The 72,089-nt window shown below is 38.1% G+C and overlaps 4 protein-coding genes across 4 annotated transcripts; 3 read left to right on the forward strand and 1 right to left on the reverse strand.

Annotated features, from left to right (window-relative positions):
* Positions 1 to 13,846: 13,846 nt before the first annotated feature.
* gar1 (GAR1 homolog, ribonucleoprotein) lies at positions 13,847 to 18,551 on the forward strand. Its single transcript, XM_026947441.3, has 7 exons — positions 13,847 to 13,983; positions 14,349 to 14,556; positions 14,831 to 14,985; positions 15,121 to 15,180; positions 16,120 to 16,234; positions 16,396 to 16,509; positions 18,173 to 18,551. Exons 2-7 carry the CDS (start codon positions 14,364 to 14,366, stop codon positions 18,181 to 18,183), a joined length of 648 nt encoding a protein of 215 aa, XP_026803242.3. The 5' UTR covers positions 13,847 to 13,983; positions 14,349 to 14,363; the 3' UTR covers positions 18,184 to 18,551.
* Positions 18,552 to 22,856: 4,305 nt separating this feature from the next.
* Positions 22,857 to 28,747, forward strand: adh5 (alcohol dehydrogenase 5). Its single transcript, XM_026947432.3, has 9 exons — positions 22,857 to 22,997; positions 23,383 to 23,484; positions 24,942 to 25,083; positions 25,830 to 25,917; positions 26,762 to 26,981; positions 27,174 to 27,434; positions 27,766 to 27,901; positions 28,332 to 28,470; positions 28,553 to 28,747. The coding sequence occupies exons 1-9, from the start codon at positions 22,980 to 22,982 to the stop codon at positions 28,575 to 28,577; spliced, it is 1,131 nt and encodes a 376-aa protein (XP_026803233.1). The 5' UTR covers positions 22,857 to 22,979; the 3' UTR covers positions 28,578 to 28,747.
* A 2,949-nt stretch (positions 28,748 to 31,696) lies between these two features.
* eif4ea (eukaryotic translation initiation factor 4ea) lies at positions 31,697 to 38,147 on the forward strand. Its single transcript, XM_053235667.1, has 8 exons — positions 31,697 to 31,779; positions 32,638 to 32,741; positions 34,434 to 34,529; positions 35,705 to 35,768; positions 36,037 to 36,150; positions 36,253 to 36,392; positions 36,564 to 36,678; positions 37,417 to 38,147. Exons 1-7 carry the CDS (start codon positions 31,762 to 31,764, stop codon positions 36,676 to 36,678), a joined length of 651 nt encoding a protein of 216 aa, XP_053091642.1. The 5' UTR covers positions 31,697 to 31,761; the 3' UTR covers positions 37,417 to 38,147.
* Positions 38,148 to 39,551: 1,404 nt separating this feature from the next.
* On the reverse strand, positions 39,552 to 52,947 carry adra1bb (adrenoceptor alpha 1Bb). Its single transcript, XM_026947403.3, has 2 exons — positions 51,819 to 52,947; positions 39,552 to 41,239 (listed from the first exon to the last, which is right to left on the reverse strand). The coding sequence occupies exons 1-2, from the start codon at positions 52,750 to 52,752 to the stop codon at positions 40,701 to 40,703; spliced, it is 1,473 nt and encodes a 490-aa protein (XP_026803204.3). The 5' UTR covers positions 52,753 to 52,947; the 3' UTR covers positions 39,552 to 40,700.
* Between the last annotated feature and the right edge of the window lie 19,142 nt (positions 52,948 to 72,089).

The following is a 72,089-nucleotide window of genomic DNA, read 5'->3' on the forward strand; positions in this document are numbered from 1 at the left end:
ACGTCAGACAGGCAGTTAAAGAAAATTACAACATTTTGCTCATGTCATCAAACAGCGTGATCCGGAAATCAGCTCGTGCAGAAAACAGGCTAGAGTAAACAGAAGCACTCTGCAAAGTGAGTCTGAGGTAAAAAGGAGATTTTTTCTGACCATTACCAAGTTTCTTTTTACGCTTCACCATCATCACTAGCGTATTTGTAGCTGTCCTATGAGTTTCATGTAATCCTATGCCGTCCTCCGATTGGTGTATTTAAGGCGAGCGTTGTAGTAGCGCTTACACTCTGAGATTTTAAGCTAAATTTTCTCACATTACCAGAACTACTTAGTATTACTCAATCAGGGATATCATGGAGCATTTTATTTAGCTGTGTTTATGTTGGTTGCTTTCATGTGATCCTTGCAATGAACTCATGCTGAGTTTCATGTTTAAGATGTTTTATACTGATGACAGCCGACCTGAGCGTGCACAGCAGTATCAGCGTTCATGTGCCGTGAATTGTGTCTTGACTCATCAGCAGAGATTAGCAGCTAGCAAGAGAGGGGAAAGGATGCCTTTGTGTCTTAGTGCTCAGTGCTCGCAGAAGTGAAGTGCTCTCACGCAACAGTTTCTCTGCACCCTCGTTTCACCGCTCCACTGCTTTGTTTGGACAATTCATGACACTTTGTTCTCACTTTTAATGACTAGACTAGCTGATATTGCTCCGCACACTCAGGTCAGCCATTTTAAACATACCGTTTAAAAGCCGTAGGATGTTTAATCAGGTTACTTGTATTGTAAGAAGATGCTGTAGTTCCTTCTCTTGATATTTTCACAAAGCACAGTCTGATCATTATCCATGACATACATCCAGATCCAGTCATATCATGTCATCTGTTGAATAGCTTCACACAGTGATGTGAGCATCACATGGTATCAGTATGGTATTATGGTATATCAGTATCAGTGTTAATGCATTCCTACTCAACTATTTTTGAAATAACTGTACTTGAGAGCAATTTTTTCACTCCTTTACCCAGCTCCCGTTTTCAGGGCACACTGGGACGCATTAGCATTCACACTACAAACCTTATGTGACCGTATGTGTCCCTGACTGATCGAATCACGGCGTGTCTCGATGACGAATCTGACCCTGTTCACACCTCTAGTTAATGCTGTCCACTAGTGATTGTATCATCCGATACAGATGTTAATACCCGGTCCTAACGAGGCTTCAGCGCATTATTATGGGTGCTAATCACAACACTAGTGTCTCATTTATTCCTCAAAGACTCAACACACTCACCAGTTGTCTCCTAAATGCAATTTTAAAGCTTCTCTGTCTCTCACACATACAGTTTTACACCACTCTGTGTTTGTCTCAAACCCCTGTGGCCTCTCTCACCTGCTCTGCGGTCCTGTCCAAACACATTTTACAGCCATTGTGGTAAAAAACAAGGCTCTCTAACCCCAGATTTCTGCTGCTGCTTGCAGGCAGTATAAATTCTCAGCTCTTGCTCATTAAAGCTGATTTGGGATTATTTACACGGCATCGGGAAGCCGAGTAAACACGATTAGGTTGGGCTATATAGTGGGGTCAATATTTTCATAGGCAACTCTAATTAATAAAACATAACACACGATATAACGGCTGTGTTTTCAGCATCAAAGACCCAGAATGTTAAATACTGGTTTTGGCTGTGGAACATGAAGAAACAGTGACCCCTGGTGGTGCATTGTGGGTAATAAGTGAATCTCGGGTGCCACTGCAACAGAAATAAGTTTGCAGATGTGATTTATTTGTATATCTTTCAAGATCATGCAATAGAGTTCACTTTTTTAAATTATTATTTCATTTCAGGCTTCTGGTTACATTTTTATGTCATGAAACTAGCTCCACCCACAGCCAGGACACAGTGGCTAAGCCCCGCCCCTTTTTCTTAAAATACTTTTTATATGTTTTCATTGAAATTGCAATTCACATCGCAGGCAGCAGAGGGCTCTAGACTTCTCTGTGGAGGTATTTTCCTGTCAAAGGTAATTGTATTAAATAAAATAAAAGTAAAAAAGGAAACTTAATTTTTTATTTTATTCAAATCCATAATCAGATACACATTTATGTTATAGTTACGAATCTCTGGTTGAACGTTTTGATGAAAAGAGCTTTTAATATTGTAACGTTCTGACGTTCGACAGATTGTTTTTAAAATTTTGACATTCCATATTAAAATGCAAATACTAAAAATTGTTATTCCACAGCACATGACAGGTTTTTATTAATGCGCTCGTTCTAATACATTATCGTTTCTATAGTAACAGCTCATTCACAGGGACTTGTATGGGAGATGCTCCACATAATCGAAGCCTAAAAACACTGATTAAGACAACGTATTTTTATCTGACAAAGAAAAACATTTGTCATTATAGATTTGGAGAGGTTTTCTGTAAGGAGATGTTTATTTAACATTTACGGAAGGAGTCTCCAGTGTCAGCGCTTTGTAACAGTTTTCTGTCATCTTCAGAACAGAAGAGTTTACGCTCTGCGGTTTCTCAGTAACATGACAGGCTGTGTTTTTGTGAGAAAAAGGAGAGGTTGGTCATGGAACGACTGTTTATAGCTGCTTTAACGTCAGTGAGAACAGGAACTAACTTGTCTCTTGGACATTCCACAACATTAAATGTAACTATAAATGGTTAAAAAGCATGATGTGTCGTTCATTAATGTATTAAAATTGGATCTTTGGCAATCTTTGTGCTATAAAGGACTAAAACACTTTGCGACGAGCTAATGGGGTGGTAACTATCACACGCTTCATCAACACCCTGTCATTGATCTTTTTCCTATAACAGCACATTCCTTACATAATCACCACCCTCATCAGACACCAGCCTGATTTATGGACAATAGAGATGATTTGTGCTTTATATTTTCCTAATTTTAATAAGGGTTTGTAGAGAGTTCCAGTGTAGCTTACAGCTAAAACTAAGCGGAGTTATCAAATTCGAGAACTGCGAGTTCACCTGCTGGGAACATAACAATTTCCTGACACAATGCCAAGATAATTAAGTTGCTACCAAATAGTATGTGCGGCTCTATCTGATGACAGCGGAGTAAAATGAGGTTAGCAGAGATAAGCTAAGGTACACGCTGAGGTAAATTAGGGAACACAAAGGCTGCAGGCACGACCGAAATGAACAAACTCCAAATAAGCACTTTGGTCTGTAATTGGCAGGTTGATCTATAGATTCAGATAGAGTTCACTGCAGTTCATGAAGAAGAAATCAAACCTGAGAATGAAGGTGCTTTACAGCGTTCGCTCATGCTAACGTCTCCCCTGGACTCTCGCTCCTGTGATGAGAGCTCAGAGCATGAAGATGAAACGCAGGGAACCGACGGCACAAAGCAGCGACAGAGCGCTGAAGTGATACAGAAACTAAAGGACCATGAAAGAGGGAGGATAAAAAGAGATGAAGAGGACTCTGGGTCGATTATGACCGTGCATACGGGAATTAAGGGTCATAAACATCTGACTAGCTCTGACTGCGGCAGCGTGGGAGGCTCTTTATACACTCAAGTGACTCCCAGCTTTGTGTTTCACACACACACACACACACACACACACCACAACCTTCAACTCACCCTGATTCTCAGTGTTAGCGTACACCACAGACACACACACACACACACACACACACACACACACCATTGAACTTCATAGAAACAGGTATTATCTGAAGTGGAGCTACTTGAAGCACTGCTGCAGAAAATACTCATTTCTGATTGGCTGGATCTTAAAGGTTCTTCACGCCTCTACTCTTCTTCTTGATAAAAGAGTAACCACGAAATTTTACCTCAGAACTGAGATCACGATTCTCACTCGTGACTCTTCAGCCAGTTTTTTTAAGAAGCATTATGTAGATTTATTCAATTCTTTTCTGAACAGATGTTTGTGATTGACAGCTCGCCTCCATTTTGTTCAGCTGGACTGCAAAAACAACTGCTGTTGAATATATGCAGAATAAAACACTTGGGGATATGTTATTATGGGAAAATAATCAGTGAGGAAGCAGAGTTATTGTATATACGAGGTGATTATATTCCTAGAACAGCAGATCCTGTCGTGTTTTATTCCTCTTATCCCGTGCAAACTTGCCAGTTTTTCATCTAGTCATATATTTTGGAGGATATTAATTGCAACTCCTTAAATTATAGGCTTTTATATAAATGTTTTGGAGGCTATTACCTCCAGAAATTAAAGACCTAAAGATTATATAAATCAACTCCAGAAATATTGGCACCCTTTATGGAAAAACTAAGGCTATTTTAGAGGATATTAGCTCTCTAAATTAACTCTGTAATTTAAATGCTTTTACATCACTCATCTCCAGAGAATAACTGCTTACATATATTTGAGAATATTAAACTTTGAAAATTAAAGGAAATAAAGGAAAATATTAACTCCAAAATTAACTCCATAAATTAAATGCATTTATATCTGTAAACTCCAATACTATTGGCACCCTGGATGAAGGAAATCTGGATCTTTTAATGTATATTAAATTCAAAATCAGGTCAGTAAAATGAAATGATTCACATTAAAATTAAACTCCAGAAATATTGGCACCCTTTATGGAGGGGAAAGAATGCGGATTTTTCAGAACATTAACTCCATAAATTTACTCATTTTGGAGAAATCATGTGTCATACCACAAGGCTAGAACAAAAGTTTAAGCTCTCGGTTGTTCACCCAGTGGAGTATGGCACAATTTAAAAGTTAATGACAAACAGCATCAGGAAAGCATTTCCTCATTGTATTACTTTATCTAACAACACACAGCAGACCGTGTCCTCTGTCGGAGACGCTCGTGCTCCAGTAATCAATAGCGACATCACTTCATCATTAAAACTTCATAGCGTACTGCAGTGGTGACCACCGTGTGTGTGATTCAGCGAAACACAGAGCGGCCATTAAAAATGAACGAAGCCCCATTCGGACCAAAACAAGGTGAGTGCTGAAAGTTTGATGCGATGTGTAAAAGGCAGACTGAGGGAGAGAACAGAGAGCAGAAGAGAGGCACTATTATCCAGAGTGACCTGTAGAAAAGCAGTGGGTGTCTGAAGAGTGTGTTTCATCCTCTGCAGTGCAGAAAGCACACACTTCAACCAGAACGAGTGAGAGAAGGCTAGAAGAGGAGGGTTAAAGAAACGGCCATCTGCGCTCACACTCACGCATAAACAACCAAAAACGAGGGCTTCCTGTTTGAACAGCACAATTATTTACATCATGTGAGTGACTCAGTTTATGTTATCTGTGTGAGGGCTGTCCAGTGGTCCAACTCAGTCCAACTGTGGTCATGATGGTACTCAAATAATTTTAGCTCAGCAGGATGTTATCCAAATGTCACTAAATTGCTCTTAAACCATGTTCTTAACTTATAGGACATGATGAAGAAACAATCAGAATTTATAAAATAAAATTCTATCTGTTTAACACAATAACTACAGACGGCTGCAGTTTAGTTCAAGAGTATGTGACTATGTAACAACTGGTTTAAAGAAAAAAAAAATGCAGTTAATAAATACTGCCAAGTCAAAGACAGTCACAGAGGCCACGCCTCCTTCAGTGAGGCTGATAGATACAGAGGCCACGCCTCCTTAACTGAGACTGATAGATACAGAGGCCACGCCTCCTTCAGTGAGGCTGACAGACACTGAGGCCACGCCTCCTTCAGTGAGACTGACAGACACAGAGGCCACACCTCCTTCAGTGAGAATGACAGACACAGAGGCCACGCCTCCTTCAGTGAGACTGATAGACACAGAGGCCACGCCTCCTTCAGTGAGACTGACAGACACAGAGGCCACGCCTCCTTCAGTGAGACTGATAGACACAGAGGCCACGCCTCCTTCAGTGAGACTGACAGACACAGAGGCCACGCCTCCTTCAGTGAGACTGACAGACACAGAGGCCACGCCTCCTTCAGTGAGAATGACAGACACAGAGGCCACGCCTCCTTCAGTGAGACTGACAGACACAGAGGCCACGCCTCCTTCAGTGAGACTGACAGACACAGAGGCCACGCCTCCTTTAGTGAGACTGACAGACACAGAGGCCACGCCTCCTTCAGTGAGACTGATAGACACTGAGGCCACGCCTCCTTCAGTGAGACTGATAGACACTGAGGCCACGCCTCCTTCAGTGAGACTGATAGACACAGAGGCCACGCCTCCTTCAGTGAGACTGACAGACACAGAGGCCACGCCTCCTTCATTACTCATGATATAAAAGCATGTAGCTCGTAGCTAGTATATGCATGTAGCTAGTATATATATATATATATATATATACATATATATATATATATATATATATATATATATATATATATATATATATATATATATATATGTATATATAGTATAAAAGCCTTTAGCTCACTACATATGTCTGTACATGTCTATACTCTCTTTAAAGCCCTAAGACTGAGCAGACGTGAAGACACACTCTGACTCTGTTTTCCAGATGCTGCAGTGATTCTGACTAAATTGCATCTGCACCATCAAAGGAAGGCAAACAGGAATCCGTCTCTTCCTCGCCCTTTTATTTCCCTCGTCATTTACTGAAACGTTTCAGACACAGACGACACGCAATGTGACTCTAACTAACCATCAGAAGTCCTGCCGATGTGAATTCCCTCAACCTGTCAGGCAGTGTATTCAACACACACACACACACACATACACACACAATCTGGAGGCCTTGTTGCCTGCTGTGAGTGAATAGAAACACTGTTATGTGGTGTTGCATTTAGTTTATAGATCATTTCAGACTGGTGTGCGACTGGAAAGATCAATGTTCAGAATAATGACGGCAGAGCGGGATGTCTCGACTCAGAATTCAACCCGCTGCTCACGACTGCACCCTTTCCTTTATTCCTACAGGCCAATAAAGAGACAGAAAACATGCAAACACACCAAGACATTCACACAACATCAAACTTTTATGGCTGAAGAGCTGAAGTGTCACGTATATGTCATTACACAAAACAGAAAATTTTACTGATTTTAAGTACTTATGGAAAGTTGAGCATCAGTATTTACATCCAGAAAGTTATGTGTATTCAGAGTCGTGTTACGCACATGCTTAAGTAGATTTTCTGAGCTTCCTGTTCAGATTATGCAAATCAGCTGCTTGTAGCTCAGGCATCCAAGGTTACCAGACTACTGCTTAGTTCACAATATAGAGCACTAGATCTAATATTAAAGCTTTAAGCTCCCTATATAGAGCACTAGATCTAGTATTAAAGCTTTAAGCTCCCTATATAGGGCACTAGATCTAGTATTAAAGCTTTAAGCTCCCTATATAGGGCACTAGATCTAATATTAAAGCTTTAAGCTCCCTATATAGTGCACTAGATCTAATAGTAAAGCTTTAAGCTCCCTATATAGTGCACTAGAGTTTATATTAAAGATTTAAGCTCCCTATATAGTGCACTAGATCTAATATTAAAGCTTTAAGCTCCTATATAGAGCACTAGATCTAGTATTAAAGCTTTAAGCTCCCTATATAGGGCACTAGATCTAATATTAAAGCTTTAAGCTCCCTATATAGTGCACTAGATCTAATATTAAAGCTTTAAGCTCCTATATAGTGCACTAGATCTAATATTAAAGCTTTAAGCTCCCTATATAGAGCACTAGATCTAATATTAAAGCTTTAAGCTCCCTATATAGAGCACTAAATCTAGTATTAAAGCTTTAAGCTCCCTATATAGGGCACTAGATCTAATATTAAAGCTTTAAGCTCCCTATATAGGGCACTAGATCTAATATTAAAGCTTTAAGCTCCCTATATAGAGCACTAAATCTAGTATTAAAGCTTTAAGCTCCCTATATAGGGCACTAGATCTAATATTAAAGCTTTAAGCTCCCTATATAGGGCACTAGATCTAATATTAAAGCTTTAAGCTCCCTATATAGAGCACTAGATCTAATATTAAAGCTTTAAGCTCCCTATATAGTGCACTAGATCTAATAGTAAAGCTTTAAGCTCCCTATATAGAGCACTAGATCTAGTATTAAAGCTTTAAGCTCCCTATATAGGGCACTAGATCTAGTATTAAAGCTTTAAGCTCCCTATATAGGGCACTAGATCTAATATTAAAGCTTTAAGCTCCCTATATAGTGCACTAGATCTAATAGTAAAGCTTTAAGCTCCCTATATAGTGCACTAGAGTTTATATTAAAGATTTAAGCTCCCTATATAGGGCACTAGATCTAATATTAAAGCTTTAAGCTCCCTATATAGTGCACTAGATCTAATATTAAAGCTTTAAGCTCCTATATAGTGCACTAGATCTAATATTAAAGATTTAAGCTCCCTATATAGGGCACTAGATCTAATATTAAAGCTTTAAGCTCCCTATATAGTGCACTAGATCTAATAGTAAAGCTTTAAGCTCCCTATATAGAGCACTAGATCTAATATTAAAGCTTTAAGCTCCCTATATAGAGCACTAAATCTAGTATTAAAGCTTTAAGCTCCCTATATAGTGCACTAGATCTAATATTAAAGCTTTAAGCTCCCTATATAGAGCACTAAATCTAGTATTAAAGCTTTAAGCTCCCTATATAGGGCACTAGATCTAATATTAAAGCTTTAAGCTCCCTATATAGGGCACTAGATCTAATATTAAAGCTTTAAGCTCCCTATATAGAGCACTAAATCTAGTATTACAGCTTTAAGCTCCCTATATAGGGCACTAGATCTAATATTAAAGCTTTAAGCTCCCTATATAGAGCACTAGATCTAATATTAAAGCTTTAAGCTCCCTATATAGTGCACTAGATCTAATAGTAAAGCTTTAAGCTCCCTATATAGAGCACTAGATCTAATATTAAAGCTTTAAGCTCCCTATATAGAGCACTAAATCTAGTATTAAAGCTTTAAGCTCCCTATATAGTGCACTAGATCTAATATTAAAGCTTTAAGCTCCCTATATAGGGCACTAGATCTAATATTAAAGCTTTAATCTCCCTATATAGTGCAACACATATAATATGAAGACCTTTAATTCACTGTTGAGTGCATTAGATACAAATACCTCTTTTCTCATGCAGGCAAAAATCAAGCAAACAGACAGGACTTTTCTGGCTAATGAGCCAGACTAACAGTGTGTGTGTGGGTGTGTGTGTGTGTGTGTGTGTGTGTCTGTGTGTGTGTAATTACGTGACAGAGGAAATGTACTTACACCAGCGGGGGAATTTTTAACGCTATACGGATTTGTAACGCAGTGGAAGTACAGAAGAGTGAGTGTTAGAACCCAATCGATAATTCATTTACTTTCAGCAGTCAGCAGCAATTAACGGGCCTTTCCCCCCCATTAGCATCCTCAGAGGCCACGCCGCCTCTCTTAGCCCTAATCTGACTGACCGTCGTGACAATCACGGATTAGTGAACACGGAAATCGATGCGGTGTGATGTAGGAGCGGCTCCAGAATCACATGGGCCGTGGCTCTGACTGGAACGCTGGTAAATAATCGAGGTTCATTACCTGGAGCAGTAAAACACACAGATGATACACATCGACCCAACGCTTTACACAGTACACACTGATTATCGTTATTTTCAACGCTTCATAAGGAACATTGCTCATGAAACTCCGAAGTGTTTCATTTTAAAAGCTCTGTTTGTAATTTTCTACTTTTAATAGTCTTGTGATTTTAATTTTTCACCTCTTAGTAAAATTGTGAGTCACAATATCACCATGTTTCCATACAATGAAACTCCTTAAGTCAGGCGTTTAGATCCGCCTCCATCTCAGCTCCGCCCCTTTTCCTTAAAAGGCAACCCACAAGCTTATATAAAGATATCTAGATATAATGAAAGCTCTGATGTGCCCCAGTCTCATGTAACCTGAATAACTAAGCTAAAATTAAAGGGAATTAACTAAGCTTAACTGAGCTCAAATTTATTCTGAATAACTAATTTATAATTAAACCTGATTAACTAATGTATAATATAAGCTGAATAATTAACTTTAAATTTAACTCAAATGTATGACAATGTAGTTTAAGCTTTTTAAGTGTCAAATCTGGGTAAACTATAATAAAATACCTAAATAAATAAAGATTTCCTGAGAAACAGGCTGAGCAAAGCACTGCATATGCTATCTATCTATCTATCTATCTATATATATATATATACACTATATTACCAAAAGTATTCGGTCACCTGCCTTGACTCACATATGAACTTAAGTGCCATCCCATTCCTAACCCATAGGGTTCAATATGATGTCGGTCCACCTTTTGCAGCTATTACAGCTTCAACTCTTCTGGGAAGGCTGTCCACAAGGTTGAGGAGTGTGTTTATAGGAATTTTTGACCATTCTTCCAAAAGCGCATTGGTGAGGTCACACACTGATGTTGGTCGAGAAGGCCTGGCTCTCAGTCTCCGCTCTAATTCATCCCAAAGGTGTTCTATCGGGTTGAGGTCAGGACTCTCTGCAGGCCAGTCAAGTTCATCCACACCAGACTCTGTCATGCATGTCTTTATGGACCTTGCTTTGTGCACTGGTGCACAGTCATGTTGGAAGAGGAAGGGGCCCGCTCCAAACTGTTCCCACAAGGTTGGGAGCATGGAATTGTCCAAAATGTTTTGGTATCCTGAAGCATTCAAAGTTCCTTTCACTGGAACTAAGGGGCCAAGCCCAACTCCTGAAAAACAACCCCACACCATAATTCCTCCTCCACCAAATTTCACACTCGGCACAATGCAGTCCGAAATGTACCGTTCTCCTGGCAACCTCCAAACCCAGACTCGTCCATCAGATTGCCAGATGGAAAAGCGTGATTCATCACTCCAGAGAACGCGTCTCCACTGCTCTAGAGTCCAGTGGCGGCGTGCTTTACACCACTGCATCCGACGCTTTGCATTGCACTTGGTGATGTGTGGCTTGGATGCAGCTGCTCGGCCATGGAAACCCATTCCATGAAGCTCTCTGCGTACTGTACTTGGGCTAATCTGAAGGTCACATGAAGTTTGAAGCTCTGTAGCAATTGACTGTGAAGAAAGTCGACGACCTCTTTGCACTATGCGCTTCAGCATCCGCTGACCCCTCTCCGTCAGTTTACGTGGCCTACCACTTCGTGGCTGAGTTGCTGTTGTTCCCAAACTCTTCCATTTTGTTATGATAAAGCTGACAGTTGACTGTGGAATATTTAGGAGCGAGGAAATTTCACGACTGGATTTGTTGCACAGGTGGCATCCTATGACAGTTCCACGCTGGAATTCACTGAGCTCCTGAGAGCGGCCCATTCTTTCACAAATGTTTGTAAAAACAGTCTGCATGCCTAAGTGCTTGATTTTATACACCTGTGGCCAGGCCAAGTGATTAGGACACCTGATTCTGATCATTTGGATGGGTGACCGAATACTTTTGGTAATATAGTGTATATATATATATATGTGTGTGTGTGTGTATGTATATATATATATATATATATATATATATATATATATATATATATATACTGTATATATATATATATACATATGAGCACCATTATAATTCTTTTTTATGCACTTTGACCCTCCATAGAAAAAAGTTGTGCCAGAATAGAGAACTTCAAGTGTGTATTTGGTCTATTTCAATCCAATTTTACTGGCTACTTTTACATTTTTTTTTTTTTGAAGGCTCGAGCTGTCTGAGAGTAATCAGTAAACAGCAGGCCACACACAGCCTGCAACTTTCCCCCAAAGGAAGCGATATTTTGAGTCTGACTTCCACAGCTACGATTTAGTGAACTCCATTTAGCCTTAGTCATGGAGTGTGAATTTATCCTCTAAAAGGCTGAAGGGGAACAATGAAGGCATATGAAGGTATCTGTGGTGCAGGATATATAACATGGGGTAATAATCTGGAGCAGGCACTGCTATTACTCTGTGTGTTCAGGTCTCTCGCCCTCTGATTCTCTCTCTCTCTCTCTCTCTCTCTCTCTCTCTCTCTGTAAATTTGTGTGTATGTGCTCAACACACTCCTGCTCTCGTGTTCCCACGCGCTATGCTGACAGTTGCCAGAGGCGTTAAGGAAAAGCTGGAGAAAAAAATAGAGAAGCAGTAGTAGAAGAAGAGGAAGATCAGAGGAAGAGGAAGGAACTCGGCTGCTATTTACAGATACGGCCTCCCCCACGTGCCGACCCCGCAGAGCCGAGCATCCCCTGATCCGAATCCAAATGCAGCTCGAGCAGCTGCTCCCTCCTGAGAAGAAGCTTTACAGTGGCATGGATATTTCCTGCCCCCTGCTGGTTCTTTAAAAAGCCAGGCCTAAAGCATGATTAGCGTAAGCTAGGCATGTCATCGGGGCTGCCATCTTGAATAGGACAACTTGCAAGCTTCATCTCATTGAGTTAAATTCCTGCCTCACACCCAGTGGCTCTGGATCCACCGCCGCCCTGACCAGGATACGGCTCTAGTCGTGGCAAAAACTCTTCAATTCAGAATAAGAAAAGATACTTCCAAAGACAAGGGGTTCTGGATGCCAAAAGTCAAGAGACTTTACTGAATCAATCAACAAAGCCGAGATGTCTGCAGAGCATCTGATTTACGTCGTCGTGGCTCATGATTTTATACAGTTCTAAAACAATGATCTCATTAGGCGAAGTTTTCTCATTTTTTCTTTTAAATCACACCCCTTTCATTCACCACAGTTATTTCATTGTCCAACTTGCTGCACTGTAATTGTGGCGCGGGCTGAATCAGCCTATTTTTTAAAAAAGATTTATCAGAAAAGATACAGTAGTGTATGAATAAAACTCTGAAAGTTAGGTACTTTCCACAAACCAGGTCACATCAGGTTACCTGAATTCCTCTGCATACATTCACATTGATTTAACATCAGGTGATTTAAGGTCATGATTTAACACAAGATCACATTACAATACTGATTAACAAATACTGATTGGCAACAGATGAAATTGATAAAGATAACAGAAAAATGCTTCCATACTCTTACTGAAGGTGAATGAATGAGGGAACTCATTGTAGTTTTCCCATACATAATACTTAAGTTATTTTTAATGCATTCCTTCTTACTAAAGAATTACATATTAGATTTTCCTATGAAGAATAGGATTCCTGACGTGGACTGTTTCTCCAGACAGCTTCCCAACCCTGGTCCTAGAGAACCCTCTTCCCTGCACATTAGTGTTTTCTTGCTGTAACACACACACTTTAACTCAGGAAGTGCTGGTGATTATCTGACTAGTTGAAGTAGGTGTGTTAGCGCAGGAGAAACACTAATAATGGGCAGGATATACAATATAATAATATACATTATACACTACATGGCCAAAAGTATGCAGACGCCTGAGTTGTGAACAACATAACATTTTCCCCAGTACATATTCAAACCCTTTTTCCTAACGCTCCATCATCAGCAAAAAGAAAAAGATGGTATAATTGTTGTAAACACAAAGTGTACCTTGATTATAAACGACAGTGTCTAATAACACATCCTTTTAATCCTATAATACTGTGATAATGTATTTCCTGTTTTAACTTTCCTATCAAGTCCTCAGATATCCATCATAACTATTTTTCGGTTTGTTAATCTTTCTGTCCAATTATCATGACACAACATTCCCAGATTCTATACATTTTTAGTTGTTGTTGTTGTTGTTGTTTGTTGTTCAAATTAATGTTTATATGTTGGTTTGTGGTTTGTTATCTACTCACTTCGTTGAACAATTTCATCCAATATGCTTATGTTTACTACTCATGTGATTGTATAACCCTAACTTGATCCATTAAAAATATAATAATAAAGAAAGCAAGAAAGAAAGAACGTTTGCTTTAACGACACCTACTGAGCTGACTTACGGCAGCTGGTCCGTTTTACGACAGCTGCTCATTTCCGGCACCTATGGCCGCGTGGGTTCTCCAGCAGCGTGTAAACTGAACGCAGTGCCGCAAGTCCAGAAGAAGAAGAAGTTTATTTATTAGGTTTGCATTATAAGATTTTCTCGAATTAATCTTGTTTATTTCTGCTTTCGATCGATTGTGTTAAGGTTTTAGGAATATGTCAATAGAAGTGAAATAGTTGTAAAATGCTAGCAGGCTAACTGACCAGTATGAGAGCATGAGCTTGCCTGGTGATGTTGTTATGAAGCCTTTTCTTTTTTATATGTATTTATTCAGCTCGTTTGATTATTATCTGATTATGTCTGGCTTCATTTTGTCTGTGTTGTTACTGATTATCTACATGTAGTTGTCTCTGGTGGACCTGCTCAGGTGTATTACACCAAACAGGACAACATCTGGGCACTAAACCCCTTCATTTTCTCTTTCTCCATGTGTCTGTTGGTCAGATCTGTTGCTTGAAGATGTCTTTCCGTGGAGGAGGAGGGAGAGGAGGCCGAGGAGGAGGAGGAGGATTTGGTAGAGGAGGAGGAGGAGGATTTGGTAGAGGAGGAGGAAGGGGAGGATTTGGAGGAAGAGGAGGATTTGGAGGAAGAGGAGGAGGCAGAGGAGGATTTAACAGACAGCAGGATTTCGGTCCTCCAGAACATGTTGTCGGTATGGAGGTTGTTTCATTTTGCGGATTTCCTGTCCAGGTTATTAAATTTTTATTTCTAGCTTGCCATCGGACACGTAGGTTTAACATCATGGGAGAGAAAGAATCCTAATCCTTCCATTAAAAAAAAAGTAAAGCTTTTTTTTTGTGTGTGTATGCTTTAATGATGCAACAATAACGCACACTACTCGCTCTGTAGAACAAATTTTGCTAGTTGGATAACTTGTAAAGGTTGTGTGTTGTGATGTAGGTGTATAAATGTGTGTGTGTGTGTAGCACTGGGAGAGTTCGTGCACCCGTGTGAAGACGACATTGTGTGTAAGTGTGTGACGGAGGAAAACAAGGTGCCCTACTTCAACGCGCCCGTGTACCTGGAGAACAAGGAGCAGATCGGCAAAGTGGACGAGATCTTCGGCCAGCTCCGAGACTTCGTATCCTTTACTTTTCAACTTCTCATTCGCTTTCATCTGCTCCTGAGCTTCTTAAGGTTCCTGAAAAAGGTTCCTGTAGTGTTGTGATGTTTCTCTGAATGTTTCTCATGATGTTGTCCTTAATGATTGCTGCAGTATTTTTCAGTCAAACTGTCAGAAAACATGAAGGCATCATCATTCAAGAAATTACAGAAGGTGCGTGTTCAGGGTTTCTGAAATGTGACGAGTGGATTTATTACACCGTGTCTCGTATTATAGAAGTATTTCTGTAAATGCTGAACCAGAAACAATCTGTTTCTACTATTCTTTTCATTTGGAAATCCAGAGGAAGGACAACAGATTAATTTCTAGCACAATGCAATATACAATAATTTTCATCTCCCTGTTTTTATGTTCATTTTTAATTTTCATACAATAAATCTTAAACACCAGAAATAACTTTAATTTCTAAATACAAGCGTTTACCATGAACCTGAGTTCACAATGATTTGATAATGACTTTCTACCAAACAGTCCATTTTAACATGACCTTTAATTGAACTTGATGATTTTGTACCAAATAAGAATTATTTTTAAAAGCGGCATGAATACATAAATGATTAGAGCTCTTTATACAGAAGTAGAATAAAGTAATATTTCGGATTTCTATTTTGGATTTGAAATCGAGCATACATTTCCCTGAATATTCATTTAATCAATTAAAATGTTCAAAAATGAACACACTTGAATCATATATGTGCTGAAGAAGACATATTTTGGGGAATGAATTAGGATTATGTACATTCAGCTCCAGGATTATTGGCACCCTTCATAAAAATGGGGGGAAAAAAGGGAATGTTTCAGGATTGTTATGAGAGATAATTAACGTGGGAGTTTTTGAATGTAAACCCTTTCCTACCCAATTTTAGCAGGGGTGCCAATAATTTTGAAGCAGATTAGCTATATCAAAAAAAAAAAATAATAATGATTCACTTCCTTTTGTACTTTAGTCCATTATATACTATAATATTGTCGCTTTTCTTCTTCACATTCACATTTGCACGTTCTGTAGCCGATGTTTCGGTGTTTTGCTTTAATTTTACGTGAGGTTTAAATTCCCGCTTCACTTCATCTTCATGTTCTTGCGTTTCTCAGTTCTACATCGACCCGGCGAAGCTGTTGCCCCTCCAGAGGTTCCTCCCGAGACCACCGGGTGAGAAAGGACCTCCTCGAGGAGGCAGAGGAGGGGGCAGAGGGGGAGGACGAGGAGGTATGAACACACACACACACACACACACACAGAGATCCTGGTAATTTAGAAATATGGAGAACTGTGACATGATGCAGGAGTGTGTGAATGGATGATGACCTTTGTGTGTGTGTGTGTGTGTGTGTGTGTGTGTGTGTGTGTGTGTGTGTGTGTGTGTGTAGGTGGGTTCCGAGGGGGCCGAGGTGGTGGTGGTGGTCGCGGTGGTGGATTCGGAGGAGGTAGAGGAGGAGGGTTCAGAGGAGGAAGAGGAGGAGGAGGAGGCCGTGGATTTAGAGGTGAGTGATGCTCAGCTGATAACGCTGGGTCATGTGACCATCTAACATCAATATCCTGATAAATTACGTAATAATTTGCTTTTCTGATATGTTGCAGATATTGTGATTTATTTGTTTTATAAAAATTTAATTATAAACCACCAGGAAGCATCGGATGAGTTTGTACTTAATCTTGAAAATTGTATTTTCAATTTAAAAAAAAAAAAAGAATTATTTTATCCTTTGCAGAGTTAAATATTTATTTCTTAATTTTTTTAGAAATAAAAATGCAAATTATTGATTTATTTATTTATTATGTACTGATTTATTAAAGAAAATACAATCAAACATTTTTTTTCTTTTTAAATGCCACTCTGCTGTATTCCTGTCTTTCCTCCTACCGTGTATCGTTACTGTGTAAATGTCTTCATGTATCGTGATTATGATATTTTGATCGCATCGCCCAGCCGTAACACACCCGAGACAGATCATGTGAATAAATGCTAAAGTAAGGACATTTAACATCATAAGGACGTATGATAAAATTATAAATATAATTATTTTTTTAAAGTATAATTGTTTATTGAAGTTCCACATGATATTATTTCACAGATTATACGCCTTTCACATGTTCTATAAATATTAAGTTATGCGTGATTTTATATAGAGGTTTCACATTGTGTATAAATATTTGTCTAGTAACATCTACACTAACAAAATTTATTTTTTAAATTATTTTTAATTAGTATTAAAATATGTATCTTACATAAATATTAACTCTTCCTTGCTTTTTTTCTGACTGAAATATGATATTATTACCTAGCCTAGCCTAGCCTGGTCTCTAGCTTAGCTTAACCTAGCCTAGCTTGGTCTCTAGCTTAGCTTAGCTTGCCCTAGCCTGGCCTCTAGCTTAGCTTGCCCTAGCCTGGTCTCTAGCTTAGCTTGCCCTAGCCTGGTCTCTAGCTTAGCTTGTCCTAGCCTGGTCTCTAGCTTAGCTTGCCCTAGCCTGGTCTCTAGCTTAGCTTGTTCTAGCCTGGTCTCTAGCTTAGCTTGCCCTAGCCTGGTCTCTAGCTTAGCTTGTTCTAGCCTGGTCTCTAGCTTAGCTTGTCCTAGCCTGGTCTCTAGCTTTGCTTGCCCTAGCCTGGTCTCTAGCTTAGCCTAGCTTGTCCTAGCCTGGTCTCTAGCCTAGCTTGTCCTAGCCTGGTCTCTAGCCTAGCTTGTCCTAGCCTGGTCTCTAGCCTAGCTTGCCCTAGCCTGGTCTCTAGATTAGTTTAGCTTGTCCTAGCCTGGTCTCTAGATTAGCTTGTCCTAGCCTGGTCTCTAGATTAGTTTAGCTTGTCCTAGCCTGGTCTCTAGATTAGCTTGTCCTAGCCTGGTCTCTAGATTAGTTTAGCTTGTCCTAGCCTGGTCTCTAGATTAGTTTAGCTTGTCCTAGCCTGGTCTCTGGATTAGAGGCATTATCATCAGCAGTGCAGATTGAGTTTGTTGTCACTTTGCTGTGATCAAAAACCTTTTTTTTTTTTTTTTTAATGCATGTTTTAAAACCGTCGCTTCACTTAGGGTTACATATTAAAGATGCTGGTGGTTGAGGGGGACCCTAACCCTAACCCAAGGTGAAAGTAGAATCTTTAACATAAATCAACACGTAAACACGTCTCTGGATTTATTTTTTTTCCTTCTCTAGGTGGAAGATGATGGAGAACCGTGCGCTCACTTTACTCCTGCCTCAGAGGAAACCCTCACACCGAGACGCCACAAACGGACGATCGGTTTCCTCGCTCTTCCGCTCACCGCCTCTTCTATCCGGCGCAACCTCGATTTTTTTATTATTTCAGTTTTAATGTGTATATTTTCAGGGGTGCGATTGATGCTAAATGTCCAGAACGGTGCTTGAATATCGCGTTGGACTCAGTATGTTAGGAAGCAGTGACTATAATCATCACACCTTTTATACGTAACGTGAAAACATTCATACTTTTGTTACTGCAGAGATATGAATGGATCTGAATTGTACAATAGCAGCGCTAGCATGCTAGCGCTAAATAAAACCTATCGTGTTTGTACATGTTTTCTTTTTCATTCTCATTTTTTCATAACTTTAATGTTTTTTTTTTGTGGATTCTAGCAGTCAATACGCTATAATGATGACTGTATAATTATAGATTTTCACAGATTTTGTTAGCAAGCTAGAAAACGAGCTAACCTGACAGAATTTCTCACAGAAGTTTTAAGCGATAGTAATCAATGTTCATAATTTTTAGTCAGAATGTTAGGTAGCTAGCTCACATTAACTAAAATGACAGGATTTTTGAGAGGATTGTTAATTTATATTCATGAATGATATCTCCATTTCTGAGTCATATTAATAAATGTTTGTAATCTTCACTGATAACGTTAGCCACCTAGCTGACAAAATAACTTGACAGGATTTCTGAGAGGATTTCTTTTTATCATAATAAATGTTCATAATCTTTACTTTTTTCTGATATTAGCCAGTTAAATATATTCATAAATTATATTCGTCAGTGCTAAAGCTTTCTATTTAGCTAACATGAGCTACGCTAACAGGAACTGTGAGAGGATTTTGACTCATTAATAAATGTTTATAACTTTATTGATAGCTTTAGCCAGCTAGCTCACATGTACTAACTTGGCAGGATGCCTGAAGATTTTTCATTTATTTAATGATATTCAGTGCTATTTTTTGCCAATGCTAAAGCTAGCCAACTAGATAACATCAGCTGACAGGATTTTGTCGTATCAATAAACGTTTAATAAACATTAATAATCTTTTTTGCTAGCTAAAATGAGCTAACCTGACAGAGTTTCTAATTCATGTTCATAAACAATGCTAAAGCTAGCCAACTAGCCTACATGAGCTGACAGGATTTCTGAACGCATTAAAAGCCGTATTCATCAGTCATGTTTAATCTTTGCTGCTAATGCTAGCTTGAATTTTTTTAAGGATGTGAATACAAATCTGTAGTCCAGCAATAGAAACTTCTAGTATGCTCTAAAGCGACATGTTTGTTCATTTCTATGTAAGGTTAATCATAAGGTGTCCACTTGTTAGCGTTTTTACGATAGGTACGATAGATACGGGAAGACATCCAGCTGTTAATTTGGAAATCCAATAGAGATGCTAGTGTAAATTAGCATCATATATTAAATAAGTGATCAGGTAAAATGAAGTGAATTAGAATGTTTAGCTTTGAATATTGCTATGCTAAAGTTGTATCTTTTATAACTTTTGTAGCTCTACAATTTTGTCGACACTTTAACAAAGCTTTAAATATCCTGATACAAATCGTATCGAGTATCGCAATACGATATTTTTGACACATCGCCCCACCCCTGGTCTCATGGTACGCACTCTGTCAGTCTTCCTGTGGTTGCAGAAACATGATAAACAGCCAGGATCAATTTCACAAGCTCTCGGGTCATCGCATGTGTAACCGCCAGTCAGTGTGAGCTCTGCAAAAATCAGTATTTCTAATCAAATGGTCTAGCTTCGAGAGGAATGGCTAATATCCAACAGAGTGTTAGCCAATGAGACCTCTGAACTCAAAACTCCAATAAAAATCCTCCACCAAATGAAAATTCCTTCTCTATGGATTGCTCAGTGTTGAGAAATAATTAACTTTGATCTCAGATCATTCATTTACAGACAAGAAAGAATTTACAGACGAGGGTCGTTCCCGAGATTCTACAGAGTGGAAGATGACAACAACGAGAAGAGTTATGAGTTTGTAACTCTCACGTCACCTTTCACCCAGATCTGTGAGACCGATTGACCTGGTGCGCTTTGGGAAAAGCTGAACACATGCTGCTCTGAGAGGCTCGACATGCTGTGTGTGCATTTTAAAGATACGCTGTGTGTAGTTATTTTCTCTTTCTTCTGTTTCTGTTACTATATGGAGCAACTGTTGCGAAGAAATTTCTCACCGGGATGAATAAATTCTTATCTTACTTTATGAATATTGCCATGTTAGATTAGCCTTTATTGTCTCCCTGAGGAGAAATTTGTCTTGGGAAATCGAGAGAACACAGTCGATGTTACAGTACACATATACAATCAAACTACATTGACGTGCAATTTCACCCAGATCTGTATAAACAGCAAAACATACACACCATACAGTAACTAAACATACACATAACATACGCAAGTGCTACACATCATCATATGCTTCTGCTGCTTCTTCTTCTGCTTCTTCTTCTGCTTCATATATCGTCTCAGCGAGAGTTTTTCCTTATCACCGTCGCCTCTGGCTTGCTCATTAGAGATAAATTCACATATTTACAATTTATTTTGAATGTGTTTATTTCTGTAAAGCTGCTTTGTGGCAATGTCTGTTGTTAAAAGCGCTATACAAATAAAATTTAATTGAATCAGTTATTGCACAAATGGTCTACACTTAAATATTCACACAAATACCCTAAACAAAGACATTTCACTTCCCTCCAACAAACACACACACACTTCATCTCTTACTGTTCAGTAATTTGATTACTGAAAGGAACTAAGGAAAATTTCTACCTATTCAACTTACAGTTCGGAAATCTCTACCTTCTGCCTGAAGGCATCAACTCATATTGTTTGTGAAGGATGTGGTTTGGGTCACAAATGATTTTCAGGCTCTGCTTCCTCACAGACTCCTCAAATATCTCCTGAAGAGAAGATGAGGGCAGCAGATGTCATTATATCTAGGATAGATAGGTTATTAATTTTCTATAACAGCAGCTCGGACAGTAGTTCAGCTGCAAATCACTGGTTAATATGTTATCGTTTCTATAGTAACAGCTTAAACAGGAACTTGTATGGAGGACGTTCCACATAAACAGCTAAAAAAATCACTGATATGGTGAAGTTTTCTGTAAAGTCATGTTTATTTAGCACTTAAGGAAGGAGTCTCCAGTGTCAGTGCTTTGTAACAGTCAGAGGTAACGCTGTAACTTTTACGTTTTCTGACATCTTCAGGACAGTAGAGTTTACGCTTTGTGTTCGAGCTTCTATAATGTAAGTGATAACAGGAACTAACTTGTTTAATGGATTGTTCCACAAACTTATATGTAACTATAAACAGACAAAAAGTACAACGTGTCAATCTTTAATAACTATAAAATCATAATCGTTGGTGAATTGCTGTGGTGTAAGAGGAATAAAACACTTCAGGATGTGCTGTTATAGGAAAAGAATCAGCTTCAGCTCAGTCACAGTGACTCGGCTTCATCACACCATCGCGTCGTTGATTGTTTTCCAATAACAGCACAACACTGAGTGTTTTATTCCTTACATAATATATCTGTGGATGCCTTTGGAAACCAGCACCATTTTTTCCCTTTGTAATAATACTTCACAAAAGCACACACACACACACACACACACACACACTCCCCCACGATATCCTTTTTTTAAAGGTTCCTTGTAGAACCCTACAATAGAGTGTTTCCCAATCAGAAAAGTACCAAGTAGAACCTTTTAGGTGCCCATGAACAGTTAATTATCCAGTGAATCCATAAAGAGTCCACATTTTTCTCCTAACTGTGTGTTTACTAAGAAACACTGTGACTCATCTGATCTTTTCAATGTTTAGACACAGTTACGACTGTTTATTTCAAAGCAGAGTTGGGAAACTTTTCTTTTTCTTTCTCCTCATATCGTGAGAAATGGTCCTGTCTCCTCTAAACCAGTCCTGTTGGCTCACAGCACATCCATTTGACTGAAAGCTTTGAATAAATATTAGGCGTAAGATGTAAATGTGTTAAAACATTTCAAAACCAGATGAACTCCGTAAGCAGGTAAGTCTGAGAACTGTGCAAATGTTCGCGGCCTAATATTCAAATGAGCAGGTTTGATTGACAGCCTGACACGTTACGGATTTTGCACTTTAATATAAACTTCATTTAAGAAAAAAATTGTTTAGCTTTAATTTAAAAAATTGTTTTTGTTGGGTTTTGGTGGTCATTATTTATTTATTTGCTTATTTATTTATTTATTTATTGATGCATTTGTTTCCTATTTTTACTACATGAAAGAATTTTCTATTACAGCAAAATTTATTTTTGGAGAAATAAAATAAGGGGAAAAGGAAAGTTTATTGTTTGGGTGTTGACGTCATGAGATCAACTGACAACCAGTCACATTTGATCAATAATCTTTGAGCAATTTACCAAGTTTAACAGAAAAAAAGAAAGGAAAATTACACAAAATAAATCATTATTATGTGCCTTTATTCATTTACTTTCCGTTTTATTACTTACAAATAAAATTCAACCCTGTTCTTTCTTTCTTTGATTGACTAAAAACCGTTTCCTTTCATTACTTCCGGTTTGGAATCCAATCATAAATCACTGCGCTTCTGCAGCGATGAGAAAAGAAACTCGTCTGTGATTGGTGGAGATCAGACCCAGCCTTGTTTGTGATTGGCTGCAGTGGAAAGAGTTCATGTTTCTTAAGACACGGCCTCTCTTTTGGTCAAAGCTAGAACATGGAGACAGGTGGGAAAGTAAGTGAGTTTTAAGACACGATTTTGCAGTTAAATACGCTGTTTAATGCTGAGCTTTCAGCTCTAACGTGTTGCTAAAGCTCTGTTTTACGACATATATACGCATTAATTCGCTGAAATGTAAAAGTTGAATGTGATTTTTGACGCTTTAAGCTTTCACATGCAGCTGTAAGTTTTAATCAAAGTGCACAAAGACTCATTGTGAAGATCTTGGCATGGGTTTATATGCAAGATTATTCATTCATTCATTAGAGATTGCATGGTGAATTTTAACACTCAGAGCACATGCAGTCAGAATTTAGTGTCATGGCTGTTTTACATGAATGCATGCATTATTATTATTATTGTTGTTGTTGTTGTTGTTGTTGTTATTTCTTTATTTCAGGTGATCAAGTGCAAGGCTGCAGTGGCCTGGGAAGCTGGAAAGCCTTTATCAGTGGAGGAGGTGGAGGTGGCACCACCCAAAGCCCATGAAGTGAGAGTGAAGGTAACTAACCTGCACCACATTCAGACCCAGCTTCAGTCCATAAAAAACATTTTATTGAGTTGCAAACATTTACCAGACATTACACTGAGTTATAATCACACCTAATCATAGAGCATGTGCATGCATTGAAACTGTACAATAATAATAATAATAATAATAATAATCTATATTTATAGAGACCTTTTTGTAAATATGGTGCACAAAGTTCAAAAGAATTACACAAAAATACTAAATAATAAAATAATTTACTACTACTAATAATAATGATAATAATAACAATAATAACACTAATAAATAATTAATAATAATTTACAATCAAAAAGTAAATATTTTATGGTTAAATGGAAAGTGATCAAATAAAAAACTGAAAATACAAAGTAAAACTAAAAAGAATAATTTTTTTAATAGAATGAAACAATTTGTTAGCAGTAATACATTTAATATTATATATATATTATTATATATAATTTAAATTTTATATGTAGCTTTAAAAGTAAAATTAAACTATAAACATCAGAACAGAGGTTCAGATGTTCAATTCAAATCTTTTTAAACAAATTAAAAAGATGCATTTTCTAACGTTTTTTTTAAATAATGTGCCGAGCTTGATTGCTTGAGCTTTATAACTGAGCGTTGTGAAGCGTCGTGAATCAGATCGGATCTAACGGCACGAACTGACACCAGATCATAATTTCAGGCAGTAAAGGACAAGAAAGCAAAATTCTCAACTCTTCTATGACTTTGGGGAGAGTTTGTTCTTGGTATGGTGTTTGTTTTTTTTTTTGTTTTTTTTTTTTTTTGCTCTGTAGGCTGACTGTGCACGCATTTAAACGAGAAGTTTGAATAAATATCATGAGCTTTAAATGTGAGAAAATGTTAAAACAAACGCATAAGACATTATTTCAATGAAGAAAATAAGGAGGAAAGTGAAGATTCTGATTTTTTGATTTTTCACCTATTATTTTAAAGGGTGCCAATACTTTCGAGTTATCCTTTGTATATCTTCTCTGTACAAGTGGCTAAAAGATAAGTAAGGAATAAGTTCACTTGATGTTTTACCTCTGACTGTAACAAAGCGCTGACACTTCCATAAATGTTATCTATAAATAAACGTCTCATTGCAGGGAACATTACTATGTCAATGTTTTTTATTTATTTTTTATTTATTTATTTTTTTGTTAAATCTGTTTATGCGGCGCGTCCGCTATACAAATCCCCGTGAATGAGCTGTTACTATAGAAACGATAACATATTAGAACAAGTGCATTAATATAAATCTGTGCTACTGTTATAGAAAATAAATTATTAATCAACACCTTATGACCAATCAGAATCGAGAATTCAGCAGCACTGTGGTGTAAGAGGACAATAATTTGTGTGTATGACGGACAAAACGTTAATTAGCCGAGGTAACGAAGGCTACATGAGTAAAATGTTATCGTTTCTACGTGTTTCAGATCCATGCGACGGGCGTGTGTCACACTGACGCCTACACTCTGAGTGGCAGCGACCCCGAGGGCCTGTTTCCCGTCATCCTGGGCCACGAGGGCGCGGGAACCGTGGAGAGCGTCGGAGAGGGAGTGACCAAGTTCAAACCAGGTACACTGATAAACTCAGAGCGATGATGGTATTGTTGTCATGGGAACAGAATTATGGGATGGCCACTTTTCAGAAAGGACACATCTGACTCTCCTTCACACTTCTTTTTAATTTTTCAGATACACTGTAACCATAGAAACATTTTCACCAGCCTTAGCTAGTATCAGCTAACTAACCAACTTAGCTAGCTCTCTGTATTAGATTTATTATTATCAGTAATAAAGTTCCAAAAGTGCACATATTGCTATTTTTAGTTACGCTGCAACACTGCAATGAAATAGTTTCGATTGTTGTGACTCACTAACAAGAATTTTTCACGAACACGCCATTCTTTTTTTTGTTTTTTTTTTAACTTGCGACCTGATTGGTCAGGAGGTGGAAGGTCGTAACGATGTTGTCATGGTTACAGCGTGCATGCCACGTGAGCTGCGTTTTTCACATCAGATTAAAAGGTGCATCTGAGGTTGGATAAATGTGTGAAAGCACCGTAAGGAAAGTTAGAAGACTGATGTCATTATGTAAACGGGGCAGACCTGTCTAGGAAACACAGGAGTAGAATTGTCTGATACGTGAATGAATCCTCTTTTCAGCCTTTGAATAAAGAAATGTCATATATGCGATCTCCTGTATGTGCAGTAATTCATGTGGCTGTTAAAATGTTTAATATTACATTATATGTTTAATGTAAATATTTAACAGTTTCGTTATAGTAACAGCGATGTTTTGTATTTGTTGTTGTCATTTAGGGGACACGGTGATTCCCGTGTACATCCCACAGTGTGGAGAATGCAAGTTCTGCAAAAACCCTAAGACCAACCTGTGCCAGAAAATCAGGTTTGTGTGTTTGTGATGGTTTTTATTTATTAAATATGAATATTCTGATTTAAAAAAAAAAAAAAAAAAAAAAAACTGCACAGATGCTCACACCGTATGCCGATACTTCAGTACATACTCGCATTACTTACTTATTTGCAGGCTAGTATTCTTGTGCACTTGCTTACTTACAGATTTCCTAGCATGTGTATTTACTTTCCATGCACACATTCCTAAGTTGCATGTGTGCTTGGGTACGTTCTCGCTTGCATACTTGCTTACTGTGTGCATGCATGTATACATACTTGCATACTTGCTTGCTTCCACACCTCCTTGCATTCCTACATGCATACTTTCTTACAAACATGCATACTGTATGTACTTTTATAAATACTTCTACAGATTATCAGCACACATATACACATGTGCATACTAGTTTACTAGCATACTTAATTTCCAGTGCGTTCTTCACTCACTTGCATTCATACATACTTGCTTGAATACTTGTTTACTTGCATGTATACTTATTTTCCATACATGACCACACTAGCTTTTTCTCATGCATACTTGCAGCCGTGTGCCTACTTGCATGCAGATTTACTAGTATGCATGCTTATACATGACTTCAGTAAGTTTTAACCAACTTCAGTGCGTACTTGGGTACATGCTTGCTTGCATACTCGCTTACTGTGTGCATAAGTGCGTGTTTATGTACTTGCATAGTTGCGTGCATACGTAATTTCCATGCATGCTTGCATGTAAGCATACTTCCTCTTATGTCCTTTGCTTGCTTACTAGCCTTCCTGCACACGCAGTTGGTCGCTTATTGATGCTTACATGCTCTCTTTCACACTTTCTGTCTCAGGGTGACCCAGGGTCAGGGTCAGATGCCCGATAAGACGACCAGGTTCACCTGTAAAGGTAAACCCATCTTCCACTTCATGGGCACCAGCACGTTCAGCGAGTACACGGTGGTGGCCGATATCTCGCTGGCCAAAGTGGATGAACACGCACCGCTGGATAAAGTGTGCCTGCTCGGCTGCGGGATCTCGACAGGATATGGAGCTGCGCTGAACACGGCCAAGGTGTGCTGCTCATTTCATCCCTGTTTACTGCAGACGCACACGCAGACGCACACGCAGACGCACACGCAGACGCACACGCAGACGCACACTACCCTGGAGGAAGTGGAGGAACTATTTTTAAATTGCCCTGGTTTTATTTCACATGCCCTCTTATTGTGTGTGTGTGTGTGTGTGTTTTCTCTCTCTCCGCAGGTGGAGCCCGGATCTGTGTGCGCAGTATTCGGTTTAGGAGCCGTCGGGCTCGCCGCTGCCATGGGCTGTAAAGCCGCCGGAGCCTCCAGGATCATTGGCGTGGACATCAACCCGGAGAAATTCGAAACGTCCAAGAAATTCGGCGTCACAGAGTTTGTGAACCCGAAGGACCACAGCAAACCGATTCAGGAGGTGCTGATGGAGATGACGGACGGAGGAGTGGACTACAGCTTCGAGTGCATCGGCAACGTCGCCACTATGGTAACGCACGCTTATAAATGTATGAGTCTAGTCTTTTTGGCCACGTAGCCCAAAAGAAAAATGTTTTTTTTTTTTTTTTTTAAAAAAAGGGAAAATATTAATTGATGCTTTCAGATTAAGCAAAAAAAAAATTCATGTACACATTAGTCTAGTTTATGTATTTAATAATATGATGCGAATGAGTTAAAATGAAAGTAGAAGTCGTTACAGATATGAGTTGAGTTGCAGTGAGGCTCACTTTCCATAAACCCTGAACTCTTCATAAATGATTCGTGACTAATTGAATATTTCAGTGTGTTTGTGTAACTCTGTGTGTGTGTGTGTTTGACAGCGTGCCGCTCTGGAGGCGTGTCATAAGGGCTGGGGGACGAGCGTGATCATCGGCGTGGCTGCAGCGGGTCAGGAGATCTCCACCCGTCCGTTCCAGCTCATCGTAGGACGCACGTGGAAGGGCACCGCGTTCGGAGGTGAGACGTCATACGAGACACTGACAGTTGGAGTAATCAGGAGTGTTTAAACTGTTTATGTCTGGATGACAGATTTTAAAAAATTCCAATAATAGTGGAGAGCTTGGCTGGTGAGTGGAGCAAGATGAATCTTTAACTCTATCGTGGAGAGATCACGAGTTTTCAGCCATGCCAGCCTTCACGCATTTTGTGTAGGAATTCCACATTTTAACATCAGCGTAACTGCTACGAGTTATCGCTCAAAATACGCCAAAAGACCGGCCTTTTTTTTTTTTTCCTTTTTTTTTCCATAAAAAAAATGGATGATACAATTGACGTGAATCTGGAATGATTGACAGTTGCGTAGGTGTCATTAGTGTCATTGGTGTCGTTCTTCTTGTAGATAGATAATTTAATCCAAAGAAACGTCTCTGTGTTTAAACCTTTACAGGTTGGAAGAGTGTTGACAGCGTCCCTAAACTGGTAGAAGACTACATGAACAAGAAGCTGATGGTGGACGAGTTTGTGACTCACACGTTGCCTTTCGATCAGATTAACGAAGCCTTCGACCTCATGCATGCCGGAAAGAGGTTCGAGCTCTGCTTTTTTTAACTAAAGATTTTGCTCATTTATGTTAAAAGTTTCTCATCGACCTTTTCTCCTCTGTGACAGCATCCGAGCCGTCCTGACCTTCTGAAGACCAGCTCGAGTTCCTCCGTCAAACTTCGATCATTATTCATTAATTCATGTTTGGCACTAATTTCTGAGCACTTAAAGTTCTAGTCCTGATACAGAGTTTGTGATCGTTACACATTAAAATGGACTCAAAAAGATCAATAAATGGATCATAAAATGGTGTAAACTAAATGGTGCTATGCTTGGTTGATGATTGAACAAAATACACATGGTAAAGTACACCTGATACACGCACCTGTTGATTTCTTTGTTTTCCTCACCATTAAAGGAATTAAACCTTATTTATAAGCAGACAGTATCATAAGTACTGTAATCTTCAATATTCATTTATAAACACCAATAAATATTATTAAAATATAATAAAGTTCAGAACAGGGCTTCTGTTCTTTATGAGTTTATAAGCAACACCTTCACACAAAGGTTGCTGTTTTTAATTAATGCCTAGCTTTTTAAAAATATCCGTGTGGGTAAAAGGAAAGAAAAAACTTAACATTAAAAACTGGCCGTATTTTGAAAATAGAAAAGTTGATCTAAGTGTTCTAGTTCAGACACTTCTGCAGTATCTCTCCCCGGAATATCAAAAAACCAAACATAATCATGGATCTCACAAGAAACAAAAAATCTCAAACACATCCCAATGATCAACACTAACAACTTTTAAGTATCCGTGAAAGCTTTCCGTCATACACGTCGATCTATACGTCAAAATCTGGAGATCATGCGATCGACTGTCAGAAAAGCGGAATACAGATTCCCAGCCATGGGTCAGTTTTTACTGGAGACGCCAATGCTATTATTTTGGCACTGGATCATATTAAAACTTCAGCAAAGGAATTTCCTAATAATAACAGACTCAAGATCATGTCTTCAAACTCTCAAAACTCAAAAACGAACACCCAGCTGTTGTGGAAATCTTAAATGGTCCTGCGGTCCTTGGAGGCACAGGATTTTTTAATTATTTTCTGCTGGGAACCAGCGCATTGTCGAGTTCCAGGGAATGAGCAAGCAGATGCTGCTGCTAAGGAGGTCTCATCTTCAGAGCTTAAAAATAAAACCCTCAAACCCATTATAAACTCTTATGTCTTCAAAAAATGGTAAACCCACTGGGATCAGTGTAGTACAAATAAACTTTACGAAATCAGTCCAATCACTGGAGCCATGTCATCCACAGCCGCTGCTGAAGAGGCCGCTCCAGACTCACTCGCGTTTTTATTAACGGCTGAAGATCCTCCTTTATGCCCCTTACGCCAAAGTCCCATATCTCTGAGGCGTATTTTAAGGCACTGTGATGGTTTCAGCTCCTATAGGACTTTTTTTTTTTATTCGTTTGATTCATGCAAAAAGATTTTTGATGAAGTGAGGCCAGATTTTTTTTTATTGAAGATAAACTTTAAAAAAATACTTTTGTAATTTGCTACAGAAGATAGCCATGGTAGCTGGCATGGCATTAAATTATAAACAAATAAACATTAAAAACTGGTACATTTAATTTTTTAAAAAAAATAATGAATATACATATGTGTAGTAATTGTTAAAAATTATATATTAATTAAATTATGTGGCTTTTATTTTAGAACAAAAAGCATGTTCATGTGGAGAAATAATTCAATCCAAGTTAATTAAATAAACAGATAAATATACACATGATTAAATATACTGTGTAATTTAACAAGAAATAATTCATTTTTTTATCATTCATTCACTGAATTTAAATTTCGTATTATTTATTTTAGCTTAGTTTGATTTCAATCCATTTCTTTTTGTTGAATTTGAATTGATTTAATATTATTTGATTTTTTTTCCTTTTAATTTTTTTTTATTTATTTGCATTTTGTTTAGTTTTTTTATTTCAATTTAGTAGTTTATTTCAATCAATTTAAATAATTGTATTACTTTTTATTCTTTATTTTCATTACACCTCAATTCATTTCAATCAATTCATTTTGTTTTATTATTATTATTGTTATTATTAGTAGTAGTAGTAGTAGTAGTGATGGTGGTATTTTTTGTTATTGTTGTTGTTGTTGTTAATAATAATAATAATAATAATAATAATAACAAAGATACTACCACTATTATTATTAGTAGTAGTAGTAGTATTATTGTTGTTGTTGTTGTTGTTGTTAATAATAATAATAATGTAATTATTATTAACAACAACAACAACAACAGTAATTACATTATTACATTAATTAAAATAATAATTATATCATTATTATTATTATTAGTAGTAGTAGTAGTAGTGGTGGTGGGAATATTTTTATTGTTGTTGTGTTAATAACAACAAAAATAATAATAATAATAATAGTGGTAGTATTTTTGTTATTATTATTGTTGTTGTTAATAATAATAATTACAATATTATTATTAGTAGTAGTAATAGTAGTAGTAGTAGTGGTGGTGATGGTGGTATTGTTGTGTTAATAATAATAATAATAATAATAATAATAATAATAATAATAATAATAATAGTGGTAGTATTTTTATTATTGTTGTTGTTGTTGTTGTTGTAGTTGTGTTGTTAATAATAATAATAATAATAATAATAATAATAATAGTGGTAGTAGTGGTGATGGTGGTATTGTTGCGTTAATAATAATAATAATAATAATAATAGTAGTAGTAGTAGTAGTGGTAGTAGTAGTGGTAGTATTTTTATTATTGTTGTTGTTGTTGTAGTTGTGTTAATAATAATAATAATAATAATAATAATAATAATAATAATAATAATAGTAGTAGTAGTAGTGGTAGTAGTAGTGGTAGTATTTTTATTATTGTTGTTGTTGTTGTAGTTGTGTTAATAATAATAATAATAATAATAATAATAATAATAATAGTGGTAGTAGTGGTGATGGTGGTATTGTTGTGTTAATAATAATAATAATAATAATAGTAGTAGTAGTAGTGGTAGTAGTAGTGGTAGTATTTTTATTATTGTTGTTGTTGTAGTTGTGTTAATAATAATAATAATAATAATAATAATAATAATAGTAGTAGTAGTAGTGGTAGTAGTAGTGGTAGTATTTTTATTATTGTTGTTGTTGCTGTTGTTGTTGTAGTTAATCCAAGCTTCCATTGTAAACACCCTACAAAATGGCGGCTGCGGTCTTTAGTGCACTTCTCTCTGCTCGGCTGCTGATTTGGGACACAGCCGGACTCGAGTTACTCCATCACAGTGGCAGAAGATGGCGACTGCTGAACCGGTGAGAGAGAAACGTGTGAATTTAAAGCGTTTGTTTTTGGCGTTAGAAGGAGTAACAGCTAATATAAACGCCGTGTGATGTAGCAGAAGGTTTAATCTTTCGGTGTGTGAGTGTTTTGGGTTAAATAATCAGCTTGGTGTTGATTAACACGGAGTTAAAGCTGTTAGCTGGATTACATTAAATGGCAAGCGTTAGCTTTAGCTTTAGCTAGTGGGCGGATAACTGACTTCAGCTGTGATGGCTAAATTCGGGATTAATTTCTGTAAATATATGTAGTTAATTTAGACTTTACTGAAATAAACTTGACATTTAAGTCTTCGTTTACTTAAACACACGCCATATTGCAGCTGTGTTTTTATATTTACCTGCTACCCTGCTAGCTAACTTGTCAGGCTAATATAGATCATTAGATGTAAATTATTATTTATATCTAATGATATAAAGTTTAATTGATTCTGGATTGTAACCCGTGTGTTAGTTTGCTGACTAAAGTTAGCTTCGTGTTAGCTCTGTAATATCAAAACAACAACATGAGCACAAGGAGCTGAGTTCTCGGCTCTGATTGGTTGATGGAGTGAGGAGTAAAACTCTCCGTGTTGTGCTGTTACAGGAAATTAATCAGCTACAGTGTGGTGTGATGAAGTGGATTCTTCTCCTTTAACAGCAGTTTTATTCATTTAAGAAACTCGTACTGTACTTCTTAGCAGTTTATACATAAACCTGTCATGGATTGTTTTCCTACAGCAGCACGACACGGAGTGATTTATTCTTTAGAAATCGTGCAGGTGGTTTTCAGCGCATGCCTCTTTACATGTTTGTTTGTTTGTTTGTTTGTTTGTTGTTGTTTTTATACTGTAGGAAGTGACCCCGAATACATCGAATTCAGAAGAAGAGCAGAGCGATGCTACTGGCCGAGAAATTGTGAGTCCTGAAGATTACATCAAACATCCGCTACAGAACAGGTACATAACCAGCACCAGCGCTCGGTACTGACCCGAACTCACACAAACACACACACACACACACACACACACTCACACTCTCTCTCTCTCTCTGACACTCACACACACACACACACACACTCTGACCCACTCCTTACAGAATGATGACCTTCATGATGGTGTTGGGTCATGTGTTTGTCCTTCTTCTTCTTCTTCTTCTTCTTCTTCTTCTTGTTCTCCTCCTCCTTTTCCTCTTCTTCCTTCTTTGTCTTCATCTTTTTCTTCTTCAGCGTCTTCTCCCTCTCATTGTTCTCCTTTTCCTTCTTCTCCTCATCTTTTTTTTTTCCCACCTTATTTGTCTTCCCCTTTTTTCTTCTTCTCCAGTAAACGGAAACTGATAGCAGGTAGGAACTAAAGTTGTGAGCGGAGAACTGAAGGAACGTCAGACCACACGCTCTATAGGTTTGGTCCGAGGAATCCTTCGAGCCAGTCGCTTCTCCTTCTTTTCCCTCTCATTGTTTTCCACCTTTTCCTGCTCCTCCTGTTCCTCTACTTCATACTACTTTGTCTTCTCCTTCTTCTTCATGTCCTCATCTGTCTTCTCCTCCTCCACCCTTCTTCATTTTGTACTTGTCCTACTTTTCCTTCTTTTTCTCCTTCTTTTCCTATCCTTCTTCTTCTTCTTCCAAGTCTTATTCTCGTTCATCTTCTTCTCCTCCTTCATCTCGTACTTGTCCTCCTCCTCCTCCTTCTTGTTCTCCTCCTTTTCCTATCCTTCTGCTTCTTCCTCCACTTCTTACCCTCATGCATCTTTTCATCCTTCTTCTCTTCTTCTCCTCCTCCATCTTGTTACTTGACCTACTTCTCCTTCTTCTCTTCCTCCTTTCTTCTTCTTCTTCTTTTTCTTTTCCTCCTCATATGACAGGATTAGAAGGAACCACATTTATAAGTTTCTTTTCCTCCACTTCTGCTTGTCTAATAAAGTTATGAGCGGAGAACTGAAGGAACGTCGGACCACACGCTCTATAGGTTTGGTCCGGTGCGTCGTTCGAGCCAGTCGTTTGTGTTGTCACTTTACCACATCGTGTCTAATTTACAATCTAATTTACATAGAGTTGAGAAAATCTTGGCGTAACTGTTACTTGTTGCGCTGGAGCTGAAATCACAGCTTCGTGTCCCACGTACTGAGGAAGTGATCGTCTCCTGACGCTTTGTCACTGCCTAGTGTGAACGCAGGGTTGGTGTCACTGCTGCACTGAGAACAGGGTCGCGACCTCGACGGGCTCGGTGTTAACTTTCACACATTGTCTCTGGTTTCTCTTTCAGTTTCTTCTGTTGCTCTGGTGTATTCTTTTATCAGAATATTAATGAGGTTTGAGATAGACACCGCTGGTTTAGCCGATCTGTTACTGTCTAATCGGGTTGGTTTATAAAATACACATACTAGCATGTGTGTGAATTTATTTATACACTGAATGACCAGTTTATAACTATAATAATAATAATAGTAGTAATAATAATAATAATAATGGAGCAATGCAGCTGAAAGTGCTTTAATGCGAAGTAAAAACAGAGAAAGAAACTAAAGATAGTCAAAAGCGAAACAGTGAAATAAGCAAATGCTAAAAATAGAACCCGTAATAGCAGTGACAGAAAAACGAAATTGAAAAAGTTGTGATTAGTCACGCTGTGTGTGGTGCTCTTTTTCCCCAGATGGGCTCTGTGGTTCTTTAAGAACGACAAAAGCAAAACCTGGCAAGCCAACCTGCGACTCATCTCAAAGTTCGACACAGTTGAAGACTTCTGGGCGTAAGTTACTGCACCGGTACCGATAGCCTTAAAGATCTGTGTTGAGTCTGTGTCAGTGATAATTAGATGATCATCACTAACCCTGTGATTAGTAAGTTGGCAATATTTATGCTTCTGAGGTGAAGCCCATCATCGCACAATGAGGCTGAGAGTCAGTAATCAAAAAACTACATTACTCAAATCCATTTTCTAAAGAAATGATTAAAAAATACCAACTGAGCGAAGACGTAGTAATGGTGCGTTCAGCGAAACCTCGTAACTGTGAATTTTCCCAAGAAACGCCGTTCAGTCACGATCTCCTCGACCCGGAGTTCAGCGCATAATGTCATCAAAATGGCCGCTCACAATCTCCTCGCATGACGTCATCAAAATGGCCACTCACAATCTCCTCGCATGACGTCATCAAAATGGCCGCTCACAATCTCCTCGCATGACGTCATCAAAATGGCCGCTCACAATCTCCTCGCATGACGTCATCAAAATGGCCGCTCACAATCTCCTCGCATGACGTCATCAAAATGGCCGCTCACAATCTCCTCGCATGACGTCATCAAAATGGCCGCTCACAATCTCCTCGCATGACGTCATCAAAATGGCCGCTCACAATCTCCTCGACTCGGAGTTCAGCACATAACGTCATCAAAATGGCCGCTCACGATCTCCTCGCATGACGTCATCAAAATGGCCGCTCGCCACATCAACAATAACCAAATTAGCATCTTGAAATGATTTATACTGTATGTACTAGTATTTACTTTAGATCAATCAACATACAGACACATTTGCTTGTTAAATCTATAACAGTTATACATACATCGCTCGTCACTAACTTTAACTAGCTAGATCGTTGCTAATAAAAGACGAACGTGGAGGTGGCCATGTTTTTCTTTTCCCCCTCACTCTGTATTTCAGGTTAAAATGACGTGAATCCAGCTCCGAGTTTAGTCGAACGCAGCGTTAGACGTTTCTCTCCGAGATGAAACTTGATCGTGATTAGAGTTAAACCACTAGGGGGCAGTATATTAAACCCACACAAGAAAGAAAAGGAAAAGAAAGAGCTCAAGCATCAATTATATTTCAAAAATCAGCTCATTTTTATACACATACCATTATATTAATTAAAAATTCTGTTGAAAGTGTGTACAACTTTTTTTCCCTCCATCTCATCTCCTCAGACTTTACAATCACATCCAGCTATCGAGTAACTTAATGTCCGGATGCGATTACTCACTTTTTAAGGTAAGTGCTATTACATCATTATGATCACTATATGACTTTGATTTGTTTTCCTCATTATGACACACCTGAGATTTGTCAAAATGGCAGTTTGTTTAAATAATAAGTGTACGAACGTCCACGCGATGTACACAAAGCGTCTGTTGTGTGTTAGCTACGTTAACCTCATAGCTCCAGCGCAAAAGATGTAGCCTTAACTGATGATTGGTCACATCTGGGGTAAAGTGTGTGTGTGTGTGTGTGAACTGAAGAGAGTGTGTTTTGCGAGCAGGATGGTATCGAGCCCATGTGGGAGGATGAGAGGAATAAACGCGGCGGACGCTGGCTCATCACTCTGTCCAAACAGCAGCGCAGAGCTGATTTAGATCGCTTCTGGCTCGAGACGGTCTGTATTCTCTCTCTCACACACTTACGTGAATTTTCTTTGCTCCATCCGATGTCACAAAACCGTAACGGGAAATATTTATGAACACTGTGTACATTTCAGCTCCTGTGTCTGGTGGGCGAAGCGTTTGATGATCACAGCGACGACGTGTGCGGCGCGGTCGTGAACGTCCGAACGAAAGGAGACAAAATCGCAATATGGACGACAGACTACGAGAACAAAGACGCGATCATACACATAGGGTAAGGACAAAATGGCGCCTGGTCCTGAGCGTCCATCATCAGCCAGAGAGTTCCACTTACGGTTCAGGAACCATTTCATACATCTGAACAAGATTTATATGGGTAATGTTGTGTGCTGTTTGTGTGTGTGTGTGTGTGTGTGTGTGTGTGCGTGTGTGTGTGTTGTCCCAGGCGTGTGTATAAGGACAGGTTAGGCGTTCCCCCTAAAGTCATCATCGGCTACCAGTCCCATGCAGACACGGCCACGAAGAGCGGCTCCACCACCAAGAACAAGTTTGTTGTCTGAGTACGTCTCTCTCTCTCTCTCTCTCTCTCTCTCTCTCTCTCTCTCTTTCTCCATTTTACTGCAGTGATGTTAGATTCTGGACTCTGATTGGTCAGAAGGTGTTGATTCGTTTTCTATAACAGCAGCTCTGCCAGTAGCGCAAGTTTATATATTAATACGTAATCGTTTCTATAGCGACAGCTCGTTCACAGGGCGGTGAAGCGAATGTTTATAGCTGCTATAACGTAAGTGAGAGCAGGCACTAACTCGTTTCATGGACGTTCCACAACGTTAAATGTAACTATAAATGGATAAAAAGTAAGAGGTGATGATTTTATATCACAGTAAATGTTTCATAAAAGATTTAAACAGATTACAATCTTTAAATCTGTTTATCAGCTTGTGATGCACCAGGAAGGGTCTAGTTATGTCACACACCCTATGTAGGGAGCATACGTAGTGAATAGGGAGCTAAAATATCAGAGATGAGAATCACAAGCTTTCCTGCTGGGAAAAATCTGAAATCTGATGATTTTATTTTCCTTCTGATTATGTTTTTTGCCACTTGGTGACATGAACTCATTAGTTGCTGCTAATATTCACTTTGTATGTGGATTAAAAAACAATTACATCAAAAGGATATAATTTAAAGGAAGGAATTTTTTTTCTGCTTAATATTTCTTGCATTATGGTTGCTCCTGTAATGTGTTTTTAATTTTCTTAAATGTGTTATATGGTGTCTTTTCTTTTCTTTTCCAGAAACTGCAGCAGTCCTGTTTAAATAAGGAATAAAAATAAATAAATAACTAAAACTTCATCTAACAGCAAAGTTGACGAATCGAAACGTTCTTGTTGAACATCTTTTACAGGATGTTGTGGAAAAATTTTCGGACATTTATTCATAATATTAAAAAAAATGGTGTCTTATACAACTGTACAGTGTATAAATGCAAGACCATGTGATTGTTTTTGTTTTCTTTATATTTTCCCACTTTTTTTTTTTTTTTTTTAAATGTCATTATTACGTATTATTCATTGAGAAATGAGGCTTAATCTCATCGTGTTGTTTTGAGTGTTCATTTCATTTTTTTAAAAAAAACCTTTTGTTAATTTTTTAAAAAATGTTACACTTATGACTCTTGCTATATACTACACTTTCAAGCTAATTTATTTCTGTTTTTTTTTTTTTTTCTTCTCATTTCCATTTTAGTTCATTTTAGAGCGATATTAATTCGGGTGTTATGTGTTGTTATAACGCATTGCATTTTTGTTTACTTTCTTTGCCGTGTTGTACATCTGTGTGTGGTTTTTGTTCTACATTTCACTGTTAAATGATAAATGATTATAAAAAGCGAGTTTGGATGACTCCTGACTCCAATTCAAAGGTTTGAGTGATTTACAGAAACAAAAAAAAATAAAGGATAAAGATGATTGTATGAGCATTGTATAAGAAATGAGTGTAAATAAATTTGTACAGTGCATTGTCTTAACCCTGTCTTTATAGTCGTCTTTATTGTCGTGTAATTTTCCTTCCTGTTATTCCACTGAAATGCAGTGATTAGAGCATACAATGGGTTCAAATAATATTTACACATTATATTTGCTAGACCAGTTTGAATGCTCACACTTTTGCCATAAAATGGGCTTTACGCTCATGAAGATGTTGCATGAACCCGACTAAACCAATGAACCCACGCGTCACGGTGCATCAAATTAAAATAATGATTAAATTAGATGTAACAGCTGAGGTGAGATGTGTGCTGCTGCGTGACGCACAATCCCAGTCCTCTCGATACAGATACGGTGAGTGCTGAGTGCCTGCGGTTACACACTCTTACACACACAGATTCATAAAAGTATAAAGTAAAAATACAGTAAAGTATAAAAGTATAAAGAATCCATGTGTGATTTTTAAATTCAATCTGATGTACGATATACTGTACGTGTTTGTTTCTTTCTGTGCTTTATGTTTTTTTTTTATATATATATTAATTTGTTAGTATCAGTTTTAATCATTGAATAAGAAATAAGTTGCCTAGCAACCTGTGATCTGTGTGCTTATTTACAGTAATGGACTGTGAAAAATAATGAGCCTAGGCCTATAATTTCTACTAATTCCCACTAGGAATTATTGGGCTGTTGGGAAGTTGTGAGAATCTTCATAAAGATTGGTGGAAATGTGAAATGCAAAAAAACAAAAAAACAAACAAACAATGCTGAAATGAAATATAAAAGCTTTTATTGCATTGTTTTCCCATCTCTTGATTTAATCTCTCTACTGAAGGTTTGTTGAATAATTTAGATGTAATACATTACACGTTACAAGTGCATCATTTTTTCCCTCCAGATTACTGTATGTCGTCATTTTCATTTCATTTCAGGCCAAATGTCAGCGTCAGAGCTGGAACAAAATGTCCAAATCTCAAGTTCTAGTGAATTTATTATTTTTTTGCTTGAGAAACGAGTTTATAAGAGAAAGTTACTCAGGTAAAATCTAGTTTTATAGTGCTAAAAAAATCATTTTTTCCTTATAATTGTAGCTTCGATGTGCCTTCATCAAAATTCATTCAAAATTCAGGATGATGATTAAAAAATTCTGTGAATTTACAGAAATTTCTGGAAAATGTGAATCGATGAATATTGTAAAAAGGATCAATAAGACACTTTTTTGTTTTTTTATAATTGTAATTTAACTTTTATCTTTTAGTTTTATTTCTTCTATCCTTATACACTGTTTATTTTATTTCTTGTTTAATTTTTAAACTTTTATGTAAAGCACTTTGAGATTTTGACTCCAAATGAAAAGTATAAATAAAAAAATGAATTATTCTTCTTCTTATTTTTATTATTGTTATTTTTACTGATTAAATGAGTGCCAGACAAACACACGAGCATCACTCTACATCATTTATTCCAAACAATCAGCCAGAATTCTCCACTTTGGACAACTGTAGGACATTTTTGCAAGTTCAGACACATTCAGGGTTTCTTGGCTCAGTCAGGTGAGTTATGTCTGAAAATGCTGGTCCTCGTTGACTGTGTGTAATAAAGCTTGGTGTTTGAGAGAGGTTCTGCGAATCAGTGCAGGAGTAAAGCAAGCAAGTGATATCAAAATGTCACGGGTCTCAATTATCAAAATGAATACGAACAAATTTATTCGCAAATAGTTCTCGGGAGCGTTTACACAAGAAATGTAGCGTTAATGAAAATCCTGTTAGTTCGGAAAAACATTAGTATCCTACATTTCCCTTCTGCGTTTGTGTAAATTTCTATATAAGGAGACTCATAAATGTGAACCGTGATTGATCGGCTTCAAAACGTACAATTGGCAATGAGTTACTGCGATTTTATATGTGGACTATCACGTTTAAAATCGCTTAATTATTTCTATTACACACCAATTAAATGAACATTTTGTGAAACTCATATTTTCTTTAAATATTAATGACATGAAAGACGAAAATGAATCCATAAATTGAGATGATTAAGACTAACCATTCAATCGGGAAGTGCTCGTTCACTGTTTAGTCGCCATTTTGTAGTTTTCAGCTCTCTTTGCCTTTTATGGAGTTTTGTGGGTGTGGCACAACAAAGTACATGCTTGATTGGCATCAGTCAGCATATGTAGGAAGGAAATCAGAAACTGTTGTAAATCTGGCAGATTTTTTAGGTCAGTTTGGCCACAAAAACATTTATATTCAACATTACTAACAGGTTAATAAACGAGGCCAACTGAGTGTGTACAGTCAGAGAGAATTAGCAAGGAAATGATCAAGTTATTAATAATACTAATGAAGCAGAGAATGTATTAAAGAAACACAGTCTATGTAGATACAGTTAAACTGGTAGCTAATCTGGTAGCTATATTAACTTCCATTAGCTATATTAGCCTCCTGTGCTAAAAGAAAAGAAGCAAACCTCAGACAGCGAACATATCTTGGATGATTGACAACATTTAGAGAAAACTGGACATTGTGTACATCTCATTTATGTCCAGTCTTAGTTTCTTTAGACTAATAATAAGTAAACACGGAGTTGCCAGTTTATTTTTCACTAGTTATTATATAACAATGTTCTTCACCACTTGACTTATCTTTTGTCTCACTGTCAGAGAACGTCTCTGCATTTTTCTGGTTTATTTGTCCATTGTCCTGCAGCGTATCCTCTCTGACAGGCTCCAGAGGCCGATCTGTAATACTCTCCACCAAAACCGAGCTGTTCCTGCTCCGTGGGTGAGAGTGTCCATGCTCCGAGAAGGGAAACTGACTCTTGCTGTGAAAACCAGGACTGGGACACGGGCTGGAGAAGGACAGTGTCCTCTGGCTGCCGTACACGTAGCTTCCGTAGTTCTCCATGGAGTCTCTGGAGTCTTTCCTGGCCTGGCAGTAGGTGACGCCGTGAGGGGGAAACGTCCTCCACACTGACCGACGCCTCCGGCAGCGCAGGATTCGAGTGAACGCCCGGCGGAACTCGCGACTGTAGCACGGGTAGATGACGGGGTTCACGCAGCTGTTGAAGTAACCGAGCCAGAAGACGAATTTGAAGATGGTTTCTGGAGGACGCAGATCTGTGTTGAAGGAGACTGGAAGAGAAGAACACAATCAGATTTTACTTTTAGAAAAAAAGCGAGTTCATCAAGGGTTCTTTGGAAGGTTAAGAGTAAGGAAAGTCTTCAGCCGCAGGGTTCTGCAAATCAGGGTGTGCAAAAAAAATGCCCAAAATGGCAAAATATTAAGCTTTTAATGGTCTGAACGACAAATCATTGGTGAGGAAATGAGCAAGAATTAAAGAAATGCTGAAGATCTCTCGCTGCTCTATCAATCCTGGTTCATTTCTGAGCTTGTTATCAGGCCCTTGATGGGCTGCATCAGGTGCGGCAGATAACCAAATAATCACTAATCTTTTAAGGAAAAAAAAAAAACCATCCCAGAAGATATTTTTGGAAAGGTTTGTTTTTTTGGAAAAGTTTGTACACCCAGACATGTGTTAGTTTGAATTTTACATTTTGAATCATTATCACGATTTTACCTTTGCGTGCAAGAAGACTATAGAAGTGAATTTCCCTGTTTCTAGCTTTTCCCCAAACAAACAGTGCACTGCAGCGAAGGGAAACCAGTGAGTGGAGGCACAGGAGCTCTCAGGAGAGCATCTGTTTCATTCCTGCTCATTTTCTGACCAATGATTTGTTCTTAAGACCATTAAAATCTTAATATTTTGCCATTTTGGGCTTGGCCCATCTTTTGGCCCAGGAGTGTACTCAGAGAGATAAGTGAAATCATTCTAAGGCTGCATGAGGAAGAAACATATGACGGGAATTTTACCAACCAATCAGGACTTTAAAACATATGTTTTTGTTTTCCATACTAACGGCTAGAAGGTTGTAGCTTCAAATCAAAGGTCCTTTTGTACAAGCAAAGTGCCAGTGAATAATCTACAGCCATCCCACGCTTTTCCGCTTTTGGACAGCAATTCCATTCCAGAGACAAAATGCTGGTATCAAAACCAAATAATTAAAAACAAAACAAAACAAAACAAAACAAATATGTCTCATCTCTGACATGATCGGTCCAATACCAATAGTTTATTCAGTGACGTCACAAACTGAACTCAGACGTAACTATTTATTGACAATTCCTGGGAAATATTTTGAATGTAAATGTGACAAATTTGAGATGTGACAATTTGTAGTTTGGTCAGTTCCAGTTTACTCTTTAAATTTTGTTTTTGTTGTTTTTTAAACCTAAGAGAGAAAATCTTCTACATTCCCCCATTATCAAGGCTGCGTTAATCTCTAAGCATGTAATTCACACACTGGCTCTGTTTAATAAAACTGTGATAGTTGAGAATTAAAACTTTATCTCTTTATTTTAAAAATGATCCATGATTATTCTTTTTCTGAAGGGTTTAAAAATGCCAATGCACATTATAACCGCTGTATTCTAACTGCCCTCTTATAGTGGTATACATTGTTTAAGCGTCATGTCTTTATTGATGCATTTCATGCCATATCCAGGAGATGGCGTTATTGCTCGATGTAGAGATTTAGTATAAACTAGGACAAGCTGCAGGCACAACCTTTGGATTTTGCTGAAATTGTGTTTTCGCTCTTCGCTGTTTGGCATCCCAGAGATCCCAGAACAGGGTGAAAATAATAATCATAGTTTTTAAATCCAAGTAGCTGGAAGATAATGAAGCAATCCATGATGGTAAATCTATTTCTGTGCAAGAGACACACACACACAAACACACACACACACACACTGTTAAAAAAAAAAGCAAACTATGTTCGCAAAATATAAAACCACAACTGCATTTAATGCATTTATAGCCTAAACAGAACTGAGGTTTTTATAAAATTCTCATAAAAGTTCTTTTAAAATGTTAAAAATACTATGTTAAGTATATATCATTTCAGAACTTAAATAGGTTTGGTGTCTATTTTAAGTATTTTATGTAAAAAGCTACCAGCAGTAATAAATTATACGGTTAATTCGTTTAAAGTTAAAGTGCTCTGTGCGTGTTTGTGTGTGTGTGGGAATGAGAGAGTGAATGAGAGAGAGAGAGAGATTTAGGGTCTGTGTTTCAGGAAACCCCTCCTTTCTTTCTTAATTACCCAGATTTCCTCTCCATGTGAATCCAAGTTTCAGTCCTTCACTTTACAATAAACGTTGTAAAAAAGAAGAAAAAGGTTCATGTTTCTTTACAAAATATACTGTACAAAGCCTGAAGAACACACTACATGCAAGGGTGTGCAAACTTTTGCACTTGACTGCCTGTAAACATAATAACACAAGTGACACTGAGTGCTGAGTCGGCTGTAACGCCACCTCATTCATTTACAGAGCAGCAGCGACATGGTTGAGTCTTTTAACAGCGTGTGTCTGTGCAGATATTTTAGACGGCAGGGCTTCAGATAAAGAAAAGGTTTCCTCTGTCTCTGATTACACCTCATGCCCCACACACACACACACACGCCATTCACACAACCCATTCATAATCACACACTCTGTTTACAACGAGGCCTTGTTCAAAACTCTACTGAGCAATTTATAGCCTACTTAATTTTAATCAATACGGTCTTTTACTGCTAAAACTCAAACCCAAACTCATCCTGAAGATGTCGGAAAACACGCTACAGCTTTACCTCTGATTGTTACAAAGTGTTAACACTGGAGACTCCTTCCAAAAATAAGTTACGGAAACATCTCCTTACAGAAAACATCACCATAATAAAATACAACACTCCGTGTCATGCTGTTTTAGGAAAATAATCCACAACGTGGTGGTGTGATGAGACGGAGTTACACGTGATAACAGCACATCCTGGAGTGCTGTACTCCTCTTATACCACAGCAACTTACCAATGATGAAAAATGTATTAATGAACGCATCATGATTTTTATCCATTTATAGTCACATTTAATGCGAACGTCTGTGAATGTTAGTTCCTGTTCTCACTCACATTACAGCAGCTATAAACAGTCGTTCTCTCACCAGCCTCTTTTTTCTCTCTCTCAAAGTTAATCATGTTACTGAGAAACGACAAAGCCTAAACTCCTCCGTCCTGAAGACGCTGAAACTGGAGACTCCTTCGAAATACGTTATCTAAACACGTCCTTACAGAAAACCATATGAACAATGATAAGTTTCTTTGTTAAATAACAAAAAGTTTGTTTAATTCGTTTATTATTAGCCTGACACTCACAGTCCCTGTGAATGAGCCGTTACTATAGAAACACTAACGTATTAGAACGAGCGCATTAATAAACTCTAAACCGTTCATTTGACAGGCGGCACTTCTGTCAGAGCTGTTGTGATAGAAAATTAAACTGAGAACTGAGAACTCTGGAAAGAGTGTCATGCTGTTCTTTTGATTTTCTCGCTGTCTTTCCTTCTTTCATTGGATCTCCCTGGTAAACATTTGGATAGATGCTGGATGCGAACCCCAGTTTCTAAGAAAGGGGCTTTTAAAATGCACCAGGAGAAACAGCACACAGACCCAAGCTTGAGAAAAAGCGTGGGATTTGGCTCAGAGGTTAAATAAACTTCAGCGTGACTCAGTGCTAAGTCGCTAGACTTTGTTACATATTTCTGCTTTTTTTCAGGCTCTGTTATCTAAAGCAATGAGAAACACTGATAGAGAGCATCACTCTTCTCACACTGCTGTACTTTAGAAAAAAAAAACTGGCCTCAGGATATAACTAAACGCTCTGCCTCTTAATATGCAAAGCCATATTCAGTATTCAGACCTCAGATATAACTATAAACTTAAGCAATATTCAGGAATTACCTGAGAGTTACACACGCAGGGGCGGAGTTTACCTAAAACAAAGGCGTAAGTTACGTATGATTCTGACCTTGAACGAAACGAAATTTTTTGCGTGATATCGGCTCGAGCGAGGAGCAGCATTAAGTCCAGCGCCACTGTCTGAGAGTTTGACGTAAGCACCAGCTTGATGTCGTGCTGAAATTTATGCTTTGTCTGTAAATGTACTCAAAACAACTACGCAATTTCATTGAAGGCTAATATTAAATAATGTAAATAGAACATCATTAATTAATTAATAATTCTGTAGCTTTTACGTTTTTTTTTTTTTCTGCACAGAGGACATCAGAGGTGACGCATCTAATTCGGACTCGGAGACAACGCTTATCTTGAGGAGCGAAGTTTTTTATATGAATAAAGTTGCTAATTAACAAAGTGTGCTGTAAGTGCAGGAAATGAGCACTTGTTAATATTATCCTTCAAATCGTGGACATGTTTTCTTTACAGCACAAAGCAATGAATTAAAGCAAACATATAACTATTTCATGACCCCTTGTTTAGTATCCTGTGGCTTCATTAAGTCATATGCACAAGTAACTGTTGGAACATGATATAAAAAAATAAAATGTAACATAATACAATGTGCTGGATCAAGTGCTCTTCTGTGCGCTGCTGAATATTAAGTGTAAAAGCCGTATTGTTAAATTAAACCAGTGATGAATGTGATAACTGCAGCTAGGACTATTCATGCAGCAGTATTTTGGCAATGTACTCGACTTCTATACTCGCTTTTATGCTACATAAAAAAAAACACTCTTTGCTTCTTTAATCAGCATTTTCTATACTTGATTTTTTTTATCAGGTTTAAAGTGTTTGTGTTTAAAGGCAGTTGTCTATACGCTGTTAAAAAACCCTGTCTTAGACGCTTGCACTCAAGAAAAATGGAGAAATTTGGGGAACCACACACAGGTGATTTTAAGAATCTGAATCAAAATATGTAATCAGGAATTAAATGTAAATGTTTGGTACAAAAATTGACAAGCATTAATGTCCAATCAGGAACTAATAATAAGTGTAGCATGATGCTACGTTACCACAATACTGATATCGTACAGTCTTATCTCGCAGGTTTAGCAATAATTTACGATATTGTGTGATTGTTTTTGCATGAGCTGTTTCTTTACGTTTCTGTGCTACTTGGTTAAGAGGTTGAGAGTTCGAATCCCAGCATCGCTCCTGCTGAGTAAAGACCCTTCGCCCTCAACAGCTCCAGCGGTGATGTATGTACAATAGCTGACCCTGCACTTGAACCTCAACTTCCTTACCAAATTGATTTCTGGGTCAAAGAATCAGTGGTTAAAGAGCTGTTAGTCTGATGGAGGATCACAATGAGAAAAAAAACTCTTTTTGGATTTCGTAAGGCTGTAAAGTTGCATCATTTTGAGCCACTGAATATAAGTGAATATATTCATGCAGTGTATCTGTTTTTGTGTCTGTCTCTGATTGGCTGTTTTGCATGTCAGTCAAATGTTCTCTTCTGGTGAACATAGGCAGTTCTTGGCCATACTGAATGATGAAACCTGCCATACCCAGGAGTCCTGGCTAATTAGTTCCTGTTCTCGCTTATGTTATAGCAGCTATAAACCATCGTTCCCGCACCAGCCTCTCTTCTTTCTCTCTCAAAGTTAAAAATTGACATTTGTTGTTACCGAGAAACCACAAAAAGGGTAAACTTCAAGTTACAGCTTTCCTTCTGACTGTTTCAAAGCGCTGACACTGGAGACTCCTTCCATAAATGTTAAATAAACATCTTATTACTATTGCCATCAGGGCATGGAGACTTTTTTCCATATTGTGTATTCATAAATATTCATTCAATTTATTAATCTACATAAATTATTTTTGCATAGCATTGGGGTTTATTAGCTAAACATAAACAGCTGGCTCTTTCTAGAGACATAGGAATGGTTATTGATTATAGCAAGCTGGCTTGTGTTACATTGAGGAAGTAGCAATGATAGCTAAATAGCTAGCTAGTTTGGTAGTTACACCAAGATGCTAATAAATACCCATATAACCTTTATCAATATATTGGGCAGTATACCAATATATTATCAATATTTCATGATAAACTGTGTGACTATACACTATTTTGAGATATTGTATGTTTTGCAATATCAATAACATAAAGAATATTGTTTACAACAGTTACGATCTGACTGGAACGTATTGTAAATAGTGTAAAATGTTAAAACTATCATCAAACTAATTTTTTAAAGTTATTTTTAAAATACAACATTTCTGTTCTGCTGGCAGTTTTTTTTTTTTAGCAAACATATATCGTGATATAATTACGATACACGATATCTAATTTGAATATCATGACTTGATATTTTTGCGTCCCTAGCACAAACTTGGATTTACTCCTCAAGGGTACTTTTTTTAAGGATATCATCATGATTTTCTCGTTTTTTCAGCTTGTAATTCGGAAAGTAACCATGCTTCAAAACAGTGTGTTGTGTAAGAGTAATGAAGTTCAGATGCTTCTGAGACTCAATGGAGTAAGCAATTAGGCAATAAGTTAGAGCGTTGATAGACTTGTGTTGTGCAACACACACAGCATTGTGTGCTTATTATATATATATATATATATATATATATATATATATATATATATATATAATACAGCCTGGAGATGTGTGTGTATAAAACCATGTTGAAACAAAGCCTGAATGTAAGATGGAGGAGAAGAGAAATTAGCATGCTGAGTGTGAAGAGAAGGTACATAAGGGAACATACACACAGGGTCGATTTCTGGAAGCTTTTATGTTCTTACTATCTCAAGCGTATGAAATATGACTCACTAACTCTACATGCTGTCCAAAAAGACAATAGGTCCGAGCCACACTGGCCGCTAACCAATAAAGAAAACAGGATGTTATGGTACAGACTGTATATCTTTCACTTGTTTGCTTCCTTTAAGGGTCGCCCTGAAAAATTCAGTGATAAAACTTCTGTTTTTTTTTTTTCAGCATGCATCTAGGACTTAATAAATTGTTCTTAGAGATCAGACAGATCTTTAGGGTGCATTTATTTATGCAGGATTCAGTCTGGTTGAATCAAATCCCGGTTTGTTTGGACAGGTGTGAACCCTGAGATCAGGCTCGACCATGAGAGACGCTTTTCGTCTGGTAGAGCTGCAAGCGTCAATTATTTTATTTATTTATTTTTTCCGAATATTTGAAATATTCTCTCAGGATAATGAACTCTCAGGGCTTAATTCATTTATACCACAGCTCGAATCTGACTGGTCAGTAGTTATAATACGTTATTGTTTCTATAGCAACTTACACAGGGACTTGTACTGTGGACGCCCCACATAATTGTTGATATGGTGAAGTTTGCTGTAAGGACAACTGTATTTATTTAACGTTTATGGAAGGAGTCTCCAGTCTCCAGCTGTGTTTTTTGTCTTAGCTGCTATAGCATATGCTGCTAGCTGTCAAAGCTGCTATAACTCAAGAAACTAACTTAATTATTAGATGTCCCATAGCATCAAAAGTAACTAGAAATGGAGAAAAAGTATGATGTGTTGTACTTTCACATGTGCTGTTACAGAAAAATAAACAACTTCAAGGTTGTAACAGTAACTCTGCTTCATTACACAACTGCATCCCTGATTATTTTCCTATAATAGCATGACACAGAGGGTTTTATTCCTTAACTAACCAGTCTTATCAAGATATTCTGTTACTATAACAACCATAATAATGATAGATTTAAATACATTTAGCTCATATCTAGCCACGAACCTGACTTTAGCATTACGGTCTCAGTTTTGGCCCGAACGTCAAAGCCATCCAAAAGGAGTTAGCAGTTTAAGCGTTACATATTTGAGGCTATCTCTTTAACAAATATTCTAGTTAGTTTCCCTAACTGAGAAACTGAAGCGCTGCCATGCTGCTGCGCTTGTTCACGTGATCCTGTTTGAAAACGGGAACTTGTGAGCAGATTTGTTGGACAATTATCAAAGTTATCTTATTGTCCCACCCCTAATCTACAGAATGATAAAGCACCATGCCACAACTCAGGAAATCCCAGGACCCGGTGCAGAGGTCTACTCGTTACTCTGAGAAATCTTGTCTAATTAAGAGCCAATCCAGCTGCACCGTGGCCTCGGGGCCGTGACCCTGGCCTGCAGAGAAATGACTGTGATCTTAATGCATTTCTAATAACCACGCGATCCTAACCATCTCCATTCTCACACGCTGCTTCCCCCCGGAGCACAGCTGGATCAGCACAGCACGCAGAGCAGCGGCCCTGCAGGGCGAAAAGGAAGCGGAGAGGAAAATAAAAGCCCTCTCCTGCTCTCTTTCAGTCTTCCTACGTGGCTTTCCTCATGACCACAACAGAAGGTCAGTGCCATGAATTGTCTGTTACTCGCTGCATGATCTGGAACCGGACTTCCGGCGCAGACTGAGCAAAGACCCGGCCCAAAAAAAAAACCAAAGATTTTCAAAAGAGAAACCCCACTAACGGAGTAATGAAGTCCACGACTGCGCTCAGTGTGTGACCAGACACTTAAAAGAGTCAAACCACATGCTGGTTATCCACAAAATGTTAACAATATTTAGAAAGGAAGGTTTTAACATGAAGCTTCTACACTGAAACAAGCTGCAGAGGATTGAACATACACGGAATCGCAGTTTCTTTGTGACCCAGGTCAAGTTTCTGAACAAGCATCGTAAAGTTAATGCCATTTTAACTGGGGGAGAGAGAGTGTTCAGTGTGATGCTCGCTCCACCATTTAATGATACTCTTCCTGCTTTTGGGAAAACCCACTCTTCAAACTGTTCCTCAAAAGGTCTTTGGATGATTAAAGTCCATCCTGAAACCCATTAAACAAGTTTAGATTGAAATATTAGCAGCATGTTTAGTAAAAAGCTGTATTTTTGGTATTCCTGTGAGACATTAGCGTGTGTCTATTACGCTAACATCACAGGAAGACATTGTTATTGCTAACGCAGTAAAAATTTTAAACAATCTCAGACATAAGGGATAACAGGCAGATTTCACTCTCAGCTCCTAAAAACATAAGAGAAAGAGCTTCCTTTCTGACTCGAATTTCATTTTCAATCAACGTTCAATGTCATATTATTGAGAAGTCCAGCACAGAAACGGAGGAGACGTTAGTGCAAACGCTGGACTCAAAGTCCCACAATGCAATGCAACTATACGATGGTAAGTTATAGCAGAGACTTGGCTGAGCTAGTTAGCAATCTACAAGATGGCGAGCTACAGGCACGATTCAATTCAATTCAGTTTTATTTGTATAGCGCTTTTAACAATGGACATTGTCACAAAGCAGCTTTACAGAAATAAATGGATTCACACACACACACAAAAAAAATTGTAAATATGTGAATTTATCCCTAAAGAGCAAACCAGAGGCGGTGGTGAGGAAAAACTCCCTGAGATGATATGAGGAAGAAACCTTGAGAGGAACCAGACTCAAAAGGGAACCCGTCATCATCTGGGTGCAACGGATAGTGCGATTATAAATAAATCCCTTCTATTATTGTGTACTATATGGACAAATAGTGCAATTGTGCAACCAATAAATTCTTCACGGTTTTTGCAAGAAGTCCAGCGATGGTGTTGACGGTGGTGTTAGCGTGAAAGCTGATGCTCTGGAAGCTGATTGACCCCTGATGAGGAGGTGAGAGAGCCGGACAAACAAAAGCACTAAAGCGCCGCTGCATCGCTCTCTTCAGGTAGAGATGAAATGAGGGATAAATTCCACTTCACTGCTATCAGCAGGCACTTGAACGGTATTGTGGGTAATGTAGGAAAATGTTAACCAAAGTGAAAACGTTGATAATCTGAAAAAGTCAACTCCATTGGAGGCTGGTGAAGAGCACCTGTTAATTAAGCATATTATTCTTTATGATTGAGTCATTGGATTTCTTCAGGGTCCTAAAGTCCTGCGGTTTTGCCACATGGTCAAACAGATGAACCCTTAAGTGTTTCTAACTTTAATCTCTTCTTCCCAAGAGTGTGGTTAAACTAGGAACTCAGTGTACACACTCTGAAAAGGGATCAATTTAAGAAAATTATTATTGTTATTATTTTTTTGGTTTGTCCCTTTGGGAAACTCTACAACTGGGTGTTGCCTTATCATACAGGTTCCCAAGTCTGATCCTGAAGAACCCCTATCTTACACATTTTCCTGCTATAACACCCCTGATTCCATTAATCACGTAATAAACCTCCCTTCTGGGGTTGAACTGGGTGTGTTAGCGCAGGAAAAACACTCAAATGTGCACGACAAGATGTTCTCCTGGACCAGGGTTGGGAACCTGTGCCTTATCAGAAAGAGTTTAACGTCTTAGGAAGATAAGAACCCTTAACAATACATAGAACCCCTAATGAAGCTTTTTGCACACACACACACACACACACACTAAAAGAGTTGAATCTAGGATTTGTTGGTTATGACTCTGGGAGAACCCTTAAAAGGTTCTCTATAGAACCCTTAGCAGTGTTTCCCTATCAAACAGAGTTCCACGTAGAATCATTTCTGGACGCTAAGAACCTGTAAAAGAACTCATGAAGAAGAATATAATAATAATAATAATAATAATAATAATAATAATAATAATAATAATGATTATCGGTTCTACTTGAGGCGCAGTCCTATAGCAGCACCCAGAACCAGAACCAAGCATGGTGAGGCAACATTTAGCTTTTAATCTCAGAAATATCTCCAAGTGTTTTTAGTTATGTAAAGCACTTTGTGTATGAGCTGTGCTGTGTAAATAAACTTGCCATGCCTATTAATTATTATTATTATTATTATTATTATTTTTATTATTATTATTATGGTGCTACATACCGATGGGTAAGGTGATGAAGAAGGGCAGCCAGCACGCGGTGAACGCTCCGACCAGCACTCCTACCGTTTTGGCTGCTTTTTTTTCCCGAGAGAATTTCAGCACCGCGACCGTGAGCGCGCTCCGGTGCTGCTGCTGCTGGTGGTGCTGGTGCTGCTGGTGGTGCTGGTGCTGGTGCTGCGCCGGGTCCTCGCGCGTCCTGGAGCCCTGATGGATCCTCAGCGTGACTTCCGTGGAGTTTATTCTCTCCTTCCGGACGCCCAGCTCCAAACTCCGAGTCGTCCGTTTAGCCACGATGTACACCCGGCAGTACATGACGAGGATGACGGCTAGCGGGATGTAGAAGGACGCGAGCGAGGAGAAGAGCGCGTAGTAGGGCTCCTCGGTGATGTCGCACGCGGTGTCGTCCGGAGAGCGCGCCTGCTTCCATCCCAGCAGCGGCCCGACGGAGATGAGCACGGAGGCGATCCACACCGAGAGCGCGGCGAGCACAGCGCGGCGGCGCGTCACGATGCTCGAGTAGGCCAGCGGGCGGCTCACGCCGACGTACCGGTCCACGGAGATGACGCACAGGCTCAGGATGGACGCCGTGCAGCACAGCACGTCCAGCGCGGCCCACACGTCGCAGAAGACGCTCCCGAAAGCCCAGCGGTCGAGGATCTCGTGCGCCGCCGACACCGGCAGCACGGCGGCGCTCAGCAGCAGGTCCGCCGCCGCCAGGTTCGCGATCAGCCAGTGTGTGGGCGCGCGCAGGCGCCTGTCGCGCAGCACCGACGCCACGACCAGCGCGTTGCCGAGCGCCGCGAAGACGATGAACGCGCCCAGGACTAGTCCCAAAGGCAGCGCGCGAGACAGGCGCACGGGCGGGTGGTGCGCTCCGGTCCCGTTACACCCGGTGCCGTTAAAGAGCGCGCACGAGTCATTTTCGGGAATCATGGCTGCAAGACATGATCATCTCTTCTTTATGCTGTAAAAGATAAAAGTGGAGCGGTGGAGAAACTCTGCGCGTCTGAGCTTCACTGCTCGGGAACCCGCGCGCTTCCAGATCCCTGATGCGCGCCGCGTCACGCCCCCTTTCCCTCTACACCGAAATGTGTATTTATTTATTTACTGTGTGTGTGTGTGTGTGTGTGTGTGTGTGTGTGTGTGTGTGTGTGTGTGTGTGTGTGTGTGTTGGGGGGTGGTGGGTGGTGAAGCACTTTCCGGCTCCATGACCATCTTAGCAGTTTGTTACAGGCAAACTTAAAATCATCTAACCCTTCTCTCCTTCCTTCCTTCCTTCCTTCCTTCCTTCCTTCATTCCTTTATTTGTTTATTCGCTTGTTTGTTTATTTTCTTTCTATGAAGTTGGAAATATTTGATTATTCCTGTATACAATTAACAATTATCCCTCAAAATATCTAAAAAAAAAACTACTATTACTACTACTACTAATGCACAGATACTGTAGATTTTAATATTTTGTGTTTTAAATATCAAAAATATGAAATAAAAATATAAACATAATGACTTTAATATATATTAATTTATATAATAATAAATCAATTATATTTTGTGAAAAATATTCCTAAAAACTAAAGAAAATAACATGCAAAAATTTCTTTTTTTTGTTATTTAACAAAAATTACATTTGGTGACATCCACGTTGTGTCCATTTAACTAACATTTTACAATTTTCTCATGTTTCTCACATTCAATGTTAATCACACTTGTATTTTGGGTAAACAAGGAAAAGTTGCAAGAATAATTTAAGTGAAAAAAAAAATCTATCAAAAAGTTCATAATTCAGTGTGTATCAGCTGAACATTACTGCAGTCTGACTTATCCCTTTTATAATGTTTATGTTATAGATCTTTCTCACTGTACTTCTTATTCCTTTTGGGTTTGGTCCAAATAATAAACACAGCTGTCCTGCATATGTGAAGTGTTTTATTTTTCCCACCACAGGTCATCAACAATACATTTTACAGATTTATATAATTCCAGCACTATAATATTGTATAAGCAGAATTTTAGAGTAAATATCTGAATATTTCATATATCATCTGTTCATCTGAATAAGCAAGTGGTCCAGCTGAGCTGATATATGAGACATACTGTACATTATTGCTCTTTACACCACAGTGCTGTTGAATTCTGGATTCTGATTGGTCGAAAGGTGTTGATTAATTTTCTATAACTGCAGCTGTGACAGTAGTGCAGCAGCGAATCAAAGGTTTATATTAATCATTAATTAACCAATTAATTAATTAGTTAATTGTTTTAGTACGTTATAGCTGCTGATATGGTGAAGTTTCCTGTAAGGAGATGGAAGGAGTCTCCAGTGTCAGTGCTTTGTAACAGTTAGAGGTAAAGCTGTAATTTTTAAGCTCCAAGACCGCAGACTTCTTGGTAATGCAACAAGCTGCGTTTTTTTTTTTTTTTTTTGTCTTATCATAAATCTCAGGAGAGGTTACTGTGGGAACGACTGTTTATAGCTTCTCTAATACAAGTTATAACAGGAACTAAGTTCTTTCACAGACATTCCACAAAATGTGTCATGTTTTACAACTGTGCTATGTTTTGGTCCAGACTATCAAAAGAACTGAAAAAAAAAAAAAAAAACCTTTTAATTTTCTAGAGCTATGAGGTTAATGTAAAGAGCTCCAGTTTAGTATTGTGTAAACTGCATGCTGAAATGATCACACATCTCAGAAGACGTCATTTGGCTCCAAAATATAATTCTGCTTCCAAATTCTGGACCAGACTTCTTCTCTTACTCTGATATCCTGACTGAACCGTGTGATTACGCTTCGAGATGGAGCCACGACTGTTATGCTGCCGGCATACTCGTTCGTAAACTAGAAGCTGTAGGATTGTAATGTAGTTTGAAATGTGCACAATTCCTTTTTTTGGCTGATTGCTTTAATTGCTTAAACATGCAACAGGGCGGGTTAGAAAAGCATTTTTTTTGCCAATATAGCGCAGCTGTGTTTTAGCAATGCAGTTGTAGTAGTCTGGTCTAATCGCTGACTGACTCATGAATGAAAAAAGCAGCGATATTTTGGGCAGTGGCAGTTCAGCGGTTAAAGGTGTGGTCAGTGATTTTTAAGCCTCTGTAGCACCTTGTGATCAAAATAATGCGATCAAAACCAACATCCCACCTGTCAGGATTACGAGTCATCTCCACAACTCACAAGCTCCAGAAAGTTCTTATGTTATGTTTTGTGTCTGGATTTTGGGTCGAGTTCAAATCCTAGACTCCTTCATGATCAGTTTTAAGCCAGTTTGGTTTCAGATGTGAAAACTCAGAACACAACACACAACAATTTAAGAAAAAAAAGAAAAAAAAAACTCCCAAAAGTTAAGGTTAGTGTTTATACAAATTTCTCATGAGACTGTCAGCTAACTGTTATTAACTCTGGTCTTGTTTTGCCTTATTTAATATTTTCCTTGGACAAATAATTACAAATGGGATCCTAATGTCTTAATAATTGGGTTGTGTGTTTACACACTCTTGTTTTTGCAGTATTGCTCGTCTCTGTGTATGTGTGTGTTTGGATGTAGCCCTGGACATCCTGTGAACATCCTGAAGCTCACAGTGATATCATAAACAATATACTATAAACATTTAAATATAGATTAATCTATGGCTGTGACAGTCTCACAAAAGAGTCTCTTCAAAAATGCGCTCAAGGTTCGACACAGAAATATAATTAAACGTGTGACATATAAACATGGTACAATGGGACAGTAATGATGTACGTGTTAGGAGAAGTTCATGCTGTACTAATCATAAATAGCTTACGGTCTCGCCCCGTGAGAAAGAACTCTGTGTTCAGGTCATCTCTGTATTACAGTAATAATGAGATTCAACTCTTGTTGCCCACCTCACACTTGGAAATAGCTTGTTTCTATGGCAACACACTTAATACCCAATAATACCTTGAATTCAATGATAGCTAGCAGTTATCAAAACCATAATTGAGCCTCTTTTGTAGGTTGGGTTTAAAGACAGAAAGCTAAATGGTAGTGGGGGATGATGGGAGATGTACATTCCACTACAGACCTGCTGAATTTTGCACTTTTCTTGGAGTGAGATTTTGGATTTCCATTGGAAGAAAGGGGGAATCATCAGTGTATTCCAGGATCCAGATCTTTAATCAGACTTATTGCAGGATCATGTGTGATTTTTCATTGATCACTGTTGTTCCCAATCACTGATCACCACTGTTCCCAAAGACCAATCACTGATCACCATTGTTTCCAACAACCAATCACTGATCACCATTGTTTCCAACAACCAATCACTGATCACCATTTTACTACCACCAATCACTGATCTCCACTGTTAATCCCAACGACCAATCCCCAATCACCATTGTTCCTGATGACCAATCACTGATCTCCACTGTTAATCCCAACGACTGATCACCGATCATCATTGCTCCTGACAACCAATCACAGATCACCATTGTTCCCAATGACCAATCACTAATCACCATTGTTAATCCAAACGACCAATTATGGTCATTCCTGATTCAGCGAATATGCAAATTAGTCTGTTACATGTTCTGGTGACTTCCAGCGAGTTTCCCTTGAGCCTGTCATTACATGTCTCAGCAAACCTGCCTTTCCTCACACGTGTGTGTTTTGTTTATCAGGTTTATGCTTCTTGTGTGATTTCCTTGTTACAGACTCAGTGGCGGTCAATCAAGGGTAAATGGCATAAAAGATGTGTTGAATTTCCTCAGGAATATTGCGTCAAGACGAAACTAGATCTAATCTGTTTTCCAAACATTGCTTGGAAGTCATAATTACACTCCATAAATCTGAGTTTTCATAACTGATGTTTGATAAAATGTTTCTGAACAATAACAAACATGTTTAGTGACCATTTAGATAGAAACTATTATGATTGTTACTGTTCTAGACATTTTGTCTGCAGCATTTAATTGAAACAGGGAAGATGAAACAGTAATGATGATGTGGATAATCAAATCAATTAAAAAAAACACTGTTAGGATTCACAACACCTCTCAGCAACATTCACACATTTACTTTAGCAGGAAATATTTCTGTGTGCATGTCAGAGTCACTGATGGAACATAAAAGAACGCAAGAAATTAAACAAGCATGTGAGAATAACAAGATTTTACAGATAAAGAGTATAATTACCAGAATACACACTCTCTCTCTCTCTCTCTCTCACTGTCTGAATCTCTCCTTTAATCTGTCTGTCTCTTTCAGTCTATCTATCTATCTATCTATCTAGCTATCTATCTAGCTATCTATCTATCTATCGCCTCTATCTCCCTCGCACTCTCACGCTCTCTCTCTATATCTCTCTGTTTGCCTGTATCTCCCTCTCATGCTCTCTTTCTCTCTCTCTATTTGCCTGTATCTCCCTCTCACGCTCTCTCTTTCTTTCTCTCTCTCTCTATCGCTCTATTTGACTGTATCTCCCTCTCATGCTCTCTCTTTCTCTCTCTCTATTTGCCTGTATCTCCCTCTCATGCTCTCTCTCTCTCTCTGTTTGCCTGTATCTCCCTCTCACGCTCTCTCTCTTTCTTTCTTTCTTTCTCTCTCTGTTTGCCTGTATCTCCCTCTCATGCTCTCTCTTTCTCTCTCTCTCTATTTGCCTGTATCTCCCTCTCACGCTCTCTCTTTCTCTCTCTCTCTGTTTGCCTGTATCTCCCTCTCACGCTCTCTCTTTCTTTCTCTCTCTCTGTTGCACTGAATGTAGCTAGCCTTTTAGAACTTTATTTCTTTCTCTTTTTCTTCTCTTTCATAAGTCAGTGCTGAAATCTGAAAAATCTGATAATGTTGCGTGACCTCAGTCTTAACAGGCAGATCAAAATTCCTGCGAATTTGACATCAATACAACCACAAATTCATCCTGATTTCAGCTGAACTGTTGTCCTTGTGTATCAGATCTCACAAGATTTAAAGTAAGTACTGTACATGAGTTTATTTATCCGGAACCATGTACAAAAACCTTCATCTCAAATGAGAAAATATGCTTTCCATCGGAATTAGCTGCTAGCTAATAATTTCCATCTGCACTCTTTGGGCAGATAAACAATTTATCTGCATAATCTGGAGTTATTGACTGTTACTATAGAAACAAATGATGCACAATGCCTGGCTTTGAGAATCAGAGCGAGTGTGAACCTGCAGGATAGTTCAGGAGCGTGACTGAGGTGGTTACTCTAGTTTTTTTTGTGTATAAATTCCTTATTGTTGTGTCATGTTCATGTTACTCAGATAGATAGAGATCCATGTACGTTTATTTTTTTACAACCACCACCAGATCCTACTGCAGATAAATTAACAGAAGATATAGTAAGTTAATCTGCATTTCCTTCCATGGAACAGCTAGCTGGCTTTAGCTTGTTGCTGGACCCCGAGAGCGTTTACGGTTTCTAACATAGAACACATTCCATAAACTGTGTTTATCCAGCATTATGTCCAATATTACAGGAACGTAGAGCTTGAAAGAAGTGTCCACACTTCCAGAGGAAAAACTTTGTTCCCTTTATGTGATTGATAGTGAGTTTAAAGCCTCAGGCAAACTGAATTGAATCTCTGATTGTTTGTTATTCAGGCTAATATTGCTCTCAATGGATGCAGAACATATAAATAACTGACTTTCCAAAGTCACATTCTGTGCAATGTCATAAAACTATCACATTTGGACAACTCTTAATTAACGCTGGTCTCTTAAAGCTTCTTTTTTTCCCAACCCAAATGTTTGCATCATACATGATGATGTTATCGTGATAGATCGTGAATTTACAGAAAACTACAATCATGAAATTGTAGCTGTCATTATAATGGAAAAAACTAATAGTCTTTCATCCTCTTTATGTCTTATTGTTCATGTGTATGACATCAAGGTTACTCATTTTCAACAGAACTTTGGTGACCACGTTCTCAGCTCTTCTTATCAGTTGGGTGAGCATGAATCTCTGTCTCTCCCTCTCATCACGCTTGGGTTCAGACAGATGAATGAAGTACAGCTCACATTAAAGGATCAGGCTGCCAGGGGAATATTCAAGGCACAGGAATATCTGGTGAACATGGCAGTGGAAAGTCAAAGGAGTTGAAGGCTGACAGAAAGAGAGAGAGCGAGAAGCACTGGAAACTCGTTGGGGCTGGGGGAGCTCCTTGCGTTTTGTTGTTGGCTCCTTGGTGACTTTTGGAGCGGAGGAAGTCACATAGTGTTGTTTTCCCTCTGTAATTTAAATAAGTCCTGTATCTAGTCGCTGCAGATTTCTTAGGCGCCGGTTTTATACTTGACGAATGACTGGGCGGCATTGTTCACACACTTGCCTGTGTATCTTATGTACATTTCGAGGATTAAAAGTGACAACAACTCGAGTGTTTGGCACGTCAGAGCCAAATCCCTGTCTGTCTGGTTTCCAGGTTGAGCAGCAACATTTAGCAGCTTTGTCCACATTGACGTTAAACACACTCAGCTCTGTTTCTCTTTAAAACTTTCCACTGTTTTCATGATTGTTGTCATGAGCTGTGTCTCAAATTGAAAACACTGAACGTACATTTAATCGTATTTACTAATCAAGGAAAAAACAGAAGACTGCTACTCAAAACAGACCTTTCAGCTGTGTCACGAATTTTGAGGAATTTTGTGCACAAGTGACACACAACTGCAGGACAGCCATCTTGAGTACACGTACTTAAAAACAAGTATAATTGAGACTTTAGACAGTCTTCTGTAATCTGCGGTGTGTAGAGAAAGACCCAAAGTGCATAAACTCAATATGTTTATTAGGATTTATCTAAAATACATCATCATCGTCATTTACTGAAGAGGTCAATACACACAGTCAGGGTCATGGTAGGAATATCCTCCACACCTTTTGGTCTGTATCTTCTATGAATGTTCTGTTTGTTTCCATGTCCTGTGTGTTTGTGTCCTGTCCTGTGGCGTGCAATCACCGTCACGATGGCATTTAAGGAACCACCATCTAGGAGTATGATTCTTAATTTGATGCGAGAAGTCCCGGGTTCAAACCCCAAAAAAAACCCTTAATTTCTGTTATTGTCCCAACTCTAGACTAAGGCACAACACAATAAAACACGGAATATGTACTTGGAAATATAGTCTTAGTAATGCAAGAAACATTCATAAAGACTCAAAGCGACATTGCGGGTATAAACGCACAGAGTGATGAGGAGAAACTAGAAACAGGTGACAATAATCAGGGAAGAAATCTAATGATATGCCAAAGGCGGAGATAGGACCAAAACAAAAACAAAGGCACATGGCACTAATCGCTATGGAAACCACTACACACGCCGAGGGGGGGAATCGTGACAGATGAGCTAGTTATCGTTACTCAAGAGCATGTTATAAAAGTGAGTCATGTTCTTTCACAGCTCCAAAAGATTATTTATTCCCCCCCATATCCAATATTTCCCATATGTGTATATGGGACAATGTATCAGATTATTCCATAGTTTATAAATCATGATGTGAGCCATCTCTGATGAGGACCCAGGAGTATTTCTGTGGCTTATTTTATCTTTACAATCTGTGTGTGTTACGTGTTTCATGGAGTGTGTGACATCCTCTCGGGTTGTCCTTAAACATTGTGGGAGAAGACGACCAAGCAAACATTTATGGAAAATTTCTAAACATCCAAATAATAAAAGAAGTGGAGATGGCTCTCCTGATATCGGTCCGTGCCAAGATGCGAGTCCAAAGGGGCGGGTGAGATATTTTCATCCTGAGAAATGCTGAAATGTTATTCTGAGATCTCTCATGCACATCAGGACAGGATGAGCTTTTCTTCTTTTCCCCCAAACAAACAGCAACAGACAGCACATACACACATTTAGACACTTTACTGATGTCATGATGTGACAGTTCATAAACAAATGTTCACAAAGCTTCACAGTGTACCGGTTATTAACTGAAAAAATATGCTACTTTCCCCCTTTTCCTTTTTTTTTTTTTTTGCATTAACATATTTCTGAATTTGTTTTTCATTTCAATTAATTCATTTGATTTGCCATGTTTGTGGTTGATACTGTGATATATTTAGAACAAAGTCATACAGATGTATATTTGTCTAATATAAAGATCATAAAGCTTCTTTATTTATTTTTCTTTATTTTCACATTATTTTAAATTCGAGGAACTATTTAAGGAATCAGTTGAATGACATTAGGATGATTCAGATCACACGATCATGGGGTGTTCTTTTTTAAAAAAAACTTCAACAGCTAATATATATATCACAAACCTGGTGAATTCTCGAATCTGATTGGTCAGAAGCTGTTGATTAATTTTCTATACCAACAACCCTGACAGCTATCGTTATCATTTCTATAGTAACAGCTCATTCACAGGAACGTGTACAGCAGATACTAGACATAAACGGATTAAAAATGTGCGTAATCGATGTGGTGAAGTTTTCTGTAAGAAGATGTTTATTTAACATTTATGGAAGGAGTCTCCAGTGTCAGCGCTATGTAACAGTCAGCTTTTCCAGCATCTTCAGGAGAGGAGTTTACACTTTGTGCTTTCTTGGTAACATGACAAGCTGCGTTTTGGTTTTTTTTTTGTTTTAGTAACTCAGAGAGAGAGAGAGAGAGAGAGAGAGAGAGAGAGAGAGAGAGAGAGAGAGAGAAAAGACAGGCTGGTGAGGGAATAATTTCTTACATGTTTTGATGTGTTAGAGTGAAATTCCACAGGAAGCCAGATCTCCAGAGGGGGAGTATTTACCCATTACTGTTAAGATCCTAACATTTATTAAGAAGAATGCATATTATAGCTCAGGTTTTTTTAAAAAAATAAATAAATGTTATCACCTAAAACACCAGGAAATCAATAATTAAGGTGTCTTAAAGTGCACTGGCTTTAGGTGGCTTTATTATACTGTTGTATTGTGTTTTATAGGCTTTTAATCTTAGTGTCAGAGTCAGGAAGGAAAGCTGAAACATAACCACAACACGCCCTCTGGTGGCCATCAGACAATTTCTGGAAATACACTCCTGATCTGTGTGTGCGTGTGTGTATGTATATACATACACAGGAAATGCAGTATGTGTACTGCATGCATACACACACATATACATGTGTGAATCTGAATTATCTATGAGGGTTACTTCAGTGTTTTCATTTTTTCTTGGCTTGGAAGCAGTACAACTCTGACTAAACCCCTCTTTTACCCCTCTACCCGGTCACTGACTTTTGGTGGATAGTGTCCTCTAAGCCTAGTCATGGTTGTCCTGTATTCTTTCCATATTCTTTTTTAAAATTAAGTAAGGATAAAGAATTTAATGTCACTCTGTGATATATTCAATGTTTGGCGTATATTCATTATATATATTATTCAAACCCTGACTGATACAATCCCAGAACCTTGTTCTGATAGCTCCTTGGTGTTCATGATGCAGTTTGTTTAAGCATGTCCTCTAACAGACTCTGGGTTCTTCCAGGATCAGGTGTATTTATACTGACATGGCGTGACTCTTTAACTGCACACAGGTGAACTCCATTCAACTAATTATGATGACTTCTGATAGTGACTAGTTGCCCCAAGAACTAATTTCTTTTGCAATCCCAACTTCTGTGATTTTTATTTCTAAACAAATTTGCAAACTATATTGATTTTTCCTCCCACTTGAACTTTATGGGCCATTTTGTGCAGATTCATAAGTAAGATCCCATGCAATGCAATGCAGTGAAACAAGATAGTCACATGACTGTTGTCACCCAATCATCATTTTCGTGTCAATACAATACAGCATACTATTTTAAAGGTGCAATATTAATTATTTTTTTTATTCTTACTAGTACAAATAACACTGAAAAATGTGCAGAACATGATAAAAAAAAGGTTTGTAATCTGAACCCATTTGGAAAACTGTGTTACTCTCCAGAGTGCTTGTTTGTGTTTGGATGAGCCTAATGTCAGCCATTTTATAGACACTTATTTCATACACCCATTCACTCCACACACACATCTTAGGCTGAAATCAGCATGTGCACAGTACAGCCTGATAATTCTCCAGTGAGCAAAAAAAAAAAAAAAGAAATACAGTAAAACTGGAATAAACACTGGCTAGGATTTTCCATGATGGAGTACTTCATTACTGCTGAAGGAGAAGAAGATGGACACAGAATTAATGACGTTTCTCTTAGACAGCTCTGTAAACGCAATCTATATAAAGATTTGAATTTTCTGACTGGCGGGCTTTACATAATGGATCAAGTATGTTTTTTTTTTCCATTACCAAGAGAAAAGCACAGCAACAGCACTCGTGAACACTCTCAGAAATCATGAGTTGAATTTTGTGTTTATAGAGATACAACTTGGCTTTCAAGCAGATGTAGACAGTTTTTTAATTTCTTACTAGTAGAAATAACATAAAATATGTAGAACATGATAAAAAAGTAGTTTAATTGTTATTAACATCCTCGTGAATCAGTTTGAGCTGAATTTTGCATATCTGTTGAATATCCATGTGCGTTTTAAAGTCATGCCATGACAGTCCTTGCTAATGCTAACTCTAATTAGCATAATAACTCTAGTTATACTGCTGTAGGTTCTGGGGGCGGAGCTTTCTCTACATGCTTTCTGCAGGAATGTGTTGCAGGCTCAAGGAATGAACAACAAATCTTATTCAGCTTCATATATTCAACCAGTTGCCAAATTTAGACAAATCTTACCAATCGCACCTTTAATGATACGCGGGTGCAGAGGCGAAGAGAAAGTTGTAATTGCAGTTCTCATGGCAGGCACTAGAGGGCTCCAAACATTACAAACCGCACCTTTAAACCCAAAAGACACAATATATAACAATGACTTTGTTCTTATTTTATCAACAGCTCTATTTTCTAAGAGTGCTTCACTTGCTTTCCTTTTTCACTGATTATTTTTAAGAGCCTGATTATATATATATATATATATATATATATATATATATATATATATATATATATATATGTAAATACACATGGTGTCTTGTTTTGACTCGAGGCCATCATCCCACTTGTAAATGCTGAGATTTTCACTCGGTGTTATTACGGAGAAGCTTTCCAGCTCCCAGCCAAGTCTCCCAGCCAAGTCTCCCGCTGCTCCAGGAATTTATCAGCATTAAAAGATGAGTAATTACAGAACAGCACTCTTAATTGCATAAAGTGTTCTGCAATTAATTGATTAATTAATCTAATAATCAAAGTGAACTTTGAGTCAATATATTGCCTGGCAATTAACAAGCGAAGTCCCGGTGAGATGGAGTGCTGAGGGAGAGTCTTCATTAGTCTGGAGTTAATTTAAAGTTAAGTGGTTAATTACCAGCGCCTAACGAAGTCATTACTTGCACTGGGGTAAGGCATCAAAACAGAGTGGAGGATTAAACACACACACACACACACACACACACACACACACACACTAATGCATGATTGGCAAGAGAGCGAGTGGACAACACACCCACACACAGCCACGTCTCTGTGAAGGTGCTGACGTTTTATTGCGACCAGCTGTAATTAGTGTAGCTTAGTGTAACTGCGCCGTGTAAGGAATAAAACACTGTCGTGTCGTGCTGTTATAGGAAAATAATCAACAACGAGGTGGTCTGATAAAGCGGTGTTACTGTAACCACACACACTGCTTCAGCGCTTAAACTAAGAAAACCTTCAAAAAAACTTCAAAAATGTGTTAACTCATCTCAGGCAACAATTTCCTGTTTTTTTCTCAGGCTGCTTTGCTGCATTTGGCTCGTTTGCGTCGAGGTATTTAGCACAGAATTAGCAAATACACAAAATTTCATTAACTAACATCCATGCTAATGGCATCAGGACATTATGGACATTCTAATGGTTTAATTAATTATTATTTGTTAATTAAAAATTCACTTTCTCTCTGTAATGTGTGTAAGAGGGTTGTACCTTTAAACCAGCCTCTTCAGTCAGTAACACAATATCACTGATTTTTTTTCCTCCCTCAAACACAGGGACATTTTAAGGGACAACGAAACTGTTTCAGGACCCCAGAATTTCTTTTTTTGTCAAAAACCCAGGAACCTTTTTTTCCAGGAACTCAGGTCATTTTTAATTAACTGGGGACATTTTCTGGGTTTTCCAGTAACCCACAAATTTTCCAGTAACCCACAAATTCTTTCAGGAACATACAATTTTATTCAGGGGCCCAGGAATGTTATTTTAGGAGCCTACATTTTTTTTTTAGGAATTCAGGAACCTTTTCTGCCCCAAAACTCATTTTCAGGAACAAAGAAATCTTTTCAGCACCACAGAAATTTATTTAAAAAAACAAAAAACAAAAAAAAACCAAACAAACAAACAACAACAAAAAAAACTCCTATAAAGGAACGGTACTATAAACCTTCCTATAAACTTATTTTCAGGAACGCAGGAACATTAAAAAAAAAGAAAAGGAACATTTTCTGGCCCCAAAAAGCTTATTTTTTCATAAACTCACAAAACTTCAGTAATTCAGTAATCCAACTTTTTTTTTTCAGGAACTCAGGAACTCTTCCCGCTCTAAACCCAGGGGACATGTTCAGGAACAAAAAATATTTTTCAGAAACTCAGAAACTCGTTTTTTTTTTCAGAAATCCAGAACTTAAGAATCTTTTCCCCATAAAAGACAGGAACATTTTCAGGAACAAAGAAACATATTTTTAAAACCCACAAATTTTTTTTAAGGAAACCAGAATGTTTTCTTTTTTCCTTTTTATTTTTTTTTTTGGAAGGGAAAATTTTCAGGGACCCAGGAAATTTTTTCAGGAACTCTGAAACCTTTGCCTCTCTCAACCCCTGTCCCAAACTGAGGAACATTTTGAAGACCAAAGACACCTTTTCAGTAATTTATATCTTTACTTTACATACATATTCGCAAAAGTAATGACACCCCAATCATGCAAACACCCTTTCACACATTCTGCACTATTATATGTTACCTCTGGTGTTGTACTGGAGGAAAAATATTTCATTCCTCTGTAGACGTCACACTGCTGTCAATCATTTCTAACTCTCTGGCACCGCAGAGAGGTGTGGCATTGGAGGAAAAAATTAGGCACACTTCAGTAACCTTTAATATTGTTTCATGCAATGTAATTAAAAAGGCTTTATCACAAGGTTCGGGACAGGAGCAGTAATGAACTGTCTTTGCTCATGCGGAGAATCATTAATACACACACACACACACACACACACACACACACACACACACACACACTAAGACATACACACTCTCAACACACTAACAAATGAGAGGTGAGAGAATGAAATGGTCACATGAAATAAATTTGCATGTCTTCTTTTTTTCTGATTCTCTCACTTTCTGTCCTTCCTTACGGATCAGTCAATCCTCATGCTTTCATTGTCTCTCCGCTCAGACGTTGATTATGTTTAGATGACGGACGAGTGTAGAGTGAAGAAGCCAGAAAGTAAAGCTAATACATTAATGCGAGCGACCTGCATTATACATCACGGGCGCAGTGACATATCCTGAGCATCCCTCCATTACTCACAGGCCAGCATGGGAGAACACATTTCATACCATCTCATCTCTCCGTCTCTCTCTTTCCCATCGCTCTTCATCTCGGGGTGGACATTAAGCTGCTCTGATGTCCTACCTACTTTATTCATTTACCCTAAACGTACAGGCTAAGATGGCAAAATGGCTTTTCATAATTTACCAAGTCCCATTTCCCACTCTGTCCACTGAGTGGGTGTGTGTGTGTGTGTGTGTGTGTGTGTGTGTCTGTCCAGAGATGTAGTAGTTAAGCTTTTCTAGGAAGCCTGTGTGTAATAAGAAATGGAAGATAAAGCAGTTACTTTGCTGGTTATATTGTAAATTCAGTCAATTAAACAGAATATCATCATCACTTGTTGGCTTTAGAGAAAGTTACGCTGAAGTTCATACATCTACGGATGAATGCGTGTTGTCTAAAATCAAATTTTATGCTCTAATTACAGAATCCTGATGTCATGGATTAATAATGATGTCAGCACTCGCTCAGAGCCTGAGTGCTGATCCGGTTGAAGTGCTCATAGCTGGAGGTTTAATAAATAAACACGGAGTCATCCACTGTTATATATACATATATACATATATATATATATTTATATATATATATATATATATATATATATATATATATATATATATATATATATATATATATATAATAAGCTGGAAATTCATGAACCCAGGGACTTTATCAGGGACTTAGGTCCTTTGTGAGAAATCCAGGCACCTTCTCAAGGAACCCAGAACAGATATTACCTCATGAAACTTACAGAACTTTTTGTAATGAGCTCAGGAACATTTTCAGTAACGAAAACACATCTTCAAGAACATGGAGCCCTTTTCCTTATCAGGAACCCAGAAACATTTCCAGGAACCTTGGACTTTTTCAAGATTTTTTTTCCATGAATTTTTGGGAAACCTTTTCACAAACTTTTTTTTCAGGAACCTTTTTCTGGAACTAATGACATTTTTATTCTCAGGAACACAGAGTCTTATTCAGGAGTCCAAAACTTTTTTTTTTTCAGGAAATCAGGAAAAAATCCAGAGAATTCTTTCAAGGACTTTCAGGAATCCAGAAACCTTTTTCCTAGAACTAAGAAGAAAGAAACCTTTTCAGGCACCATTTCAAAATCTCAGGAACCTTTTTCAGGAACCCCGTATGCAAAGAAAAGAATTCAACTATATTGTACTTCATTTTGTGTCAATATTCATTTTTTCTTTCAAACAAAGATAATATCCCTTTTCATTGATGGATGAGGTAGAAGGGGGCCAATACTTTGTGCAGCGCAACAAATGGGCTACAAGCCTGTCTAAATCTACAAAGTGACCTGTCTGGCAGGCAAATTTGATAAACTGGGAATTATATGTTTGGAGATTTTTGGCAGTGTGAAAGTTTTGGCGCTCACTCATTGGCCCAGTAGTTGTCTATGGGGGTTCTGTTTACGTTTGGTCCTTTGTGAGGAATCCAGGAACCTCTTCCAGGAACCCAAGAACTTTTTAATAAACCCAGGAACTTTTTCAAGAACTCTGAATTCCCCAGGAACAAAGTAATGTTTCAGGTTGCCATAAAGCTTTTCAAGGAACCCAGTATGCAAAGAAAAGAATTTCATTACACTATACTTTTATTCCTTTTCAGGAATACAGGAACCTTCTCAAGGAACCCAAAAGAGTAACTATCTCAGAAAATTTTACAGGAATCCAGAACTTTTTGTAATGAACTCAGGAACATTTTAGTAACCAGGAATGTTTTCAGCAACGAATAAAAAGTCAGGGACATGGAGCCCTTTCCTTATGAGGAACCCAAAAACCTTTTCAGGAACTTCAAAAATTCAGGAATATTTTCAGGAATTTTTTTTTCAGAAACTCAGGAACTGTTTCTGGAACTAAAGGCATTTTCATTCTCAGGAACACAGAATGTTATTCAGAAACCCAGAAACATTTTTACAAACCAAGCAACATTTTCAGCAAAAAAAGACAAAAAAACCCAGAAATTTCTTTCGGGGACTTCAGCCATTTGTCAGGAATCTAAAATCTTTTTCCTAGAACCAAGAACAACTCAGCAACCTTTTCCGTAACCTTTTTCAGGCACACAGAACCTTTTTCAGAAATACAGTGTCTTATTCAGGAACCCAGGAACCTTTTTTCCCCCCAAGAGTACAGAAACATTTGTGCAAGAACATACAGTCTTTTTTCAGAAACAAAGAAACCTATGAGGAACTGCTTCAGAAACTCAAGATCCCTTTTCAGGAATTCAATTCAATTCAGTTTTATTTGTATAGCGCTTTTAACAATGGACATTGTCACAAAGCAGCTTTACAGAAATAAATGGATTCACAAAAATATATTGTAAATATTTGAATTTATCACTGTGAATTTATCCCTAATGAGTGAGCCAGAGGCGACGGTGGTGAGGAAAAACTCCCTGAGATGATATGAGGAAGAAACCTTGAGAGGAACCAGGCTCAAAAAGGGAACCATCCTCATCTGGGTGCAACGGATAGTGCGATTATAAATAAATCCCTTCTATTGTGTACTATATGGACAAATAGTGCAATTGTGCAACCAATAAATTCATCACAGTTTTTGCAAGAAGTCCGGCTGGTTAAAATCTATCCACTGTCCACTGATGGAGTCCTGAGTACGAAGCTGTTCATGGCAACTGCAGCCCCAAAACCACTACAGCAATCGCAGTCCCAAGCCATTACAGTACAGCTCCCCATATGTGATCCCCAAGCCATCTCCACAGCCCCCAGGTGGCGCCATCCCCGGCCATCCAAACAGTTCTTCAGGCCGTCCATATGGGGCCCCAGCAGCAGCGAGCGAACTCAACCGATGAGAACTCCAACCAGAAGTAGGGCATCAGGATGGGTCAGGCAGCGAGGAGGAGCAGAAGGGGTCAGGATCACTGGCATCACTGGCATCTCAGAACCCAGTATGCAAAGAAAAGAATTTCATTACACTATATTTTTTTTCTTTTCCTTCTTTTCTTTCAACAAGAGATAATATCTTCTCAGCAGTGCCAATATCATGGTCCCTTTTCAGTGATGCATGAGGTTGAAGGGGTGCCAATACTTAGTGCAGCACAACAAATTGGCTATAATTGTGTCCCAGTCTACAAAGTGACCTGTCTGACAGACAGATTTGGTAAACTGGGAATTGTACATTTGCAGATTCTGGTGGTTTGAAAGTTTTGGCACCCTCTCGCTGGCCCAATTGTTCTCTATGGCGCTTTCCAGTTACATTTGACTTTTTCTAATACACTTCAGTGAAAAAATAAGTTCTTGATTTGCCCAACTCAAGCCTGTTTCAGTATCGAGAACCACTGAGTGTGTGTGTGTGTGTGTGTCACACGCTCCTTCTATTCATCTTAATACTCCACGCCTGTCATGTAATACATAAACCTGCACTCCATTTGTTTGATCTCTCCATTACTTTATTCCCATTAGCCCAAATCTCGCCTGGAGTCCTGTGTGTGAGTGTGCGCATACACAAATACACACACCTGCAAGGTGTGTACCGTTCCAAATAGAAGAAATATTCTCTGTAATTACCAAAAAAACCCTCCCTGGAGAAAACAAACAACTCATTACGACATTTCACAATAAAGCCAAACACAAACATTTGCATTTAATATTAAAGAGACGACAGTTCCGCCATTACTATTCACCACGCAAACACACACATAAATATTTCAAAGTCTAATGTTCTGCGCTACAAAGGCTTCAATTATAACTGTGCTTTTATTTTTTTTTGAGAGAGTGTGGAGGAGAAAGAACCCTGGGGCAATCACTTTCTCTCCCGTCCAGCAGAAAAATGGCTCTCAATTATTTTCTTTATTCCGTATTGCCGCCTCTTTAACCGAATACCTTCAGCCAGACATGAAAAACGCGGCAACACTCGTTCTCGCAGTTCTCTGTGCCTTGAGGGTCCAACCTTCTCAGCTTGAATTTTACAACAGTGTCACGGTTTTCAAGGTGAACATCTGGAGCTTGTAATTGTTGGTTTGTGCTTATAAAAACCTGTTGTTTTTTTTTTTTTGCTAAGTGACAGGGTAAGTAAGAGTGGAACTTGATCAGGGTATGACCACTAAGAGTTCTTTTAGACCCTAGATTTAATCATGCTAGCCTGGCGATATTAAATATTGGTATCTAAATATTAGCTAATATTAGCCAGTAAACTACAAAGATTTGCTAACCTTTTCATAATTAGCATTTAACATTAAAAAGGATTTAATTACATTAGCTTAGCTAATCAGGTACCGCAGTCGAGAGGAACGTGATCAGGACATGACCATTAAGAGCTCTTTTAATGCCTTGGCTTTACATATCGCTTAGCATTTAAAAACTGATTCAATAACATTAGCCTGGTGAGTATCTAATTATTAGCTAATATTAGCCAGAAAACTACAGAATAAAGCTAAGCTTTTCAGAATTATGGTTCTGATTCAAATTATAATTCTGATTCAGAATCTGATTGTAATTCTGATTATGGTTCTGATTGTAATTCTCGTTCTGATTGTAATTCTGATTATGGTTTTTGATTATGGTTCTAATTTTGATTGTAATTGTGAATCTGATTCTGAATTTGATTCTGATTCTGAATCTGATTTTAAAAACATTAATATTAAAAACATTAATATCAGAATAAAAAAAATGGCTGTTTTGTTTTCATTGCTATAATCGAGCAGTTGCTTTGGAAATCACTTTGACTCTGGTTGTCTCTCCTCTCCTGAGCCTACAGAGGGCACTGTGTCTCCACGCAACGACACAGAACCGAGTCGTTCTCCGTCTCAGGTTCTCCAAGTCCAGGCCCTGATATCACCCAGGCTGTGGATATGGAATGAGGAGAAGAATGTAGAAGACAACGTTTCATCTACAAGCTCATCATCTTCTCCTTCAAGGAAATCAAATAAACATGGAAATGTGACAGATTCCTCCTTCTTCCTCAGCCAATCAGATCGTCTCGTCTTTAACGCTAGAGCAGATAGAAACTGAGCTGTGGAACTGAATCTGCTGGACATTTTATTAAGGTCACAAATCGAGAGCTTGGAATGATAAGAATCTGACTTTTGTTTAAAAAAAAAAGAATTAATGTAATACATATATTTACACAGCACTTAGTACAGGTTTTACTAAAGTATTCCTTAAAAGTACAAACATTATATACAGTATAATATGTTTATAATATTTGCTTAATAATATTACCTAATTGAGGCTCAAAATTTATTATTATTATTATTATTGTTATTGCAAAGTTAGAGTATAGATACGGAAACATAATTTTTACTAACTCAAGTACAACACAGTGTCTTGATGCACAGTAACACAGTCAAGAGCAAAAGTTTGTGCCCCCTCCCCATGGATTTGAATGGAGCAGAAAGGACAATGGATCTTTATTTTACAAATAAAATAAAATAAAATAAAATAAAAGATTTTACAAATTGTTTAAATTTGTTCTGTAACAAGACAAAACATACAGCAAATTCAACAATAAAACAGGAGGCGGGGATCCAAAAGCTAAAGGGTGGGTTGTAATTTATTTGAGAATAATTAACATTTTAAAGTTCACAGTTTAATATGCAAAAAGTAATTATCTGTGATATTGATGGAACATTACTGTGGCTATAAGTGAAGTCTAAATCTAAATGTCTAATCTAAGGGTATACAAACTTTTGCACACTCAACTGTATATACCTTTATATATTATAATATATAACTTATATATAATATTTACAGTGTATACTTCTACCGCAAAGTGTGT

The sequence above is a fragment of the Pangasianodon hypophthalmus genome, chromosome 7, assembly GCF_027358585.1.
Source record: "Pangasianodon hypophthalmus isolate fPanHyp1 chromosome 7, fPanHyp1.pri, whole genome shotgun sequence".
NCBI lineage: Eukaryota > Metazoa > Chordata > Actinopteri > Siluriformes > Pangasiidae > Pangasianodon > Pangasianodon hypophthalmus.

Coding starts and splice junctions, on each gene's coding strand:
- adh5 (XM_026947432.3), top strand. Junction 27,435..27,765: donor TCGGCAACGTCGCCACTATG/GTAACGCACGCT, acceptor TGTGTTTGACAG/CGTGCCGCTCTGGAGGCGTG. Junction 27,902..28,331: donor GAAGGGCACCGCGTTCGGAG/GTGAGACGTCAT, acceptor AAACCTTTACAG/GTTGGAAGAGTGTTGACAGC.
- eif4ea (XM_053235667.1), top strand. Junction 36,151..36,252: donor ATCGCTTCTGGCTCGAGACG/GTCTGTATTCTC, acceptor TGTACATTTCAG/CTCCTGTGTCTGGTGGGCGA. Junction 36,393..36,563: donor GACGCGATCATACACATAGG/GTAAGGACAAAA, acceptor GTGTTGTCCCAG/GCGTGTGTATAAGGACAGGT.
- gar1 (XM_026947441.3), top strand. CDS start 14,364: ATGTCTTTCCGTGGAGGAGGAGGGAGAGGAGGCCGAGGAGGAGGAGGA. Junction 14,986..15,120: donor TCGGCCAGCTCCGAGACTTC/GTATCCTTTACT, acceptor TGATTGCTGCAG/TATTTTTCAGTCAAACTGTC. Junction 16,235..16,395: donor CAGAGGGGGAGGACGAGGAG/GTATGAACACAC, acceptor GTGTGTGTGTAG/GTGGGTTCCGAGGGGGCCGA.
- adra1bb (XM_026947403.3), bottom strand. CDS start 52,752: ATGATTCCCGAAAATGACTCGTGCGCGCTCTTTAACGGCACCGGGTGT. Junction 41,240..51,818: donor CTTCATCACCTTACCCATCG/GTATGTAGCACC, acceptor CTTCTCTTCCAG/TCTCCTTCAACACAGATCTG.